General features: G+C 44.7%; 1 long non-coding RNA gene and 1 pseudogene across 3 annotated transcripts; both read right to left on the reverse strand.

Moving 5' to 3' along the window:
* Window positions 1-28,190: 28,190 nt before the first annotated feature.
* On the reverse strand, window positions 28,191-33,530 carry LOC123426561 (annotated as a pseudogene). Its single transcript, XR_006622274.1, has 15 exons — window positions 33,112-33,530; window positions 32,654-33,029; window positions 31,777-31,848; window positions 31,256-31,311; window positions 30,869-31,163; window positions 30,697-30,783; window positions 30,450-30,624; window positions 30,226-30,347; window positions 29,979-30,142; window positions 29,649-29,903; window positions 29,389-29,510; window positions 29,150-29,271; window positions 28,897-29,045; window positions 28,674-28,812; window positions 28,191-28,495 (listed from the first exon to the last, which is right to left on the reverse strand). The product of XR_006622274.1 is annotated as a glyoxysomal fatty acid beta-oxidation multifunctional protein MFP-a-like (transcript).
* A 6,694-nt stretch (window positions 33,531-40,224) lies between these two features.
* LOC123430216 lies at window positions 40,225-45,039 on the reverse strand. 2 transcript variants are annotated; one of them, XR_006622891.1, is made up of 7 exons: window positions 44,676-45,039; window positions 44,290-44,401; window positions 44,116-44,214; window positions 43,903-44,030; window positions 41,487-42,271; window positions 41,272-41,360; window positions 40,225-40,448 (listed from the first exon to the last, which is right to left on the reverse strand). It is a non-coding gene; the product is annotated as an uncharacterized LOC123430216 (long non-coding RNA). The 2 variants fall into 2 exon arrangements; XR_006622890.1 differs by lacking the exon at window positions 40,225-40,448 and having other exon boundaries at window positions 41,221-41,360.
* Window positions 45,040-72,089: the final 27,050 nt, after the last annotated feature.

A 72,089-nucleotide genomic window follows, 5' to 3' on the forward strand; every position in this document is an offset into this window, starting at 1 on the left:
GGTCTATCACATAGAGCCTCCAGGTCAATTCTAGCCTTAGGATTATCTTTTGACTTCCCCTCTATGCCGAACATTGTACCAAAAATGGCCTCCGCAATATTCTTTTCAGTGTGCATCACGTCGATGTTATGTGGGCAAAGGAGGTCTTTGAAGTAAGGCAGATCCCATAAGCATGACTTGTGAGTCCAGGCGTGTTCCGTATTATAATCTTTGAAGTATCCTGGACGCAAAGGATCAGGCTCGAGAGCGTTTAACTGATCAAGGGTCTGTTGGCGTGTCAACGCAGCTGGTGCAGTGTTTTTGACAACTCTACCTTTGATGAAATTCTTCTTGTCTTTTTTGAACTTATGGTCAGGATCCAGGAATTGTCTATGCATGTCGAAGCAAGAATACTTGCGACCAGCCTGCAGCCAACGGAACTGAAGAGCTGCCTTGCATGTGGTGCACGGGAACCTTCCATGCCCACACCAGCCAGCGAATAGCGCAAACGCCAGATAATCATGCGTCGAGTATATGTACCACACATGCAATTTGAAATTTGTTTTGGTAGCCGCGTCGTAGGTCTTGAACCCATTATCCCAAGCTTCTTGCAACTCATCCTTAAGCGGCTGCATGTACACATTCATATTCTTCCCCGGATAGTTGGGTCGAGGAATTATCAACGTCAGGAAAATGTTCTTTCTTTTCATAATCTCTCCGGGTGGCAAATTTAGTGAAATGACAAATACATGCCAACAACTGTATTGTGCTGCCGTCATACCATACACATTGAACCCATCCATGCTGATGACAACTCTAGGTTGCCTTGGATCTTCCGATTTATCCTTATGTAATGCATCGAAGTGCCTCCACGCAAAACCATCTGAAGTGTGTACCAGCATCTTGTTCCCATCCGCATCTAGTTCGGTTCTTTTTCCCAATTTGTGCCGTGTCATCTATCTGGCCGTCTCTTCGACCATGAAAAGACGTTGAAGTCTTAGTACGATTGGCAGATACCGAAGAACACTAATGGGGATTTTGGTCTGATTCTTCTCACCCATACCGTTGTCTACCACAATATACCTGGAAGAATTGCAAATGGGGCAATAGTTCGAGGCCGCATACTCAAGCCTAAATAAGGCACATCCATTCTCACAGGCATGTATCTTCTCATAGGGCATCTTAAGTACACGGAGGATTTTCTCTGACTGGTACAGGTTTTCAGATAGTGCATGGCCTTTGGGTAGAAAGCGTCCAAATATCGTCATCATCGCTTCATAGCATTCTCTGCCTAGGTTGAATTGAGCCTTCAGAGCCATTACTTGCGCGATGGCATCCAGCTGACAAAGCTTAGTGTGCTCGTGGAGAGGACGTTTTGAAGACTCCAACATTTCATAGAAGCCCTTTGCAGATTCCTGCATCTCATCGTCTGAATCCTGAGCATCATCAAATTCTTGCACCATGTCTTCAATCCCGGTACCATGCTCGTCGGTGCGATGAAGAATCACCTCAGCTCTGGCACGTTGGTCAGACTCACCATGAAAAGTCCACACCGTATAATTAGGCGTAAAACCCCACTTCTGCAGGTGTTTACCCATTTCAAACTCTGTCGTCTTTTTCCAGTTGTCGCAGTTGGGACAGGGGCACCATGTTTTTTGCTGGCGATTTGCAAATGCGGCTCTCACAAACCCCCTAGTTTTTGTTAACCATTCATGGGTCATGTCTTTCTCACTAGGGTGACCAGTGTACATCCAAGCACGATCATTCATGTTGCCTAGCTACCTGTGGGCGCACAAGAAATAAATATATAATTCATCATCTATACTCATACGCTAATCAAGTTTGTCAGTTTTATTACGTCCATGCAACCTACACGCTAATAGGTAAAGATAGGTCCTAATCCCACCCGAGTATGTGTATATTGGGTTTGTTTTCTCTTGCTCTACTCCAGATGCGACGCAGAAGTTCGGCAACACCTCCCCATTGTTCTCCTGATACACGTCTCGGCAATAAGCACAGAGGATGTGTACCCGGAGAACAACAGGGAGGCACTGACGAAATTCTGCATCGGATCCAGAGCACAACATACGGGAAAACGAACCCAATCTACACATACTCGGGCTGTCCATGGATAATGTTGGACAATTCGAAAGGATGGCGGTTATAAATATGCAAAGAAATGCATATTTATAGATGTCGCCCTTTCGAACGGGAGACGCATACTGGTCACACATACTCATGATTGAAGAAACCTATAGCTAGCAAGTTTCATCGGCACGAAGACCGGGATAGAGCAAATTAAGGGGGTAGGAGGAGAAGTCATTTGTGCTCACCAACAAACGCAAGGGCGGAGCTCGTCCAACGCACGTGGAGGTCGTCGAACAACTGCACATTGAAATTCACACGATCAACACAAATATGATGTTTTTATAATTAACATAACTATGTGACCTAACTCATAACTATGTGGGTCAGTGTTGTCAGGGGTCGAGGGTCACTGGCATCGGGGGTTGGGGTCTTTTCGGTCAACAAGAGGCCGAAGAGGTGTCGGGGCTCGGGAGTTGGGGGTCAGTGGCGTCGGGGGTCAGGGTAGGGGGTCGAGGGTGAGTGGCGTCGGGGGTCGGGGGTCGAGGGTCAGTGACGTCGGGGGTCGGGGGGTCGGGTGTTCGCGTACTAAGCATCTCCTCCAACCTCATCAGCTACCTGACCGGCCCGCTCGGGGAGAGCACGGCCGCCGCCGCCGCCGTCAATGCCTGGTCTGGCGCCGCATCCATGCAGCCGCTGCTCGGCGCCGCCATCCCCGACTCGTGGCTCGGCCGCTACCGCACCATCGTCGCCTCCTCCATGCTATACATCTCGGTCAGCCAACTCCGCACAACTATCGCACCATCGTGGCTTGAACTATAACGAGTTTACTGGTCCAAGAAAATCTCGCATGAGTGGCGCATGGCACCGTATAGTAGTAGTAGTAGTAGTAGTATTTTTGTTGAGAATATTATGGTTGACAGGGATGTTTCAAAATTTCATTGTTTTGTCCGGTGGAAGCACACACACCACAACATAATGCTTCCCACGTCGTTGTTCTCATGAATCAGCTGGACCGGGTCGATCTTTTTTTTGGGAGGGTACCGGGTCGATCTTCGAAGATAGAATAATGTGCTCAACCCTAAACCTTTTTCTTTTCTAATGACACCACTTTTTTTATGATCAAGAACAGTGGGTGAAGGGATTACTCAGATAGTTAAGCTTCCTAAACAATTGGAGGGGAAATGGGAGACAAAAGTAAAACAAGGGCAAAAATATATCATCTCCTACAACTTTCCTACTTTTCCTGATGGCTAACACTACAAAGATGGAACCATCTCTATTCAGCTAATGTAAAATGCTAGAGGACTGCCTCGTGGACACCCTTATTCATTGTCTCCGTTAAAAGTCTATGTACGTGCAGATCTTAATAACAAATGACTGATACTATAATTATTCTTTTTGAACAGAAAGCAGTTTACTTAATCTAGCATCACATCTCAATGATAGTCCATCAAAGCATAAGGGTTTCTCCAAATATATATAATTGCACACACTGCAGGCTAGCAAAGTGTGCTCTAAATCGTTAAGCAAAAGATCAAGAGAGTACAATCTCCTAAACTACATGACCACGTATCCTAAACAAAGCAAAAGATCATACAAAAAAAAGCAGGGAGGGGTGGATCCGACCTGGGGGGGGTGCCGAGCGGCGCAGGGGGGTGGCCACGGGGGACGGAAGGGTGCGGGGGAGGGGCAGCATAGGGAGGTGGGGCAGATCAGGGTGGTGGTGGCGCAGGGAGGAGGGGCGGAGCAGGGAGGTGGCGGCGCAGGGAGGAGGAGTGGAGCAGGGAGGGGCGGAGCAGGGAGGTGGCGGCGCAGGGAGGAGGAGCGGTGTAGGGTGGTGGCGGCGCAGGGAGTAGGGGCGGAGTAGGGAGGGGCGGTGCAGGGAGTGGCCGGCGGTGCAGGGTGGTGGCGGCGCCGGGTGGGGGAGGCGTCACGGGAGGAGGCGGGCGTGCGGGAGGAGGGCGATGAGGTGGGGGGAGGCATCCGGTGGGGGCAACCGTTAGTTGGTGGGCCGCCGTCCCCTTTGCCGTCCGCCGTGCTCCCAGGCAGACGGCAAAGGAGTCCCAGGCAGGTGACAAAGGGGCGGGGTGGGTGGGGGTGGGGTTTCGGCCGTTTGGGGGGGGGCTTTGCCATCTGCCCACCCTTTGCCGTCCGCCAGCAATCGGCAAAGAGGTGGCCGACGGCAAATTAAACCTTTAACATCAGCCACCTCTTTGACGTCAGCACTCTGACAGCTGACCGCAAAGAGTAACTTTGCCATGCGTCAGCAGACGGCAAAGGCAAGGCAGACGGCAAAATTCTGAATTCCAGTAGTGTTCCAAATTTTTTTCCGAAACAGAAGAAGATCCGGAAGCTTGAGAATCAGGGTAGGGGGCCAGCACGGACCCCACAAGCCCCCTAGCCGCAGCCAGGGGGGCCACGCCTCCCAGGCTTGTGGGCTCCCTGGGCCACCTCTGCCCTAGGTTTTCCGCCTATATATTCCCTAAAATTTCAGAAAAAATCAAGAGATCATCGGAAGTACTTTTCCGCTGCCACAAGCTTCTGTCTCCGCAAGATCCCATCTGGGGTATGTTCTGGTGCCCTGCCGGAGGGGGGATTCGGATACGGAGGGCTTCTTAATCAACACCATGACCTCTCCGATGATGCGTGAGTAGTTCACCATAGACCTACGGGCCATAGGTAGTAGCTAGATGGCTTCTTCTATCTCTTGGATCTTCAATACAAAGTTCTCCATGATCTTCATGGAGATCTATCTGACATAATCTTCTTTTGCGGTGTGCTTGTCGAGATCCGATGGATTGTGGATTTATGATCAGATTATCCATGAATCTTATTTGAGTTTCTTATGATCTCTCTTATGCATGATTTCATATCCTTGTAATTCTCTTCGAGTTGTGGGTTTTGTTTGGCCAGCTTGATCTATGATTCTTGCAATGGCAGAAGTGCTTGGTTTTGGTTTCATACCGTGCGGTGACCTCACCCAGTGACAGAAGGGGTAGCTAGGCATGCATCTTGTTGTTGCCATCAAGGGTAAAAAGATGGGGTTTTCATCATTGGTTTGATTTTATCACTATACATCATGCCATCTTGCTTAAGGCGTTACTCTGTCCGTCATGAACTCAATACACTAGATGCATGCTGGATAACGGTCGATGCGTGGAGTAATATTAGTAGATGCAGAAAGTATCGGTCTACTTGTCTCGGACGTGATGCCTATATGTATGATCATTGCCTTACATATCGTCATGACTTTGCATGGTTCTATCAATTGCTCGACAGTAATTTGTTCACCCACTATAATATTTGCTATTTTGAGAGAAGCCTCTAGTGAACACTATGGCCCCCGGGTCTACTTCACATCATATTTTAAGCCTTACACTTTTACTTCGTTGCACTTTCCGCCTTCAGATCTCACTTTGCAATCAATCTTGAAGGGATTGACAACCCCTTTATAGCGTTGGGTGCAAGCTCTTTTGTGTTTGTGCAGGTACTCTGGACTTGACGAGATTCTGCTACTGGATTGATACCTTGGTTCTCAAACTGAGGGAAATACTTACTGCTCCTGTGCTGCATCGCCCTTTCCTCTTCAAGGGAAAAACCAACGCAAGCTCGAGAGACGAAAAAATATTTTTGTCGCCGTACCACTGTCTCTAATGCATAACCCCAAAACATTAATGGAAAATCGGTAAGAGACATGATAGATCGCACCATTTCTAACAAAGTACTATTACGATGTTCGGACACACAATTACGTTGTGGTGTTCCATGCGGTGTCAACTGTGAAACAATTCCACGTTGTCTTAAGTGAGCAGCAAACTCGAAACTCAGATATTCACCCCCACGATCAGACCGTAGGAACTTGATCTTCTTGTTACGATGATTTTCAACTTCACTCTGAAACTGCTTGAACTTCTCAAACGTTTCATACTTGTGCTTCATCAAGTAGACATAACCATATCTACTCAAATCGCGAGTGAAGGTGAGAAAATAACGATATCTGTCGCGCGCCTCCACACTCATCGAACCGCACACATCGCTATGTATGATTTCCAACAAGTCACTTGCACACTCCATTGTTCCGGAGAACGGAGTCTTAGTCATCTTGCCCATGAGGTATGGTTCACATGTGTCATGTGAATGAAAGTCAAGTGACTCCAAAATTCCATCGGAATGGAGTTTCTTGATGCGCTTTACACCAATATTACCTAAGGGGCAGTGCCACAAAAACATGGCGCTATCATTGTTAACTCTAACTCTTTTGGTCTCAATGTTATGTATATGTGTATCATCGCTATTAAGATTCAATATGAACAATCCTCTCACATTGGGTGCATGACCATAAAAGATATTACTCATAGAAATAGAACAACCATTATTCTCTGACTTAAACGAGTAACCGTCTCGCAATAAACAAGATCCAGATATAATGTTCATGATTAACACATGCACTAAATAACAATTATTTAAGTTCATAACTAATCCTCGTGCTAACTGAAGTGATACTGTGCCGACGGCGATTGCATCAACCTTGGAACCATTTCCCACGCGCATCATCACTTCATCTTTCGCCAGCCTTCGTTTATTCCGCAGTTCCTATTTCGAGTTGCAAATATGAGCAACAGAACCGGTATCGAATACCCAGGCACTACTACGTGAGTTGGTGAAGTACACATCAATAACATGTATATCGAATATACCTGATTTTTCCTTGGCCACCTTCTTATCAGCCAGATACTTGGGGCAGTTCCGCTTCGAGTGACCCAGTCCCTTGCAATAATAACACTCTGTTTCAGGCTTAGGTCCAACCTTGGGTTTCTTCGCCGGATTGGCAATAGGTTTGCCGCTCTTCTTGGAGTTACCCTTCTTGCCTTTGTCGTTTCTCTTGAAACTAGTGGTCTTATTGACCATCAACACTTGATGCTCTTTCCGGAGTTGACTCTGCGACTTTCAGCATCGCGAATAACTCGTCGGGTGACTTGTTCATCCCTTGCATGTTATAGTTCAACACAAAGCTCTTGTAGCTTGGTGGCAGTGATTGAAGAATTCTGTCAGTGATAGCCTTGTGATAGCCCATGACACTGAAAGCGACGTTGAAGTCCCGGCTCTAAGCCATACAAGACTGCACATTGAACTACTAAGTAGTCCTCCTTACGTGTCAACCAAGCGTTCTTAATATCTTGATCAGCCGTAGCGGGTGGTTCCTCTCCTAGCGCAGCATTAAGGACATAATCCTTCTTACCAGCTTGCAGGAGCAACTTAAGATTATGAGCCCAGTCTACAAAGTTCCTTCCATCATCTTTCAACTTATCTTTCTCTAGGAACGTATTAAAATTCAGGGTGACTGTCGCGTGAGCCATTGATCTACAACACAAATATTTCAAAGTGGACTTAGACTATGTTCAAGATAATTAGAGTTTAACTAATCAAATTACTTGCTAAACTCCCACTCAAAAAGTACACCTCTCTAGTCATCTGAGTGATACATAATCCAAATTCACTAACTCAAGTCCGATCATCACATGAGTTGAGAATAGTTTTAGTGGTAAGCATCTCTATGCTAATCATATCAACTAACGATTCATGCTCGACCTTTCGGTCTCATGTGTTTCGAGGCCATGTCTGCACATGCTAGGCTCGTCAAGTTTAAACCGAGTGTTCCGCGCATGCAACTGTTTTGCACCCGTTGTATGTGAACGTTGAGTCTATCACACCCTATCGTCACGTGGTGTCTCGAAACGACGAACTGTAGCAACGGTGCACAGTCGGGGAGAACACAATTTCGTCTTGAAATTTTAGTGAGAGATCACCTTATAATGCTACCGTCATTCTAAGCAAAATAAGGTGCATAAAAGAATTAACATCACATGCAATTCATAAGTGACATGATATGGCCATCATCTTGTGCTTCTTGATCTCCATCACCAAAGCACCGGCATGATCTTCTTGTCACCGGCGCCACACCATGATGTCCATCATCATGATCTCCATCAACGTGTCGCCATCGAGGTTGTCGTGTTATCTATGCTATTACTATTAAAGCTACGACCTAGCAATATAGTAAACGCATCTACAAACACAAACGTTAGTTTAAAGACAACCCTATGGCTCCTACCGGTTGCCATAGCATCGACGTGTAATTCGATATTAACTATTACAACATGATCATATCATACATCCAATATACCAAATCACGTCATTGGCCATATCATATCACAAGCATACCCTGCAAAAACAAGTTAGACGTCCTCTAATTTGTTGTTGCATGTTTTACGTGGCTGCTATGGGTATCTAGTATGATCGCATCTTACTTATGCAAAAACCACAACGGATATGTGCAAATTGCTATTTAGCCTCTCCAAGGACCACCTCGGTCAAAACCAATTCAACTAAAGTTGGAGAAACCGACACCCGTCAGTCATCTTTATGCAATGAGGTTGCATGTCAATTGATGAAACAAGTCTCCCATAAGCGTACAAGTTATGTCGGCCCGGGCCGCTTCAATCCAACAATACCGCCGAATCGCGAAAATACTAAGGAGGGCAGCAAATCGAACATCACCGTCCACAAAACCTTTTGTGTTCTACTCGAGATAACATCTACGCATGAACCTAGCTCATGATACCACTGTTGGGGAACGTTGCATGGGAAACAAAAAAATTCCTACGCACACGAAGACCTATCATGGTGATGTCCATCTACGAGTGGAGATTGGATCTAAGTACCCTTGTAGATCGCACAGCAGGAAGCGTTAAGAAACGTGGTTGATGTAGTGGAACGTCTTCACGTCCCTCGGACCGTCCGAGGTACCGTCCCGCGATCCGTCCCACGATCCGTTCCGATCTAGCGCAGAACGGACGGCACCTCCACGTTCAGGACACATACAGCTCGACGATGATCTCGGCCTTCTTGATCCAGCAAGCAAGACGAAGAAGTAGATGAGTTCTGCGGCAGCGTGACAGCGCTCTGCTGCTGGCTATGCCTATAGGGATTTCCTTGGCAAGTACGCAAAGGATTCCCCTGCGGCCTTGGAGCCTTGCATTGGTCTTCCCTTGAAGAGGAAAGGGTGATGTAGCATAGAGGCGGTAAGTATTTCCCTCAGTTTGAGAACCAATGTATCAATCTAGTAGGAGGATCGCGTCAAGTCAGAAGTACCTGCACAAACACAAAGAGCTTGCACCCAACGCTATGAAGGGGTTGTCAATCCCTTATAGATTGTTTGCAAAGTGAGAACTGAAAGCAAAAAGTAAACAAAGCAAAGTAAAAGTAAAAGCTGAGAAGTTGCGAATAGACCCGGGGGTCGTACTGTTCACCAGTGGTTTCTCTCATGAAAGCACGTAGACGGTGGGTGAACGAATTACTGTCGAGCAATTGATAGAACCGCGCAGAGTCATGATGTTATCTATGGCAATGATCATACATATAAGCATCACGTCCAAAACAAGTAGACCGATACTTTCTGCATCTACTACTATTACTCCACACGTCGACCGGTATCCAGCATGCATCTAGTGTATTGAGTTCATAAGAACAGAGTAACGCCTTAAGCAAGATGACATGATGTAGATGGACAATCTCAAATCTATGATGAAAGCCCATCTTGTTACCCTTGATGGAAACAACACGATGCGTGCCTTGCTGCCCCTTTTGTCACTGGGAAAGGTCACCGCACGGTATGAACCCAAAATCAAGCACTTCTCCCATTGCAAGAATCATAGATCTAGTTGGCCAAACAAAACCCAAGACTCGGAGAGACTTACAAGGATATCAAATCATGCATATAAGAAATCAGCAAAGACTCAAATATAATTCATAGATAATCTGATCACAAATCCACAATTCATCGGATCTCGACAAACACACTGCCAAAGAGGATTACATCGGATAGATCTCCATGAAGATCATGGAGAACTTTGTTTTAGAGAGAGAAGAAGCCATCTAGCTACTAACTACGGACCCGTAGGTATAAAGTAGACTACTCACGAGTCATTGGAGAGGCAATGATGTTGATGTAGAAGCCCTCCAGCTCCAAAGTCCCCTCCGGCATGGCACCGGGAAGGGTCTCCAGATGAGATCTCGCGGAAACGAAAGCTTGCGGCAGCGGAAAAGTGGTTTCATGGACACCCTTATTTTTTCTGGTATTTTAGGGAATAAATAGGCCAAAGAGCTAGGGCAGGGGAGCTCCAAGGGGGCCACAAGCTTGGTAGCTGCGGCTACAGGGCTTGTGGGCCCCCTGTGGGCCTCCTGCCTTGGCCCTCAAGTCCCTCGATCTTCTTCTATTCCGGAAAAATTCATTTCGGGGATTTTATTCCGTTTGGACTCCGTTCCAAAATCATATCTGAAAAGAGTCAAAAACACAGAAAAAAGAGGAACTGGAACTTGGCACTGAATTAATAAGTTAGTCCCAAAAAAGATATAGAAGGTATATAAAACATCCAAAGTTGACAAGATAACAACATGAAACCGTCAAAAATTATAGATACGTTTGAGACATATCATGCTCCGGTGGTGGGGATAATCTACTCTTGCAGGGCTCCGCCCGAGCTCCCCAGAAATCCGATCTAGAGGTGAAACTGTGTGGTTTAGGCTAGAGTTGCACGTGTCAAAGTTGTCTCAAAAATCCCTAAACCACCACTATGTATAGGAGGGAGGGGAAGGGGCTAACCTTGAGGCACAAGGCCTCAAGGGTGCGCCGGCCGCCAGGGAGGAGGAGGACTCCTCCTCCAATTCGATTTGGGAAGGAGGAGTCCTCCTCTTCCTTCCCACCTCCCTCTTTCCTTTTTCTTTTTCTTTTCTTTTGGTATTTTCTTTATGTGGCGCCATGGGCTCCCTGGGATGACTCCACCAGCCCACTAAGGACTTGTGGCGCCACCCTAGGGCCTTGGGCTCACTCCCGGGTGGGTGGGCCCCTCCCAGTGAACTCACGGAACCCATTCGTCTCTCCCGCTACACTGCCGGAATTGCCCGAAACTTTCCGTGACCGAATAAAACCATCCTATATATCAATATTCATTTCCAAACCATTCCGTAAACCCTCGTGACATCCGTGATCTCATTCGGGACTCCGAACAACATTCGGTAACCACAAATATAACTCAACTATACTAAAACATCATCGAACCTTAAGTGTGCAGACCCTGCGGGTTCGAGAACTATGTAGACATTACCCGAGGGACTCCTCGGTCAATATCCAATAGTAGGACCTGGATCCCCGTATTGAATCCTACATATTCTCTGAAGATCTTATCGGTTGAACCTCAGTGTCAAGGATTCATATAATCCCGTATGTCATTCCCTCTTTTGTTCGGTATGTTACTTGCCTGAGATTTGATCGTCGGTATCCGCATACCTATTTCAATCTCATTACCGGCAAGTCTCTTTACTTGTTCGATAATACAAGATCACATGAATTACACTTAGTCACATTGCTTGCAAGGCTTGTGTGTGATGTTGTATTACCGAGTGAGCCCCGAGATACCTCTCCGTCACACGGAGTGACAAATCCCAGTCTTGATCCATACTAACTCAACGGATACCTTCGGAGATACCTGTAGAGCACCTTTATAGTCACCCAGTTACGTTGCGACGTTTGATGCACACAAGGTATTCATCCGGTGCCAGTGAGTTATATGATCTCATGGTCATAGGAACAAATACTTGACATGCAGAAAACAATGGAAATAGAACGACACGATCAATATGCTACGTTCATAGTTTGGGTCTAGTCCATCACATGATTCTCCTAATGATGTGATCCAGTTATCAAGTGACAACACTTGCATATAGTCAGAAAACCTTGACTATCATTGATCAACTGGCTAGCCAACTAGAGGCTTGCTAGGGACATTGTTTTGTTTATGTATCCACACATGTATCTATGTTTTCATTCAATACAATTATAGCATGGATAATAAATGATAATCTTTAAACAGGAAATATAATAATAACTATTTATCATTGCCTCTAGGGCATATTTCCAACATCTTTTACCTTTGTTTTTTAGTCCTGTTAGTTTGCTTTCTAGTTTTTTCTTTAGAGTCTTACACCAAAACCACAAAAAATTAGTTGCTTTGTTCTTGCTTGTTGCCGCTGCTATGGGTTCCACTAAGAACACCAAGTTGTGTGACTTCACTAGTCACAACAACAATGACTTTATCTGCACTCCTATTGCTGCTCCCTCCACTGAGGCTACCTCCTATGAGATTAAACCTGCTTTACTGAACCTAGTTATGAAAAATCAATTGTTTGGTGCTGGAGATGATACTGCTTTGCACTTGAACAATTTTGTTGAGCTTTGTGATATGCAAAAGTACAAAGAAGTAGATGGTGATATTGTTAAACTTAAGCTTTTTTACTTTATCCTTGAGAGGAGGAGCTAAAGTGTGGCTTCAATATTTGCCTAGGAATAGCATAGATTCTTGGGATAAGTGCAAAGATGCTTTTATTGGGAAGTACTTGCTAAGATTATCGAGTTAAGAAGTAACATTATGAATTTTAGGCAACTGGATAATGAACATGTTGCTCAAGCTTGGGAACGTATGAAATCTCTTGTTAAGAATTACCCTACGCATGGTTTGACTACTTGGATGGTTATCCAAACTTTCTATGCAGGATTGAACTTTACCTCGCGGAATCTGTTAGACTCGGCCGCGGGAGGAACCTTTATGTCAACTACACTTGGTGCTGCCACAAAGCTATTGGATGAGATGATGACAAATTATTCTCAATGGCACACCGAGAGAGCTCCAACGGGTAGGAAGGTAAACTCTGTTGAGGAGATCTCCTCCCTTAATGATAAGGCTGACATGATCAGGACTTTACTCACTAAGCAAACTCCTATTGATCCTCATGATGTTCCTTTAAATTCCATGGTTGCTCAAGAAAGAGAGCAAGTTGATGTTAATTTTATCTCTAGGAACAACTTTAATAATAATGCTTATAGGAGTAATTTTGGTAGCAATCCTAGACCGTTCCCATCAAACAACTATGGGAACAACAACAATTATCCTAGTACCAAAACCTCCACTTCTGAATTAGAGAGCATGCTTAAAGACTTTATCACTTCTCAAAAAGCCTTCAACAACAATTTAGAAGACAAACTAGAAAATTAGATAGGCTGTCTTTGAAGGTGGACAACATAGCTCATGATCTAGAGATGCTTAAAATTAGAACTTCCCCACTTGAGGAAAGGAACACTACACCCATGAATGTTATCCAAGTCTTAATTAATCAGAACATAAGAATGCTAGCGAAACATAAAGATAGATGGGCTAGAGAAAAGGAAGAGGAAGAGAGAATTAAGAGCCTTCCTACACACACTACCCTTGCTACTATACAAGTTGTTGAGGATCTCAAAAATTTGAGCACCCATCGCACTCCTAGTCCTAATGGACCCATTAATGGTGATGCTAATACCTCAACTATAGGACAAGAAGGTCCTTTGAATTTAGAGACTACCGAAAGAATGTGCTTAGATGACATTACTACCACTTTAATTAATGGTAATAATCTTGATTTTGACAATGTAGTCTTTCAGAAGTTATCACTTTTTTGCAAAGAATGGCTAAAGACCCCCACACTAGTACACTCAATATTGCCTTCACCGAGCATATTATTAATGCTCTTATCGAAGCTAGGGAGAAGAAGCTAAATCTAGAGACTTCTATTCCTAGAAAACTAGAAGATGGTTGGGATCCTATGGTCAAAATTAAATTGAATAGTATCTCTTGCTTTGCTTTATGTGATGTTGGAGCTAGTGCCTCCGTTATGCCCAAAAGAATGTATGATATGCTTGATTGGAAACCTTATGATCCATGTTCTTTTGGTGTTCGTCTTGTTGATTCTTCCATAAATAAACCTTTAGGGAAAATTGATGATGTTCTTATTGTTGTCAATGATAATTATGTGCCCGTTGATTTTCTTATTATGGACATTGAGTGTGATCCCTCATGTCCAATTATTTTGGGACGTCTTTTTCTCCGCACCATTGGTGCTATCGTTGACATGAAAGAAGGGACCATTAGATTCCAATTCACTCTTAAAAAAGGAATGGAACACTTCCTGTGAAATAAGATTAAGTTACCTTATGAGTCCATTACTCGGGCAAGCTTTCTTATGGAGTTGATAACACTTGATCTTTTTGTATCATGCCTAGCTCAAAGGCATAAAAGAAAGCGCTTGTTGGGAGGCAACCCAATTTGTTTTTACTTTCTGTTTTATTGGTATTGATGCTTGTTACTACTGTAGCAACATCATTGTATCTTTATTTTTAAGCTTTGTGCCAAGTTATAACCTCCGATTGCAAGAAAGTTCAAAAATTGTGACATGCTGCCCAGAAACAGATTATGTCTGCTTGACGGAAAAATTCGCTAAATATCACCAAATCATATTTTTGATCTGAATTTGTTTGACAGCATGCTATATATAATTTCCTTTCTAGCATATTTTCTGAGTTTTTTGATTTGAGTTGCAGAAGTACCCCGAAAAAATTATTTACTACCTGTTGTTCTGTTTTCACAGATTCTGCCATGTTTTGTGTTTTCATCATTTTGCAAATATTAAGCTTGCTTTTCCTTTGCAAATTTTTTTGGCAATCATGAGAAACAGTAGCTTTTTATGAAAATCTTTATTTCCAGTAGGTAATGAATTATTTTATCATGGGTACTAACCGCTCTAATCAGCTTATGATGAGTTTCGTATGAAGGGAGTTTTCATGTATTTGATGGGAGATGATGAAAGAAGATACATGAGTGTCAAGCCCTCAAGCTTGGGGATGCCCCCATGCACCCCCAAGAAATATTTAAGGAGACTCAAGCGTCTAAGCTTGGGGATGCCCCCGTGCATCCCTTTCTCTATCAACAATCATTAGTTCGTCCATCTCCATGCTATATTTTTATCACTTCATATGTTATGTGCTATGCTTGGAGCGTCCCGCTCTTTACTTTTTAGTTTGTTTTAGTTTTTCTTGCTGTTCATAACAAGTCGGAACCTAGCCTACCTTGTTTGGGAGAGACACACGCTCCATTCCACTCTATAACACAACATAGGTATCCATGCTTATCCTTTTTGTGTGTTCTTTATCTTTCCATAGCTACTGTCATGCTTAGCTCTTAGTTTTCATGCTTATCTTGTTTAGAGAGTTGGCTTGTTGCATCGGGTTGTGTTTCTTGCATGAGTAGGTAATTACCATTGCTATTTAAGTATAGTAGTAACTTGCAATAGTTTTTAGGTATTGATTTGAGTAATGTTTGGACTATTAGTGCCAAGAGCTTGAGCCTATTAGTGATAGGTGTCATATTTTGGGAAATCCGTGTGTTTTTTAAAAACTCAAAATTAGTTGAGAACTCTAGCTACTAAATTGATCGCTAACCTCTGGAGGAGTTGGAATATATAGAGTACCCCCACGTTACCATGAGTCAAGGATGCGCAAGGATAACCAAACCCCCAAACACTCCTCCTCGGGGTACTTGTCTCTTTGTGAATTTCCTAATTAGATAGAGAGTTACCGATAATAAGTGTATGAGTTCTTCGGACTAATGTGAGTATTCGATTGTTGGCACTTCCACCATCCATATTTTGCTAGCCTCTTCGGTACCGTGCATTGCCCTTTCTCACCTTGAGAGTTGGTGCAAACTCCGCCGGTGCATCCAAAGCCATGACATGATACACTCTATCATACATAAGCCTCATTATATCTTTCCTCAAAACAGCCACCGTACCTACCTATTAAGGCATTTCCATAGCCTTTCCGAGATACACATGCAACATCCACCATCTCATGACTTGATCTTCATGTCATACATGATTTTGCTTGATCGTAGAGCCGCATGATAGTTGGGCCTTGCCCATATTATTGCTACATGACGCACTAGTATCATTGCAGTCCTGCTACACTGGCAGAGGCATACATTTGCATATAACATGATAGTTTTCACTTGTCTTTATGTTGAGTACTTCTTATAAAGTGTGATGATTTTATTTTTATTGATGTAAAACATAGAGTGTTGCCCTTAAGTGAGGAAAAGATCCCAAAGAGGACAAATGAGAGATAAATAGAAAGAGCCAAAGAGGACAAAAAAATAAAAATAAAGAAGAAAAAGAAAAGAAAAAAAAGAAAAAAAGAGAGAGAAGGGGGCAACACTACTATTCCATTTGAGGATCCACACTCGTACTCCATTGCTATATTTGTACTACATAGAGATTATCATTCATGCATAACTATGTGGGGACCCTTACACCATAGAACTTGGTTTGCATATTCCAATGATGAGCCTCCTCAAATGAGCTCTAGGTATTCATGAGCAAACAAGTTGGATTCACCCCACTAGTTCCATTTGAGAGCTTACCTTAGCTCATATATGCATCCGTTACATGGCAATCCCTACTCCTCAAGTCATATCTATCATTTGGCTTTCTCTCGCCTATGGTTGTCCTCCTTGATGTGATCCTTTCACACCTTTTTTGTCTTCCTTCCCCATCATTATTCTATTTGCCATCCTAAGTGCCAATATATCTTGCTTACGCTCATCCATTGCATGAGTGCTCAAAGTTGAAAGGGAGAGGATCATTTTGACTTGTGCCTGACTAGTGGTCTCGGGATGAGTCAAAATAAGATCCCGAAGGAGACCAAGTGTGAAATTTTAGTAGATTGAGTTCTCAATTAAAAAAATGATCTCAACCCATCTCCCACTTCTTGCACGCAAACACCATTTGGAGACATTCGAGTCACGGACAGCAAGAGCTCTTGCACCTTTATGTTCTTACTTTGCTAATTTCAATACTAAATATAGACTCTTGCTTGTTATTGTCTTGACTTGAATTTCATATCTTACTTGCTTTACTTTGAAGTTCTTATATGTGTGTTAGCATGTTAGCACAGAAATTATTGTGTTATAATTTATCTACTCGAGGACGAGCAGAAATTAAGCTTGGGGATGTTGATACGTCCCAAACATATCTATAATTTCTACTTGTTCCATGATCTTTTGGGTGACATTATTATATGTTTTGCTACACTTTTATATCTTTATACACATATTCGGACTAACCTACTAACTCAGTGCACCTAGTGCCAGTTTCTGTCTGGTGATGTCTATTTTGCAGGGGATTTTACCCAATTTTCCGAAGCCCGAAAAATCCCGAGAAAAATATATAAAAAATCAGCATAATGAAAGCTTCCGGATCACCGAAGATGGGCTAGAGGGGGCCAGGGGCTGCCCAGGCAACCTGTGGCCGCGGCCCACCCTTAGGCTGCGCCAGGAGGCCGAGTGGGTGGGTCCCACCTCCTCTGGTGCCCTTCTTCGGCCTATATTTACCTCTCCGAGAGGAAACCTTTCCGGGGAGATCCAGAATCGCGAATTTCTCCATCGTTCTGCCACCGCAACGCTTCCGAGATCGGGAGCACCATGATACCTCTTCCCGGCACCCTACCGGAGGGAGGCTTGACCTCCGGGAGCTTCTCCACCGCCATGGGCGCTTCCCGGACGTGCCGTGAGTAGTCCTCCTTGGACCATGGGTCCATGACCAGTAGCTATGTGATGTCTACTCTCCAATCTTGTGCTTTAATGGTTAGTCCTTGTGAGTTGCCCTACATGATCAAGGCATCTATGTAATTCTATTTCTATTGCTATGCTCGGTTTGTTGGGATCCAATGGATTATGAGATTATATTCAGATTGTTATGAGTTATATATTTGATTATCCTTTTATATTATGTTCCTTAGTGATTCATGCATGTTCTCCGTTGCTATTTATTGCTTTGGACGAGTAGTAGATTGTAACTCCAAGAGGGAGCGTTATGCATGATTGTGGGTTCATGCCCATCGATGTTTAGCTTGAGTGACAGAAACATGAGACTAGGGGATGTGTTGTTGCCCCTCGGCATTGGATCAAATTGGATCGCGATTGGATCGTGAAGAGTATCACTACATCAACTGCGTTATAGACACTTCTGCTTAGCGATCTACAACGGTATGTAGATACATTCCCCCTCTCGTAGATGTTGATATCTATAGATTGATCTTGGTGAGCATAGGAATTTATTTATTTCCAATTCAACTTTACCCAACAGTGGTATCACAACTAGGTTTATGCGTAGGTAACATACACGAGTAGAACACAAAAGAGTTTGTGGCCGTTGATGTTCAGATTGCTCACTTCCTTAATCTTATTTTGATTCAGCAGTATTGTGGGATGAAGCGCCCCGGACCAACCTTACTCGTCCATGTACAAGAGACCCGTTCCATCGAATGACATGCAACTTGTTGCATAAGATGGCTGGCGGGTGTTTGTCTCTCCTAGTTTAGTTGAATCAGATTGTGGTCCTTGTAGAAGGTTAAATAACAACTTTAATATCACCATTGTGGCTTTGCGTAGGTAAGAACAGTTCTTGCTAGGTACCCATAACAGCCATGTAAAACATGCAACAACAAAGTAGAGGGCACCTACCTTGTTTTTGCAGGGTATGTTGTGATATGATATGGCCAATGACATCATGAGATATATGTGATGTACGAGATGATCATGTTTTGTATAGAATTATCACGGCTTGCATGTTGATGACTACGTCCACCGGCAGGAGCCATAGGGATGTCTTTAATAATTTGTACTTTTTTGCTTTACTTGATCGCTCTGAGTTAGCAATAGTGGTAGACAATGTTTAACAAACCGGTAACTAGTAGCTACTCGGTCAGCTTGGAAGTAGCGATAAATCGGAGAATCGACCTATTAACTGGATTAACATGTCGACCATTAATGGATAAATTAAATAGAAACTTTCTAACTTTTATCTAGATTTTTTATGTATCAAACCATACTTCCATGCACCTAGCTATCTAATATACCAAAATATTCTATTTTAGGCATATAAAAAATACACAAGATGTAAAATTAATAATACAAAATGTCCAAAATCAAAATTATCAATTAAACATTAAACTTGTCCATATACTTTCCAATATACATCACACAATATACTACGAATAACAACCAAAACCAACAGTTACATCCACTAATCTACAAAATTGTAATTTGCAATCTACTAATATATGAATGTTGGTTTCACCACTAAGATAGTGGAAAAAGATGGTAATAGCTTGACTGCTAGTGACTCCATGGAGGAAGAGATTGGGGAGAATCCCACGAAAGAGGATGGGGAGTAGCCAAGGGGTGGGGGTCTAGGCAGACGACTAGAGTGGCGGGGCAGTTGGATCTTGGAGGTGTAATGTTGCGAATCGCACCAGTGAGGACCTGGATAGCCACTAACCAGGTTAGGAGGGCATGAAAGGAGCATGTAGGAGCAGGAGGAGGGCCAAACCCTAGGTATTGAGTAGCAAGAGGGGGTGGCAGAGGTTAAGTGTAAGAAATTTGGGATTTGTTTGTCCACCAATTAATTAACGGGACAATAGCTATTAATTGGTCTGGCAACTGATTATCGGTATGCCAACTGATTAATCGGTCTAACTAGAAAGTTAATCGGCTTGACAAGTTATCAAAATGAATAGGTGCTATTCGCTTCGGTCACCCTACGAGTAGCGATTAACTGGCAAGTTGATTGGTTAATCGGACGAATTCTTGAACAATGGTGGTAGAAGCATAGTTGGTGAAACAACCCCAATGGCGACACAATGATGGAGATCATGATGATGGAGATCATGGTTTCATGGCGATGACTATGGATATCATCTTGGTGCTTTGTAGATGGTGATCAAAAGCACAAGATGATGATGGCCATATCATGTCAGTATGTCACTATTAAGATTTTCATGTGATGTTAATCCTTTTATGCATCTTATTTTGCTTAGGGAGACCGTGGCATTATAAGATGAACCCTCACTAAAATTTTAACATGAAAGTGTGTTCTCCCCAAGTGTGCACCATTGCGAAGGTTTTCGTTTTGAAGCACCACATGATGATCGAGTGTAATAAACTCTACATTCGCATACAATGGGTGCCAGCCATTTTTGCACATGCAGAACACTTGGGTTATACTTGATGAGACTTGCATGTACAAACATGGCCTCGGAACATAGAAGACTGAAAGGTCGAACATGAGTCATATAGTAGATATGATCAACATGAATATGTTCACCATTGAAACCACCTCATCTCACGTGATGATCGGACTTGGGTTGGTGGATTTGGATCATGTTGCACTCAAACAAACTTGAGGGATGTTAATTTTGAGTGCGAGTTCTTAAGTGATATGATTAATTGAACCCATTTTCATGAACATAGGTCAAGTTGTATTTGCAAATTATGTTGTAGATCAATGGCTTGCGTAGTAGCTCCCATGAATTTTAATGCGTTCCTAGAGAAAGCTAAGCTGAAAGATGATGGAAGTAACTATGCAGATTGGGTCCGTAATCTGAGGCTTATCCTCACGGCTTCGCAAAAGGCTTAAGTCCTTGATGCATCGCTTGAGGCATCACCCCCTCTAGCGGCGTGTGTAGATGTTGTAAACGTCTCGCAGGTGCTTGCGGATGACTACTCAATAGTTCACTGCACCATGTTGTATAGCTTGAAATCGGGACTACAAAGGCGTTTTGAACGACACGGAGCATATGAGATGTTCCAGGAGTTGAATTTAGTTTTTGAAGCTAATGCTTGAATCGAGAGGTATGAGACCTACGATAAATACTTTGCATGCATGATGGAGGAGAACCGTTCTGTCAGTGAACACATACTCAGCATGTGTGGGTACTACAACCGTTTGACTCAACTGGGAGTTGAACTTTCGCCCGAGACCGTCACTGACAGAGTTCTTTAGCCACTGCCACGTGGATACAAGAGCTTCGTGATGAACTACAATATGCAATGGATGAACAAGTCACTCTCCAAGCTATTCGCGATATTGAAAGTCTTGGAAGTAGAAATCAAAAAGGAGCATCAAGTGTTGATGGTGAATAAAATCACTAGTTTCAAGAAGGGAAAGGGCAAAAAGAACAAAAACTTCAAGAAGAACGACAAGTCAGTTGCAGCTCCCGTGAAGAAACCCAAGGTTGGCCCAAGCCTGAGACTGGGTGCTTCTATTGCAAGGGAGATGGCCACTGGAACAGAAATTGCCCCAAGTATCTGGCCGATAAGAAGGCTAATAACGTCAAAAAAGGTATATTTGATAAAGATGTTATTCATGTGTACCTTACTAGCTCTCCTAGTAGTTCCTGGGTATTTGATACCGGTTTAGTTGCTCAAATTTGTAACTCGAAACAGGAACTACGAAATAAACAGAGAGTGGCAAAGGATGAAGTGACGATGCACGTGGGAAATGGTTCCAAGTTTGATGTTCTTTCCTCGGCATGATCTCTCTTTGATTACCACCGAGATTAGTTATGAACCTAAATAATTGTTATTTGGTGCCTGCTTTGAGCATGAACAGTATATGTGGATATTGTTTAATGTGAGACGGTTACTCATTTAAATCGGAGAATAATGGTTGTTCTATTTATTTGAGTAATATCTTTTATGGTCATGCACCCAATGTGAATGTATTATTCTTGTTGAATCTCGATAGTAATGATACACATATTTATAACATTAATTTCGAAAGATGTAGAGTGAATAATGATAGTACCACTCTCTTGTGGCACTGCCGCTTAGGTCATATTGGCGTAAAATACATGAAGAAACTCCATGATAATGGACTTTTGTAGTCACTTGATTTTGAATCACATGACACATGCGAACCATGCCTCATGGGTAAGATGACCAAAATCCTGTTATCCGGTACAATGGAACGGGCAAGTGACTTGTTGGAAATCATACATACTGATGTGTGCGGTCCAATAAGTGTTGAGGCACGTGGTGGATATCGTTATTTTCTCACCTTCACCGATGATTTGAGTAGATATGGTTATATTTACTTGATGAAACACAACTCTGAAACATTTGAAAAGTTTAAGCAGGTTCAGAGTGAAGTTGAGAATCATCGTAATAAGAAGATTAAATTCCTATCATCTGATCGAGGAGGAGAATATCTGAGTCATGAGTTTGGCATGAACTTAATACAGTATGGAATTGTTTCATAGCTCACGCCATGTGGAACACTATAGCGTAATGGTGTGTCCGAACATCGTAATCTTACCTTATTAGATATGGTGCTTTCTATGATGTCTCTTACCGATTTGCCACTATTGTTTTGGGGTTATGCATTAGAGACAACCGCATTCACTTTAAATAGGGCACCATCTAAATCCTTTGAGACGACGTCGTATGCATTATGGTTTAGCAAGAAACCTAAGCTGTCATTTCTTAAAGTTTGGGGTTGTGATGCATAGGTCAAAATGCTTCAGCCTGATAAGCTCGAACCCAAAGTGGATAAGTGCATCTTCATAGGATACCCAAAGGAAAAGTTGGGTATTACTTCTATCTCAGATCCGATGGCAAAGTGTTTGTTGCTAAGAACGGGTCCTTTCTCAAGAAAGAGTTTCTCCCAAAAGAATTGAGTGGGAGGGTGGTGGAACTTGATGAGGTTATTGAACCGTCACTTCAACCAAAGAGTATCAGGGCACATGAAATGTTTATGTGGCGCCTACACAAGTTGAAGAGGAAGCTAATAATGGTGATCATGAAGCTTCAGATCAAGTTACTACCAAACCTCGTAGGTCGACAAGGATGCGTATTGCTCCTGAGTTGTACAGTAATCCTGTCTTAGAGGTCATGTTGTTGGACAACGATGAACCTACGAGCTATGGAGAAGCGATGGTGGGCCTGGATTCCAACGAATGGCTAGAGGCTAGGAAATCCGAGATAGGACCCATGTATGAAAACTAAGTGTGGAATTTGGAAGTACTAGCTCAAGTTCGAAAGGCTATTCAGAACAAATGGATCTTTAAGTGGAAGACGAACACGGAAGGTAACGTCGCTGTTGATACGTCTCCAACGTATATATAATTTTTGATGGTTTCATGCTATTATCTTGTAAAACTTTGGATGTTTTTTATGCCTTTTATATCTTTTTTGGGACTAACTTATTAACTCAGTGCCAAGTGCCAGTTCCTGTTTTTTCCATGTTTTGACCCCTTTCACACGAGGATTTTAAACGGTGTCCAAACGGAACGAAACTTCCAAAAAGATTTTTTTCGAAACAGAAGAAGATTGGGAAACCTGAGAATCAGGGCAGGGGGCCAGCAGGGACCCCACAAGCCCCCTAGCCGCGGCTTGGTAGGCCCGCGCCTCCCAGGCTTGTGCGCTCCCTGGGCCACCTATGCCGTAGGTTTTCCACCTATATATTCCCTAAAGTCCTAGAAAAAATCAAGAGATCATCGAAAGTACTTTTCCGCCGCCGCAAGCTTGTGTCTCCGCAAGATCCCATCTGGGGCACGTTCTGGTGCCCTGCCGGAGGGGGGATTCAGATACGGAGGGCTTATTCATCAACACCATGACCTCTTCGACGATGCGTGAGTAGTTCACCACAGATCTACGGGTCCATAGCTAGTAGCTAGATGGCTTCTTCTCTCTCTTGGATCTTCAATACAAAGTTCTCCATGATCTTCATGGAGATCTATCCGATGTAATCTTCTTTTGCGGTGTGTTTGTCGAGATCTGATGAATTGTGGATTTATGATCAGATTATCTATAAATCTTATTTGAGTTTCTTCTGATATCTCTTATGCATGATTTCATATCCTTGTAATTCTCTTCGAGTTGTGGGTTTTGTTTGGCCAGCTTGATCTATGATTCTTGCAATGGGAGAAGTGCTTGATTTTGGGTTCATACCATGCGGTGACCTCACCCAGTGACAGAAGGGGTAGCGAGGCACGCATCATGTTGTTGCCATCAAGGGTAAAAAGATGGGGTTTTCATCATTGGTTTGAGTTTATCCCTCTACATCATGTCATCTTGCTTAAGGCGTTACTCTGTTCGTCATGAAATCAATACACTAGATGCATGCTGGATAGCGGTCGATGTGTGGAGTAATAGTAGTAGATGCAGAAAGTATCGGTCTACTTGTCTCGGACGTGATGCCTATATGTATGATCATTGCCTTAGATATCGTCATGACTTTGCGCGGTTCTATCAATTGCTCGACAGTAATTTGTTCACCCACCATGATATTTGCTATTTTGAGAGAAGCTTCTAGTGAACACTATGGCCCCCGGGGCTACTTCACATCATATTTTCAGCCTTACACTTTTACTTCGTTGCACTTTCCGCCTTCAGATCTCACTTTGCAATCAATCTTGAAGGGATTGACAACCCCTTTATAGCGTTGGGTGCAAGCTCTTTTGTGTTTGTGCAGGTACTCTGGACTTGACGAGATTCTCCTACTAGATTGATACCTTGGTTGTCAAACTGAGGGAAATACTTACTGCTCCTGTGTTGCATCGCCCTTTCCTCTTCAAGGGAAAAACCAATGCAAGCTCAAGAGACGACAGAAGATCTCTGTCGCCGTAGCAGCTGTCTATAAATCTTGACTTGTTGCAAATGGGTTTACACAAGTTCAAGGAGTTGACTATGATGACACTTCCTCACCCGTAGGGATGCTTAAGTCCGTCAGAATCATGTTAGCAATAACTGCATTTCTCGATTATGGAATCTCGCAGATGGATGTCAAAACAACGTTCCTTAATGGTTTCCTAAGGAAGAGTTGTATATGATGCGACCAGAAGGTTTTGACGATCTAGAGAATGCTGACAAAGTATGCAAGGTCGAGCCATCGATTCATGGACTGGTGCAAGCATCTCGGAGTTGGAATCTTTGCTTTGATGAGGTGATCAAAGTGTTTGGGTTTATACAAGTTTATGGAGAAGCTTGTATTTACAAGAAAGTGAGTGGGAGCTCTATAGTGTTTCTAATATTATATGTGGATGACATATTGTTGATTGGAAACAAAATAGAACTTTTGGAAAGCATAAAGATATATTTGAACAACAGTTTTTCAATGAAAGACCTCGAAAAAGTTTCTTACATATTAGGCATAAAGATCTATAGAGATAGATCGAGATGCTTAATTGAACTTTCACAAAGCACATACCTTGATAAGGTTTTGAAGAAGTTCAAAATGGATCCGTCCAAGAAGGGTTTTTTGCCTATCCTACAAGGTGTGAATTTGACTAAGACTCAATGCCCAGCATCTATAGAGGATAGAGAGAAGATGAGTGCCATTCCCTATGCTTCAGCCATAGGCTCTATTATGTATGCGATATTGCGCACAAGACCATATGTCAACCTTGCCATAAGTATGGCCGAAAGGTTTCAAAGGGATCCAAGAGTGGAACACTGGACAACGGTCATGATGACGGGAAAATGGCAAAGCGTGAGAACACGCGTCCACGTCATTGATACAAAGTGAACATATTTAAAACGCATAATATAAATGCATACAATAAAAAGAAGATCAAACATTGCAGGTTCTTTATTTCCACAACTCTTACATTTACATAAAAGATCTGTTAATTACATCTCCTTGGAGAAAACCCCTTATTAAGAATTCCAACATATATCTATTACATAGCATTACAACCTATGGGTACTACAAAATTTAGAAATAAAAGAAAACTAGAAAATGTAGAAACAAAATCCTCCTCGCTGTCATCGATGTTGGCGTACTCAGAAAGCCTTGAAGTTCGTCCATGCTAATATATGTGTTGCATAACATTTATAATTTGACAATGCTCGTTCATATAGCACGTGCATGCCTAGCTCTTTAACCATCGCATATTTTAATACAAAGATCTATTTAATGGTTAGCTAGCCTGGCTAATGGGCATATATGCAATATAGGGGATAACTCTTTTTACGAGTTAATTTTATCGTGCATTCGATTCCTGTATGAATGCGTGGAATTTAGGGAATATGTGTTCACTTTATGATAACAGATATATTTTGTGAAACCACATATGAGGAGGCTATATGGAAATTGATGATGCACTAAGTGATGTTTAGTGCAAGTAACATAGGCTATGATCCTAGTTATCATTTAATTTTATGGGCATATGCACCTATATGAGGGGAGTGCATGGTTTAATATTGATCTATATGAGGTTATCTTATAACATATAAGCTGGTTTTATACATGCATTTGTATATAGAGCTCATGATTTGATTTCAATTTATATGGGATTATCTTTTTGACATGAAAGTTGATTGCCTCCATGCACCTTAACCATACTAGTTCTTAACTATATCATATAGAACTAGTTAAATATTTATGTGATCTTAGATTTCAGATTTATGAGAATATTTTATAAAGTTTGGTTTCACTTGTATTAGTACTATCATCATGTATCAACATTGTGCCCATGTGTAGCCTCACCAAGAGGAGTTTAGTAATTTATTATTGCTTGTATTATCACCAGTAAAGTACTGAGTATATATTTGTGGTGTAACCAAACTCGAAGCATATGTCAATTTATAAGTGTGTCACATTTCCATTGCATATATGCATATGCACTTTAACGGTATAATATGATTCTAACACTTATGTTGGTACACTAGTTTTATATGAGGGACTAGTGACATGGGTATTTTGATTAAGTTTCACTTCACTCGTATTATTACTATCAGCGTGTAGTGATATGACCACGCGTAGCATAACCGAGTGAAGCACGATGATTTTCTTTATTTGTATTATTACTATCAAGGCATAGAATATATGCTCGTAGTGAAACCAAATTAGGAATATGTGCCAATTTATATTTGCATGAGCATGATGAAAATTATCAATTTTAGTTTAGTTATATGATACTAAACAATGCATGGAGTAATTATCATGTATGAGTATTTTGATTGTCATGTTTATTTTAATATTGACAACACTAGCAAAAGGGCCCGTGCGTTGCAGCGTAAGAAAAAAAAATACCACATGCTTGGCACACGGCTGGAGGCATGGGAAGGGGATCTCATCAGATGATGAGTTCCTGCCGGAGGAGGGGATACGATGAGGGGAGAAAGGGTTAGGCGCCTCTATCTGGCCATAAGGAGTCGCCGTTGCCGCGCCATAACCTCGGAGTTCCCCGTGTGAGCCATGAAGGCCCGCCTCCACCTGCAAGTACTTCGCTCCGCCATGCCTTATCCGCGCGCCACCGCCGTTCTGCATCGAGCAGACGCATCATCCCCAGTCACTGTAGTTGTCGCGTTGATTTGATCGGAAGTTGTGCTCGAGCGCCGAAACGGGGGCAGCAAGCGGGCAGAGGTACGGCCGGGGAGGCGGGTGGGTTGAGATCGACAGCAGTGGTGGTTGAGGTCGGCCGCGGCGACGATTGGTGTGGCAGCGGCCTGGGCACAGGCCAGGGTGGACCAGGGTCGACGTGATGCGCTCGAGCGCCGCAATGGGGGCAGTGAGCGGGGAGAGGTACGGCCGTGGAGGCGGGTGGGTTGAGATCGGCAGCGGTGGCGGTTGAGGTCGGCCGCGGCGGCGAGTGGTGTGGCGACGGGCACAGGCCAGGGTGCCCCAGGGTCGACGGGAGGAGGCGATGCGTACGGGTATAATTTTTGCAGCGAATCATTTTTTCCTTTTGCGTTGCAGATGAATGATGGAGCGCGGGTTGAATAACAAAAAATACAGGGGCTTTTTTATAAAAATGCCGCGGTGGGTTTTTCGACGGAAGCAATAGCCGCTTTATTATTAGGTATAGATCTATTTAGCTTTGCCTTCAATTAAATTTTATGAACTTTGATCGACTTTATAGAAAAAGTTATTAACATGGTACAATGTTAAATCAGTACCATTAGATTTGTTATTGTAAATGTTCATGTTGTTTCTATAAACTTGATCAAACTCTTGTGGAAAAACTAATATGTAAAGTAAATAAAGACGGTGGGGGTATGTTCTGCGGCTTCACATTCATAATCACGCTCCACCTTCTGACTGGAGCTGCATTGATCGGCCAAAAAGGTCAGGTCAAGAGAAAACTGGCTAGGTCTCAATGCAAAGGGATATGTTCTTCATGTAGCTTTACTCATGAGCTTAGAAACTTTAATTCTGAAGCTCACAACCTCGTCGCAAATCTCTCTCTCTTGGTATTGGCCGCCATGTCTGTTTAGGCCATACTTCTGATCCTACGTTAGTTCCTGTATAAACATCATGGCTGGATGGATAAAGCTTTGCGAGAATGACTAAGAAAAAGGGAGTTCAGGTTCAGGTTGTGTAGTTCAGATTCAGCATACCAGCACATTGAGCACACTCTGTTCCAGAAATTCAGGTTTAGACATTCACACTGTTTCAGGACGGATTCGGGGTGTAACAAAAAAATAGTAAAAATCAATTGCACATATTACATAAACCTCATTCAAGGGTCCAACCACAATTGATTACGTTTTCCTGTGCGTCCTAATATACAGCTCACGTGTTGTTATTATTATTCAGCTCCTTCCACTAATCACCACCTTCATCGTGCATTATTACTCGGTGACATAATTCCTTCAGCTGACAGAAACACCGGACCTACCACCATCTATAGTCGTGCCTTGACCTGACTTGCTGCCGGTGCACTCTGCACATGAAAAGCAACATTATACAAATGTATCACATTTCACTATATCAGAACAAGAATTAATTGGCGATCTAAAATTGGCTCTCATTCTGGCTGAAACAAATAGAAACTACGACACTTTAGTGGGGAAAATGGGCATTAAAGTTTTCAGCTGAAACGAAATGGCACTCGTGCTCACCAGAGGAATCCCTTTCGCCGCTCTTTCGGCGAGGTAGGAGCAAGGCTCGAAGAAGCTGTCGTACCGCTTCGCCCACAGCTGCAACTTTTCGTGGATGTATTTTGCACCGATGGAATCTCCCCACAACATGACCCCTCCCCTGCAATATTTTACACCACAGGCAAGTAAGTAGTTGCTAGTAAATCTCTACAATAGGACCTGTAGGGTTCATAGTGAGAGGCACCTGTAAGGTGGGAATCCCATGCCAAAGATTGAGGCGATGTCAAGATCCGACGCCTTTACTGCAATGCCCTCATCAAGGACACGACACGCTTCGTTTATGACCGGGAAGAACACCATCTCAACTATGTCCTTGTCACTTAGCTTCATCAACTGACATGTTTATGCAGGAAGTTTTAGCACTAGAGCAACTTGTTTATTTTGCAAGAAAATACAACAGATATTAGCCAAAAATCAAAAGATGAACCAAACCAAACCTCAGCGTCTGGAGTGACTCCTGCCATGCTCCTAGATTTCTGAATATACGTCATAATTTCAGGATCAGGAGTTGCCTTCCTCTTATCCTCGTACTTGTAAAATACCTTCCGACTGCCTTCGCCTACATGAATGGTTGGTCAATCATGGTAACACATTTCAGAAACCAGTACAATGTACAAACATTAACTGCAAAAGAACAAATATGCATGATATACTGGTGTTGTTTGATAAATTTTACCTGCTCTTTTGTCCTCCATCATAATAGGGATTAGCATGGACTTGTAGACTCTGTCCAGAAAATTTTCAAGGTACTGCATACCAGTAGCCACAGCAACACCAAAACCAACAAGATCAGCAAGCCTGCATATATATACATAAAATAGTTAGCAGCTAGACTGAGTCCATCTGGCATCACTCAGAAACTATCATACAAAATGTTAAGAATGTCGTAGGAGCGTATATATATTCAGGAAAACGATACAGAATTGTTTATCTGACCTGAATGGACCCATGGGCATTCCAAATTTGGTACATGCACGATCAATCTTGTAAACATTCATAACATAATCAACAAGCAGGAGTGCTGACTGGGTGTAAGGAAAGAACATCCTGTTGACTGCGAAACCAGTGCAATTCCCAACCACTATTGGTGTCTTCTTGATCCTCTTCCCGACATCCAGCAAGTCAACAACAACCTGTGCTGAAGTGTGCTGGGTACGAACTATTTCCAGGAGTGGCATCACATGCGCAGGACTGCATACGTAGTGCAATCAATTAATGGATGTACATCCAGAATTACTGTACATCAATCAATATACGCTGCATTACCAAAAGAAGTGTGCACCAACAATACGGTCTTGGGACTTTGTTTTCTCTCCAATTAGATTAAGATCAATTGTAGATGTGTTGGTAGCAAGGATGCAATGGGAAGGGCAGTACTTCTCCAAGTCCGCAAATGTTTGCTGCTTCAACTTCACATTCTCAATAACCGCCTGCAATTGTGAGAAATAACAGAGTTAAGCATAAATAGCTAACTATAATTAATTCCAGGTCATTAATAAGGTTTAATACTTGCCTCGATAACTAAGTCCACTTCTTTGAACTTTTCATAACCAAGGGCACCACTGAGAAGAGACAATGCCTTCTCGTATCTCTCCTCTGTCATTTTTTCTTTCCTCACACGACTCTGCAAATTGGTTGGTGGAGCGAACCAGTGAAATAAAAAAATTTACAAAGATGCAGCGTAAGAGATTCCCAGAAAAAGTAAGATATGGAGAGGCTGAATCCTATTTGTAGTACCTTTGATCCTGTCAATTCCAGCATTCAGAAATTGCTCATTTACTTCTTTCAGCAGCACAGGATAGTTACTCAGTATCATTGCGGTAGCAATTCCAGAACCCATAAGCACACCACCTAGAATGGCGACTTTCATTATTTTCCTAGGCATCAAACCCAAGTCTGTAGCACCAGGAACCTGTCGCATATTTTAGAGGATTAAGACATGGTGTAATTTGATAGTAACAATTAGAAAAAATGTCCTTCATACCTTTGATGTTGCAAGCTGAGAGAAGAATACCTGAAGTAAGCTTTTACATGTATCTGAGAAAAGAAGGCCTTGGAATGCGTTTGCTTCCTGCATGTACATTACAGAAGTGAATCCAAAATTCTGTATTCATAACAGGAAAATTAAATAAAGTAGCAGTAATAGCATCAAGTACCTTCCAGAGCCCAGCTCGAGGTCCTGAAACTATACCTTCTTCAATGACATCGCTACAAATAAGTGGGTGTTCAAGATTTGCAGCCTGCTTTCGAGCTTGAGCCCTTGCAAACTTGAGAATCTCCACCAAGGGGTTCTAGTTTGTGGGTCTTGTAAAGGCTTTTGATCCATGGCTTTCTGAGCTCACAGATATCTAAAGCCAAACGACGAGCAGTATTCACCAAATCATTAGGAGAAACCAAGGCATCAACAAGACCCAGTTGGTGTGCCTCTTCGCCCTTAATTGGCTTGGATAGCTGATGCAAATGGGTTGTTTAGTTAGGTGAAGTGGTTGAATTTAAACCAGTTAAGTCACAGAAAAGAAAACAGGCTCCAAAGCAGTATTTACCAACACCATTTCAAGTGACTTTGTCAGTCCAACAAGACGTGGGAGTCGCTGCGTTCCTATAAATTATGCATATGGGTCATCACATTGAAAATCTAGTTCATATTGGGGGTAAGCATATGACAGAAAAGATACAAAGCAACAGTGGAGTCCATATCATTCATATTTAAATAAATTAGGGATCACAAACAAAACATCCATGATGCGGATGCAGTACCCATCTCGTATTATGAGAAGTATGGTTGTTTTAGTGTGCATAGAGCCTGCAAGCTAGTTTGACACAACAAGTTGACAAGTGATGAGCCCTAATATATTTCTGGGTGTTTAAAAAACCACAAATATTACATTAAGCAGTTTCTGTGCTGAAGTACAAAACTAACAGGAAAGTGCATGGTTTAAGAGCCACTTCACTTTATGTTTGGTTCTTCAAATGCACAGACATGGGGACAGCTAGCGCGCCCGGGCATGGAGAAGGTGGGTCAGGCTGCGCCCTCAGTTGCCTAGAAAAAAGAACTGACAAATACCTGTAACAACAATAGCTTTGACATCCTTCCTCTGAAGAGCTTCTTCATAGCTTTCCTTTAAGCTTAGCAGTACTGAAAGAAAGAAGAAGTCATGGTGAAGACTAACATCACCAAAAGATTTGTCAATAATATTTTATATAATCTTCAGAGGCAATAGCTTCTAATTACATTCCAGCTAACTATCCTACGAATGCTTATGTTAGGAGGAGAACAACTTGCGCTAATGTCGGCCAATTGTTCGGTGCATAAACCTGTGGTCATCAGCCACAGATGGTTTGTAGAATGCCATGTGATTTTGCTTCAAAGAATTGGCGAAACAGTCAATTTGAATTGTTACCTGTTGCATAGTTGTTGTAACAGCATCCTAGCAGGTGACAAGAACAGTTTTGACTATAAGCGGCAGTTAGATCACGCAAAAAGCAACGCACACAAGCGCACAACTAAATTTCTGATTCTGTAAAGCGCTGAGCTGCTACTAAGTTCCTCTACCCAGCAAAGCAGAGTGAGCTGGGAGAAAAAAAATCCCCAATGTTGAAGGAGCAAATCCTTGTTTTAGCTGTGTATGTATGTGTGTGTGTCTCTCTCTCTCCGACCTGGAATCTCGCCGGCCGGCGTTGATTACCTGTGTCTGTGGCTGTGCGTGTGCGCCTCCACCGGAAAGTTGCACCAACAACACACAAGCCCCCCAATCTTGAATCACGGAGGCAAAATTAAGCCTAGCGACACAGTTCTTGGCAGCGAATCACGCTCCCCCCCCCCCCCCCCCCCCCCATCAAGCACAAAGGAGAATTCAACAGAAAAGAGAAGAGAAAACAGGCAGAGCAATCTGGGATGGGATCGAAGACGAGGATGGGTGCTGCCGGTACGGTACTATTACCATCGATGGAGAGGGAGTTGACTGGCGGGTTGCAGATGGTGATGACGGCGACGCCGTCACCGCCCACCTCCATCTCGGTCGTCCCCTTGGCCGCCATCGCGCTTCCCAAGATCGCCTGCCTGCCGCCCGCCCGGTGTTTGTTTCTTGCAGGTTTCGCTGAGCCGAGGTTGCTTGCGGGATTTAATCTGCTAGAGTATCCTCCAAATGAAATTCATTTATAGCGGATGTTGTAGATGTAGAGGCTGTTGCGCTGCTGCCTCCTTCCGACGCCTCACGACGGCCTCGTCCTCGCCCTCCCTAACCACCACCTCCACAGGCTCCTCAACCGCCTCCTTCGCCTCCGCCCCCTTGAACATGCTGAACCCCTCCACAACATCTGCAGACCAACAAATCCAGTGGAAATCAAACCACCAGCACAGCAGCTCAAAGAACCAAGCAAGCAGGAACCGAAGCCTCACCGGGCGCGGAGGCGGCCCCGTCGGCGCGCTTTTTCTTCCTCTTGATCTTCTTCGCGTTGGCCTTGCTCTTGCTCTTGCGCTTCCGCTTCTTCTCCGGTCCCGGCGCCGCCGCGTCGGGGGCCGCGGGGGCGGGGGCAGCGGGCCGCGCGCCCGTCCGGAACCGCGCGAAGTCCCCCGTGAAGCGCTTGCGGTCGAAGCGGGTGCCGGCGAACAACGCTGACGAGAGGCTCGGCTTCTCCTCCATGGTTTGGGCTTGAGACGACGGCGGGGGCGGAGGAGGTGGAGGCGTGGGGGCCTTGGGATTGGGCTGATCCGTCGGGGTGGGGGCCAACGCCATCGCCGGAGACGAGGGAGGCGGCGTTGGAGGGGGAACCAGGGGGGTGGGGGGGGGGGGCTTGGGAGTTGGGAAGGAGGAGACGTGTGTGGGGGATGGAATTGTGGGGCTGTTTTCTAGGCCATGTCGTACGTGGGGGTGGGGGTGGAATGATGTGGCCCATGTCGTACGAGGGATGGGGATCGTGCTGGGAGGTCGAACCATAAGCGAGGTTGAACCATCACGACGGCACATCCTACTTTAATAGTAGAGATACTCTAGCGAAAAAATCGCACGAATCCAGAGTACCTGAAAATTCGAAATTTGCACATTCTAATCTAAAGATTTTCTTTCACTCTAATCTAAAACTGGTACACAGGCACACAATCAGTTATTCTGATTCAGAACTGTGTTGCACATGAAAATATGTGATTTCTAATTTAAAGATTTGCTTTTACTCTAGCATTTTATTCTCCTTGTTGGACTGAATAGCACTTCCAAAAGTAAAAAGGAGGTACAAATTCTGCTAATACAGTGATAACAACCTAATGCTAGTGCAAAATACTTACACCTTCTCGAAGAATTGGGCGCCGCCACGAGTGAAGTTCTTCCAATGATTGGCCAACCAGGACAGGTGTTGGGTGACCGCGTGGGTAGCGAAATCTCCAACAATAGCTACGATGCTCACTCTGCGACTAAGTCCCCAGGACGATGCGCTACCTCCTGATGGAATGCCCCTTTGCGAGGAAAACTTGATACGAAATCCTCTCATGGCTGCGGATGACCACCGCAGGACCAAGTCACGAAGACTCCCTCATGGGTTGGTGGCTACAGGCCAGGCAAAACACGCCGACATTGATGCGTAAAGGCCTTGCTTCCATTGCCCTATTGTTGACATGGATGATATGGAAACAGCGTAATGAATGCATCTCTGATGGCGCCCAGCCCTGGTTCATGTCTTGGTATCCAAGATCAAGGAAGAGGCCGAACAGTGGTTAAGAGCCGGTGCACGCGGCCTCTGCGTCATCCTGTCATCCACATGGGATGTGCATAGCATCTCCAACAGGCGCGCTTCGCCCGGCGCCCAAAAAACCGATTTATAGCGCGCCCATAGCCAGGTTTGGCGCGGCACGCAGCGCTGGCTCCAGCTGCAACGCTGAAATGTAGCGCGGGCATGTAGCTCGAGCAGCGCGCTAAAATGCAACGCGCGCGAGTAGTCGGCGCCTCACATTTCTTGCAATTTGGACAGAAATTTCACACATTTTATTCAACACAAAACACATGGCATATAATTTGAATCACAAACATCATTCAACGAAGTGCAAAATGCAAACCAAGTTCATGACCCAAACGAAAGGCACAACAATCAACCCTCGTCTCCATCCTCGTCTTCATCCTCATCTTCCTCCGATTCATCCGACTCCGCCGAAGACGATTCTTCCTCCTCCTCTCCATTGTTGCGCGTCGCATCCTCATCACGTGAAGCTCGGAAGGTGTTACCAAGATCGTGGGAAGGTGGCACACCGGCGCCTGGAGGTGCACCCATGCCGCCAAGAGTGGAAGGGAACCAGCCCCTTGATGTGCCAACGCTCCCAACGCTAGGGTTTGCGGCGGCGGCGGAGGGTTCGCGGCTGTAGGATGGGGTGAGGGGGGAGCCGACGCGCGTCCATCGGGTCAGTTCGCCAGCGCCGACGCGTGCACGGCGAAGGTGGCGGGGTGGGAGAGAGTGCGGCGCGAGCGCTCGTGTGTGCCGTGCGCAGAAGCGGACGCCCCGAATATGCAGCACGCGATGGCGATTCAGACCGCGCGCCCAACTTTATATGTCGCGCGCGCCGTTATTGCACGCCCGCAGGAGACACTCTGCCGATTGCCGCGTGCTAAAATGGGTAAATTTGCAGCACTGCGCTTGTTTAGCGCGGCTGATGGAGATGCTCTTAGTTTCAATGTTTTTCCACTTGTACTTGACCTCCTAGGAGGATTGTACCAAAACTCCACCTTTTCAATGCAATAAATGCAAGTCCTTTGCGTTTTGTCCAAAAAATACTTACACTCTAAGCAGCTAATGCAAAGAACAAAAAATAAAATATATTCATTTTTCAGAGTAATGGAAATAGATCTCGATAAGATCAACTATGTGTTCCTCTTCTCATATCTGGGCATGCACCTTGCTTACATTTCTAACTGAAGTTGTATTAAGTAAACTTTGTAATAATGAACCATGTTCGTTCAATAGCTTTACTACGGTATTGCGACCAAAATTGGGAGCCTGGATTTCCAGAACACCATCTGCTTCATCAACCATTAAGCATCCTAAATAACATATATAAACTGGGAGCCAGATGCTGGTGAACTCCAATTTCATGACATTGCACTGAAATTGAAATTGAATGACCAATGTAAATGATACATCTGGCAACATTTTCCGAGACTGGAACAATACATAGTTCTTTCATACATAAGAATGTGACTTGTGCAAAAGAAGTTGAGAACCAAATTTCCATATGAAGCATCAAGATGCTAAATCTGAGATGAACAAAGAAAGAACTTGGCAACCATACGCTAACCAATGTTAAGAGGTTCTATGTCACACACATGTAAATTGTTCTTAAATTATATACTCTTTCCCTAAAAAAATTAGTATACTCTATTAGATATCTCCTCCCACGCATTAAGAAGCTAGCATTATTTGGCCCTGTCTTGGGTCAAACATTTAAATTATGCACAACGGCATCATCTCATAGTAAATATCTACAGTTCTTAAACATGGAAAAGACATAAAAGGAAATATAATCACTTAATAACATCATGCAAACAGGGGTAAATAATCATTAGCTACAAAATCTTGCATATTGACATAAATATCAAGCTTTCCTCAAAGCTTCCTATCTAGCATTTGAGAGAAAAGGTTGTGTAAGGAAAAACCAGTGGTAGTAGGAGCCTTGAAATCACACAGCAATTTTTAACTAAGTTACTAAAAGCTAGCCCTATCCTCTCGTACAGGTAATTCATTATTTATCATGAACTAACATCAGATTGTGAAGATTATTCTAAGGTAATTCCTATAGTTCTGCATAATAGAAATTTATGTCACAAACATGGAACTCCTCGCCGCTGCTCCATGAGTGGACTCTGCTCGTCAGCCGCTGCTGTCTTGACCTGGAGCTCCTCGCCGGCGAGTGCGTCACCTCCACAATGTCTCGGTGAATCCTCCTTTAATTGGTGACGTCCATCGACATCCAAACAACAGTCAATGCACATGGTTAATTATACCTTTCTTCTTCCCATACAAGAATCTGCAAGCAAGTCAAGTTTATTCAGGAATTAGCAGTTCACTTTTGTTTATACAACAACAGCAGGTCACTTCAGACAAGGATGTATAAAAGAAACAAGAAAGATGTAGAGGGGTGTAAGAACCTTGCTGCTTGAGGCATGGTTCCAGTTAATGGAGCTTGCTAGCGTCCTTGTTTGATCTGTAAGTTTTGTCCAACTGAATGGCACATACTAAAAAGTAATTCGTTGATTGGCCAGCTAGATGAGAGCAAGAATTCAGACAATGCTCAAGATTCCCCTCAAGATAAAATGAACTCAGACCTTTCGGTTACCTCTATCCAGGAAAAATATATCTTGACACTTTGGTGATCCTACATTTGATCAAGGGAGCACCGACTATACCAACAAAATCATACAGTATACAAAAAAAGATTTGCTATTAATTAACCGTCACTCAAATCTAGCAGTACAATGCTGCTAGAAAATGGAGCTTACCCTTAGTTAAATAGGATTAGTGTTTCATGGTGGCTGCATCTGTTTGTCTTGCGCTTCGTCCATGGAGTTGACAACCAATAACTATAGAATAAAAAAAAAGGAAAACATAAGCTAAAAAATGTTTCATGGTGGCTGCATCTGTCTGTCTTGCGCTTCGTCCTTATATGCATTTGTAATCAAATGAAAACGGTCAAACAGGTAAACTTCATTTAACCAAATAGCGGCCCGAAAGGTGTGAAGAAAAAAGGGGTCACTATTTCGCATTAGTTGGGACTCAAACTGGTTTAAATTCGAATGATGCAGCACCCATTCTCATTTCTAGGGTGGGTAGATGATAGATTTGGTGGGGAAGAGGGTACCTTTGGTGGATTTATTGATGGCCCTTGGTTCTTCTCCTCCTCCATCAGGACCTGCAACCCAACCCATCACATCAGAGATGCATAGCTGCTAAGGAGAGGAAATCCCATACATGCATCAGGGATTGGGAGAGGAAATCAAGAGAGAGAGAGAGGGGCGGACCTTGATGTTGCTGCTTGTCCTGGAACTGGGTCTGGATCACTGGAGGAAGAAAGGAGCTTGGCGAGCACAAGAATGGCTCCCCCGAGCACCGCACGGCACCCGATGCCATTCCCGTGCAAGCCTAGAAGAACTCTAAAGTCACCTCTTGGCATTGCAGATAGCCGGAAACCAGAGACGTCCTACGTGGGGTGGATGGAAGCCAATCAGGACTTTATACAAAAATAATGATCAAGTATGAAAAACTGGTATAAAATATCTAGTTGGCAGCAGGACAGAAAGAAGATACCCATATTAGTTTCAGCGATAGCCATACTGTAAGAGGCTCTTGGATACACAAAATGTTATTTCACTAGTTAGTGCGTAATAATTTGATCTTAGTCAGAATGTACACTGTACACGAGTGGCCTGTGAAAAACTCCACTCCTTCTTAATGTTTTCAAACAATGGTTACAATGTACTAACGCCTTTTTTTAGAATGATTCAAAACTAGATAGTTTAGCGCAAATGAACTTCAGGAAAATGTAACTGAGAAAACTTGGTCCTTCTAAAGTAAGATAGAGGCACTCATATAACACTTCCAACACACAGGAAAGTCTTCAAATCATTCTAAAAGGAATCAACTAACCTGTGAGGTGAACCTTGTCCCCAAGCTTTGATTTGCATAATAAATTACTGCAGACACAACTCTTTGAGGGGTCGTCCTTGCTAGTTTCAGGATCAGAATAAACAGCATGCCAAACACATAAACTGGCGGTATTTCTATCAAATGAACCCTTATACCTAGTAGATGCAATCGAATACACACATGCATTGTGTGGGTTTCCACGCGTCTTTCGGTTCTCTCCCTGATATATACCCAATGGGTTTAGTGAGTGATGAATATAGATGGTGAAATCAAGGACGATAGCAGATGTAATGAATATATATTCGGTACTTGAGCTAATCTAAAGTAATTCTCCTATGAATAAAGTCAAGTAGCATACTGAAATCAATGTCTATAACTTCAGACATAATTTCATTCAGTACAACATAATTTGGTATGTTTATCCTTTCATTTAGTAACACAAAGAGTCCCTTGTTTCAGTAAACTCAAATAAATTTGTATAGTTTGGAACATAATTTCTTTCAGTACGTGAGAACTTGATATGTTTATCCTCCTATTTAATAACACCAAGAGTTCCTTGTTCAGCATTCTAAGAGAGGAAAACTGGGAATGGTGGAAATGTCTAGACGCTTACCGAAGGAATAATCCCATAGCTCTGCCCCGCCCAGTATGGCACATTGCCGCCATGGTAGATGATGACATGGCACGTCTCTCCCGGAGTTTTAGGGCCTACTACCCGCTTGACCAAGATGATGGTGGCCATATAAGGCCATCGGGCTTGTCGGTGGAGACGGCTCCTTGGCGCTCCCGAAGTCGAATGGCGTGACGGCAACCTTGCACTTTCTCGACTGCTAAACGACCCTGCAGACATGCCTCCGCTACGCCGCGGCCCTGCAATTCCACGGCAATGCAGTGTTGCTCCTTGATATGTTGCTGAAGCTGAGGTTGTTGCTACCCAGAAAAGTAACAAAGGGCAAAAATTAGGGTATTGTTAATATTGGATTGCATATTGTAGAACAATTTTGTAACAAATAATATGCATATAATCCTATATGATTTGTTTTCTTAAGTTTGTTTCAAGTGCATAGTGTATACCCTCAAGCAGACTTCTGCAATGAAGATGAACTGATATAAGCTCTCATAAGCTTGTAGGTTATCATATCTAAAGGAATCTTCACTTGTTGTGCATCTCGGATCAATGGGTGACCTGTAGGTACCATTGCACAAGTAAACAGTTAAGCATCATTATGCAGAAGGATAGTCTTCCTAAGGAGGACATTACTGTACAGCAGCGCCAAACAAATATATTTCTTACTGAGAGCTTGTGAGGTAGTCATCCTCTTGTGGTAATCCTTATTAAGCAACCTTTTTACGAAGTCATTGGCTTCAGCAGAGAGAGTAGGCCATGGGGCCTCATCAAACCTTGGTTCTGCCTTAAGGACAACTCGGAATATTCCAGATTCTGTGCGTACCTTTGTTGTTGTTTATTGACCTTTTTTTGACCAAATTTACAAGGTCAACAGTTGGCCGTCAAGAATGAACAAACTTGATCTTTCTAAAATTTTGGTCATAGATTTCTATTGACCAAAATTTTGGTTTGGTCATTACCCATTTGTGTGAGCCACGTAGGATCTGACGTGGCTGTGCTGACATGGCATTGCTAGTGACCAAATGGAATCATCATAAATTTCACAGCCCAATTCAATAATATAGCCTACATGGGCCTCCACCAATACTATTTTATTATAAAAATGTCTAAATTGTTTAGGCTGATGCATTATTTTGCCAAAAGCATGTATATCTCAGGATAGGCCCATTAGAAAACAAGAACAAGATTGGAAATTAGTTCTATACATTTCATTTCAGTAGCACAACACATGAATTATAATACATCATCCATCGACTCCTCACACATAAATGTTCAAGGCCCAACAAGTGCGCAACAAAATAGTTCTACAAGTGCACGTGTACAGCAAAAGGGCCCAACAAGTGCGTATCACACATCAACATAGTTCGAGAAAGATTGGATGAGAAGCACAAGTTTTTGTTGATCACACATAACATCAATGATAAACGAAGCATTTTATTCCCTCCTCCTGTCCTATCATCTACTTCTTCTGGGTGCTTTAGATCATCCTGGTAAATCAAATAATCAAACATAAAAAAGCATACAAAATAATCAAATATTATAATGTACAAGTAATAAATAAATAAGAATTATTTCATCCTCCAACAGTGGTAGTGTATTGAGCTCTGACTACGCATATGTTTGCATGTATGTGCAGTTTACTATATGGTGCAAGCTTACACATCATATCTATTTATCAAGAGAATATGTGGTCGACTTGGCGAATGTCGTAAGTTCTGATGGAATATGTACGTGTTGGACTAGCTCCTTATATATGCTCTTACTATTAAGCTAATAATTAATCCATACAATATCTCTCATCGTCTGTTACATAAAGTCATGAATTGGCGTAAAAGTTATATAATTTCTCTCATCTTATGTTACATAGATGCAAGATTAAGGTGTCAACGCTATGTAAATATGTTCTGTGTCTACCAATTTGTCGTTTGCATGGCTGGCTATACTCGCTCAGTGCAGCAAAGACTGATGTTCTTTCCTCAACTCCCAAAGAACATCATTCTTCTAGTACTACTGATGTTGTTCAGCCAGACCATGAATTTTTTACACAATAAAAGTTGTCAATAAAATATGAATCTGGCCTCAGTGACAGTACTGTCCAACTCATGTCAATCTATAGGCGAGCACCGTTCTTGTTTCCTCTAAACTATTGTAAAAATGAAACATGTTTTACTTCTGATGACAGCAATACGGATAGTGCAAACTTGGGAGTAGTTGGTAGGTGCCAATGGTTGCATTGTGTAATGAAGTGAACAACAACCAATAAAGCTAGCAAATTAGTCTAATCACAGTAAGAGATGGCCTAAAGAATACCTGGATAGAGGTCAATATTGCTGCAACATCATATATAGGGCTCCACTGGTTCTGTAGGATATCCAAGCAGATGCTTCCATCTGCATAAACTTGACAGATAATAGAAAATATTAAACCAATTTCCAACAGACCTTCAAGGCTTCAATCTCTGAGAACAGTTTAGTCATTTCAAGAAGCAATCGAGTGATTGATTGAAAGTCATAAAGAGGGCATACTGTTTGGGTGGAACATCCTTGAGACAAACCGAACAGTTGGTGGCTTGTTGGGGTAATCTTCTGTGAATTACAGGGTTAGCTTAAATGTACCTATAATGTGTAACATAATCAATGTTAGCAAAATTATGATTACTTGAAAGTACTAGTTTGTTCGCCAGACTACAACAATGGAAAGACCCAGTGTGCACCATATTTCACTGGTACCATGTATGTAGTCTCCTTGGATCATGAGCATAAGCTTGTCAAACTAAACTAGGTTGCAATCTTAACAAACCAAACCAAACCATAGGGATACGATCCAATGAACATCGAACTGGATCCAAAAGAAAATATTATCAGATATCACAATTCCAGGGTGTGTTTAAGTCTTGCATGCAACCGACATTGGGTAGAAAGTAGACATTCCTGAATGAGATGATCATGCATTCTAGGCTTCTAGAATATTTTGTTCCAAACAAACAAAACCCCACAAAATAAAGCTAATATTTATTTACTGCAGCCCTGTCTCAGTACCTGTATAAGAAATCAGGGATAGACATGGCAAACTTTAACCAGTAAAATTTGGCATGCATCGGTCAAGCTTCAGCTCAAGCATGTATAAATATAGAAACAAAAAGCTTAGTACATTCTGGTCTATTAGCTACTATTACTATGTACCGTAGACTTCCTTTGTATGTAACTAGATGTGTCCTTTTTTCTATGAATAACTATGTGGCTTCTTAATTCATACGATGAGAAACGATGCTTCTTCCGCCCTCCACTTCTTCTGAGTGCTTGAGACCATCCTGGAAGAAAAATCAAGGTTTTACACTCAGCAATTAGACTTAAATGGTCACATCAATGAACAGAAACACAAGACATGAAATATTTGAGAGTAATGGAGAGAAACATGCTGGTTGTCCAAAATCATTTTTAAAGTCGTACCATTACATGGTGCATACACAAAAATCTAGAGTGAAAATACATGACCAGCTAAGGTGCTAGGAAAGATTTAGAAATAAGATGTTAAGGATGTATAGTACAAGAATATCTGTAGCCCAAAAGTAACACAACAGAAATATGAAGTGGGTGTCTCTGAACCGATTCAGAGATTCCATCCAAATGGTGCCACTTTTTGAAAGCCACAATCTGATTATTCTCTAGACTAGTGGCTGGGGCGTGCCATTGTCACACCTCCTAAGTAGGTGAGTGATATAACATCACGCAGAGATAACACAACAGAAATATGAAGTGGGTGTGCCTGAAGCATAGTGAAAAAATATGGGGACCAAACCTGAAAAGTTCAGTCTACTGTAGGTGTATGTAGTGCTTTCATGGGGTTGACGAAAGTGCTACAAATGTACCATGAATTGGAAAAAGGAAATGTGATCCTGCATCCTGAATTTCTGGGTAGTTTCTATCATGTCTCACAAGTGTTCTGGACTGCACTTAGAGAATGTTCTCAAGCCTTCCCCATAGACGCCCTCAACAACTGCACTCAAGTGAAAATTCATAATTTGATGAGGATGATTCCAGTTTAAGAAAAGTCACATTTGTGTCCTTTAGCAATATCAGGTGATTGAAAGGTTCAAATTTTGATCAGTTCAAGGTATGATCATCCCCGATGGCAGTGTTTCGACTAACTCAACTAACAAAACATTACACTCCCTATCAACAAGTCAATGATATTCTGCATTCAGATCACCGTTACTTGAGCTTAGATGATTTGTGCTTCTGATTAGGGTGTCACCCTTCCCAGTATCATAGTATGCCTTCTTCTGCAACAGAGCAGATTCACAATGATAGGATGGTCAACCTAATACCGTAGCAGCAACTTGGTTCAATTATAAGTTTAAATGGGTGAACATGGTACTTTTCAGTAGCAGGGGACAGTCAAACTCATTCAAAACAGCGGTGCTCCAAGGAAACATGGCTATTTCTTAGAACACATGCACCATATGGGCACTCTAAACCGAGGATTCATCAGATACCAAACCAATTATGCACCTACGAGACGAAATCCAGGAACACAATGGCAAGGCATCCACTGCCCGATTATCAACAAATCGACCAAGATGATGCGCTTGCCTGCCTTAGAAAGAAAAGAAAATGATGGAGTAGTCAGCACGGATGTAGCTACCTTCTCGAGCAGAATCTCAAAAGTGTGTCATTTATCTACTTGCTTATTTCAAACCACAAGCTGATTCCACTGTTCAAATGCTTTCTATAAATAGGTTTGGGCTTGCTATAAATTCCAAACTCAGGATAAGATGGTCTGAAAACTGTACGGTTTTCCCTAGTTTAAAAAATAAAATACTTTACCACTTTAGCCCTTAGGTGGGTGACACGCTACTAGTATTTCAGACACTGCTACTAGCCAAGATGCAAACAAACCACACACAAAATTATATTATTTTTCCCATACACCAAGAAGTACCTATTAAATCTCCTCATCTTGTCAATCTCTTTCTCATGTATCCTGATCTCCCTTGACTTACGTGCCTGGAACCCTCTTGCATGTTTTTCTTGTAGGACTCTGCTTCTTTCCTGTTCATGAGGCCATGGCTATGAAGGTAGAAAATCTATCAGTACCAGTTTAATTGTAAGGTCCTCTTTTCCCACTGAAAATGAACCTTACTAGAGAACAAACCTGTCTCACGGTCTTATCCTTGTAAAGGTTTCCGCCCTTTATGAGGAGAGGATGAAGGGGAGGCTATCGATTGTAGCCTTTACTCCAGAAAATCTCAACCTACATTGCTGATGGTTAAAAACAGTATATGAAGATGATTTCCTTACAATATTATAACTCAACGAAGGAACTCACAGTGAATGTATGTTGTTGCTTTACAGTGCCATAGCTTTCTTTGATTATTCGACCAGCATTTGTCCTCTGACCGCAAAGACAACCCTTGATTCCACGATGATCTCCCTTTTTCCTACAGTGATACTCAAACATCAAACCCATCACTAGAGCAAATCTAGAACATCTGAAACTTGTAAAAATATGTTCCTGCAAATGACTTGCCTAGGACAAATCACCAAGATATGTTCCTGTAAAAATATGTTCCTACAAATGACTTGCCTAGGACAAATCACAAATCCAACCATAGGAAATTTGGGCCAGCCAGCCATCCCCAAGCTAGCTACTTGCCTAGGACAAATCACCAAGATATCACGAACCGCAAGAAAGAAAATCCATAGCGTGGTTACCTCAGGAGTCGAGTGGTAGGCGATTTCGTCGGTGAGGAGGAGATGGGTCGTCGTCGTCGTCCCCCGAGCGAGCAGACTCCTCCTCTCCCGTTGCCGTCGACGTTGACGTTGATGTTGACGCATCAAGCATCTAGCCGGGCATCCCCCGAGTGGGAGCGCGTGCCGTCGAGGTTGACGCCGTTGAGGGTCAGCCTCTTGGATCCGCGGGAGCCTCTCCTTCGATGGATCGATAGAAAGTGAGGAGGGGATGGGTGGAGGCGGCGTCGGAAGCAGGGTGGGTGGAGGCGGCGGCGGAAGCAGGGGTGGGTGGAGGCGGCGGCGGAAGGAGCGCCGGCGGCTAGGTTTCTTGCCTGGACGGATCGAGAGAAAGTGAGGAGGGGATAGGCTCGTCTCTTTGGGCCATTTCCTTGATTCATTATTAGGTGGGTCAGAAGTGAAAATATTTCGTTTGAACTCCTCTGCGGGTCCGCCAAAATCAAAATACTCGTGCCCCCTCAGCCTCAACGGCGGGAAGGAAAGGACTTTTTAGTCTGGTTGTTTGATTTTTCGCAAGGGCCATCGTCACACGCATATCAAAGAAATAAGTTTTTTCATTGGTCGATGTATTGTTTCGACGGATTGGCCCCATCCGGTCGATCATAGTCATCCATCTCTTCTAGATCCGACCGTAGAGACACCGTGTCACGCCGATCACGCATTGGTCCAGATAAGTAAAACCGTTAAAGTAATGTCGTTCCCGATCCAACTTAGGCCTATGTTTTTTAAGGTTATTAAAACCGTAAAAAAATATATCTAGAAACCGAATTCAATATAAATACAGTATGAAACTAAATAAAATGTTGAAATTATTTAGTATGGAGCTTTAGATGACTAGTGTGTTGTAATGTTTCTCGCCTCCTTGAAGATTTGTCGTATAGTGAGTCGTTCCTGGCATGATGGAGATCGCCAAGAGAGAGATTGTCTTTCACTTTTTTTCTCGTTTCTTTTCACTTTGGGCAGCCAACCTATCACATGTGAGGCCACGGATCACTCCCCTGAAACAGATACTTGCCATCCACTCCTCCTACATCCAACGCTTCAAAACCCTCCCCTCATCCAACACACCTCTATCACTCTTTCTCTTTTTTTTCAATCAGTTGCACTTAATGACCAATTTGTGCAATAGTATTATGACCTAATGGACACAAAAGGTCATAACATTATGGGCTTTGGACCCTCTTAGACTTCCCATGACTAATTTCAAAATTTTGGTCATGGATCAATGACCAATTAAACCGTCGTCATTAATTTTGGTCATAATTGAGCATTTTTCTTGTAGTGATCAAAAGGAAAATTAGTAAATAATTTGGGAAGGAAGTAACTCGTAATGCTGGAACAACCAGACAACATTTAACCACACTCCTAAAATTTCGAGACAACCTCCTCTGCTCCGTTATGATCGAGGCAAGAACCATGGAAGCATCTGATCAAGTTAGGCAACCGAACTTCCTGAATCGTACTGCCACAGATCATAGACAAATCTTCTTCTAGATTCGCAAGCCTCAGCAAATCATAGACAGTATTCTAATTTGGGGAGAAGGCCTTTACCAGCGACAACGTAGGAGCAGAGGAAGACAGCGGTTGTGTCGGGACAACACTTATCCACGGGGACGACGAGATCCGGTGAGGGTCAGGACCTCCTCGTCGGCGCACGGGCTGGGGATGGAGAGGACCGTCGGCTTTGTGGTAAAACCGTGGATCTCTGGGGCCATCATGATGCAACCGGGCGGGCGGGCGGCCTCCAGGGGGTTGCCATCGAGATCGAGGAGGACGGTCAGGTCGCCGTCGGACGCGTCCTCCTGTCATCCTTTTGCCCTGCTCGCTCCATCCCCTGGTGAGATGAGATCCAGGAGGATGGTCAGGTCGCCGTGGGACGTCGCACTCCTGCCGTAAGGGATAACTGCGGAGGCGAGATGAGATGGACGGTGGAGTCGCCGACGTGGTCCTCGACGTTGGGCGACCTGCGATGACCGGATCCGGTGGTGGATGGGCCAGGAGAAGGGGAGGTGAAGGAAGGAATTGGTGACACCCGTCGGCGTGGGAGGCATAGGAGAACCGGGCGGGCGGGCGGCCTCCAGGGGGTTGCCGTCGAGATCAAGGAGGACGGTCAGGTCGCCGTCGGACGCGTCCTGTTCTCATCCTTTTGCCCTGCTCGCTCCATCCCCTGGTGAGATGAGATCCAGGAGGATGGTCAGGTCGCCGTGGGACGTCGCACTCCTGCCGTAAGGGATAACTGCGGAGGCGAGGTGAGATGGACGGTGGAGTCACCGACGTGGTCCTCGACGTTGGGCGACCTGCGATGACCGGATCCGGTGGTGGACGGGCCACGAGAAGGGGAGGTGAAGGAAGGAATTGGTGGCAGCCGTCGGCGTGGGAGGCATAGGAGATGATGGAGTGCATCTGGGAGGGAGGAGCGGGAAGGAGAGTGGGTTGCAGGGGAACGCGGCGGCCGTGGATGTGAAGGGGAGTCCGGTGGTGGACATGTAGATCTCTGGATCGGGAGTGGGAAAAGAGAGAGGGAGAGAGCGGTTGGTCGGTTGGTGGGAGTGGGAGCGACGGGACGGTGGGTTTTTCTGTCCTTTTTTTATTTACGTGGGGATTGCTGATTTTCTTTACGTGGGGAGGTAGGATCGCCGATTTTCTTTACGTGGGGAGGTGGGATAGCTGGGAGGTCGAACCATGAGCGAGGTTGAACCATCACGACGGCACATCCTGCTTTAATAGTAGAGATGATGCACTATACTATTTCTAGTGCGAAATTAGTATGGGAAAAACGTATGTCGAGCAATTCATTTAGATGATACATGCATGCATCCATATAAGGGAATACATAACGTATTTTATTTGCTAATTGCAACACCGATTCATGTATTTAGGGGATCAGCATATACTAGCATGTGGGGCAAATATGTCCTAGTTTCTATTGGGTAGGACTTCATGAGACCAAACTGATATGAAGATTTACTTCTATTCTTGATTTGTATCAACATGGGACCAGAATCGTCATGTGACCGAACCAAGGAGGATTATATTATGTGTACCTAATCTGTATCACCATAGGACCAAGGATTACTATGAGAACAATTTAGGAATTTGGTTTATTTCCCTGGTTTGTATCAGCATGGGGGTCGGAATCACCATAAGATCAAACCAAGATCAAGTTTAAATTTATTCAGACCATGACATGTACGCGATATGGAACACATATATATATCCTAATTTCTACCAGTTGGGATTTTACGAGACCTAACAATATAAGGTTTGATCTCTATTTCTACCCTTAATTCGTATCTACATGGGTCCGGAGTCACTATGCTGATCAAATAAGAAGCATGTTAATTTATTCCTATTTCTATCCTTAATATCTACATGGACCGGAGCCACCATGCTGACCAAATAAGGAAGAATTTGTTTGCACATGTGCACGTAGTTCGCATAAGTATATGATTAAAGCTTAGTATATGACCAGACTAGGCATTTTCATTTATCATCTTGATTTGTATCAACATGGATCAAGATCACCATGAGACTGAATCAAGGGCAAATTAATTAGGTAACACCGAACATATATGAGACGCACGGTGAAAATAACACATCATCCATCAAGAGGTGAGGGAGATTGTATCCATGGATTCTCACCGTGCCTTGAATCTTCTCCCGTACGTGTGAAGAAGCGAGATGGAGATGAGCAGCCGGTCGATGAGGAACAACTTGCAAGCGATGCAGATGATGGACAACCAGCGACGACGACGACGACGAGCGGCCGGCGGGCGGCGACGACGACGGCAAGCGAACGGCCGACGGCGACGACAGCAAGCGGACGGCCGGTGGCGACGAAGCTAGCAGTTTTGCGACGTGTGTATGTGTGCGAGATTATGAATGGATGACAGATCGATGAGCGATCGACTGGTGTTTATGGGAGCAATGGATGAAAAGCTTGCAGATGGATGGATGAATGAATGAAAAGGCCAGCCCAATATACGCGGAGCGAGCAGATATTTATAGCAAGGGAGAGCAACACAACGTTGCGGATGGACGGCCGCGCACCGGAGCGCAGGGAAGCGCGCCCATGTCCTTGATCGTGGGAGCGTGGGAGATCGTGGCAGCGTGCTGCCTTTCTGTATTTATTATATTTCTTTAATCATCAGCTAATCTCAGGATATTTTGACTGATCAACTCCATTACGCAGTGTGGGTTGAACTACCAGTACTAGCTAACGTATGGGCCTTGGCACCATCGCCACCCATGTGCATGCATGCAGCCTTGTACGTGACCCATAATGCATGTATATGTAGGGCATTTGTTTAACATGGGCTAACGCTTCATTAGCTCTAGTGATCGACTAAACCAATTTCCTTAACGTGGCATGAGACACAGATATGAGAAATGTTTTCTTCATGATAATTCTATGATGGCGTCTGACATTTTCTTATATTTTTAATATATCATCATAGAAAAGATTTATTTCTTGTACATGCGTCGTGTGACATCCTATTAAAAGTGCTGGAATAATGTTTAAATTTACTCCGCGATATAATATTTAGTAGTATCAACGACGTCTAAGACAATTTGAATTTATGTCGACACTAGAATTTGCCGTTGGTGTATGCGAATCATGTGTCCTCTATATTTTAGAATAAATTTTGATGACTGTTTATTTTGTCACATTTTATAATTTCTTGGCTCTTTCAAGTATCCACATTTTCGACATTTGGCAATATATCATATGCCAATTTCATTGTCAACTTAATTTGAGCGGTTTACTAGATTACTTCTAATTAATTCTTTTCATTATAAAACGGATTCTAGCGTTTTGCATTTCTTTTTTATGTGGTTTATGCATATTATTTTATCTTGGCCAAAATCCATGTCAACAGTTGCCCCTAGAGGTCTGGGAGCGAATATTTTTTATGATTCGGTTTCAGAACTCGAAAATATATGTATACATATTTCACCTCAGACGTATGTCCCAAATACCCGCATTAGTGTGGGCAAATCAGATATTTTGCTTAAAGGTCCAACCAAATATTATCTAGCCATGCTCGCATTGATTTGAAAGTTCATTTCTCCCTTCGTTGGATAAGGTCTCAACCTAGAAAATCTGTTACAAGTCACTGGCTTTCCGCTATATAGTTACGATCTAATAGAGGCGCATATCCTTCTCCCTCTCTTCTTCCTGTCGTTTTACAGGGGTACTTTATTTGCCAATTCGCAAACTCCAGATGTCAAGCTTCAACAGATTTGGCACTAAAACATCTTATTTATTTACACTATCATTGTGTATGTTCTGCAGCCTTCTTTACCTTATTCCATTTTGCATTTTACATATCTATGTCACTACAAGAAATACAGTCGATAATGACCCACCATTTTGGTCATTGAATTATCATTATTTTTGATTTATGACCTTCTTTTGACCAAAATGAGAGGGTCAACAGTTGGCCGTCAAGAACAAACAAAGATGACCTTTCCTGTTTTTTGGTCAAGGATCCTATGACCGAAAACAATAGGTCATAGAATCTGTTGACCAAAAAATTGGTCATTACCCATGAGCCTCATCCACATATGATATGATGTGGCTGAGCTGACATGGCATCATCCACGTGGCATGAGGTGACATGGCAAGAAAAAATGCCATGGACATCACACGTGGCTGAGCTGACATGGCATCATCCACGTGGCATGAGGTGACATGGCAAGAAAAAATGACATGGACATCACACGTAATCTGACATGGCATTTTTAGTGGCCTAACGGACCAAGCCCATAAATACGGCCCATTTATTACTTTGGAAGACATATTTTTTATTGGGTTGTTGTTTAAAAAAACATTATTGGGCCATGAGAATTATGCTTGCTTTTAGAAATTTTCTTAACTAGTTTCTCATTATTCTACGTTTTGTTGCATAATCAGTATGAGTCGTGGCCTGTTTCTAACTCATCTTCTATCCAGCGGTATTCACATCACAGTAACTTAGCAAATTAACAGGGCATATAATATCTAGCAATAGTCAATATACCATCAACTTACAATCTATAACATAACAAACACCATCACATCACAAGAAACTTCCATTTTGTTCCAACATGAAGTAAAGCTTCTTCTAAATTTATAGTCGGAGCTGATCTACAAGGACGTCCACACCACCATTGGATTTGTCCTTAGAAGCTGATGGTCATCCACACACCTTGTACTCTTAATGTACATGCAACTACATTACAAGATGAAATACATTAGAAGGCACATCAAACATGATCATTTAGAATAAAAACTGTTTAAAATTTTGAAGTGCACAATACACAATTTCACTCTACCAAAATGATACGTTATGATAGGAAGAAAATAGAGGCTATATAAAAATGTATAGTAAGTTGACAAATACAAAAAACAACACTTATATTAAGCAACGGAACAACAAAGGACCATCTTTTCTTACTACTCACATAAAACTACTTAATAATTTCTGCAAACAATTGAGAAGTAAACATGTGAACACACTTAATAGAGAAGTAAACATGCGAAAACAAATAGTATGTTTCCGTAATACCACAGAATAGGATTTATTTATTAATTACATTTATGAAATAAATTTATAACTTATTCAACATTTTTTATATGAAGAAAATACTATGTGCAATGTCACGTACAAATTCAGAGTATATTTTTAAGTAAGTCTGATTTATGAACGGGATTGGTATAGTATATCCATATATGCATTGTGATTCCAAGCATGGTGATTTTTGCTGAAATAATTTAATCCACGTACCTATACCCAGATGTACGCAACACACACAAGCCAGGTATGCAAATGTATATTGCCAGTTAAGTCATGCGTGCATCCGTGATTCTTTGAAGCTGTAATCACACATTTATTGTTAGCTGGGTCCTGCGTAATTAGATCTTGGGCTAATTAGATCTCCCATGTAATTACATGTACGTAATTGTACGCAACACACTCTTGGGCTAATTAGATCTCCCATGTAAATACATGTACGTACTCATAAATATGAGGGAACAATAGCTTTTAATCCTAGACAGAAATTAAGATCTAACGGTGATTTGTAAACAATTATTAAGGATTAACGTCGAGGATCATGACATAAAACATTAATCTGAAGTATAGCCTAGATACATAAACTAACTAGAGTAATGGCGGTGCAGGTTTCAGCCGGATGAGCAATCCGTGCATAGGTGGCAACGAGTTATCATACAATGAATCAAACTGAACAAGCGCGCACACACACACACGCTGACGACCAGGATGGACGATGGTTAATATTATTATTATCTAAAGATGTAGAAAAGTGACTGTCAACAAATGGATTTTTTTAGGAACTGTGTTTGCAGTGTCAACCAAAAAAATAAAGGAATTAAAAACAATTCTTAAATGGAAAACATCAAACATGTCCTTCTAATTCCTAACCATAACAAGCGAGCTGAAATATAAAATTAGGTACTTCTAGTTCAACAAATTGAGCTGTTATGCCAGGTATACAGTGGAGAATGATTCCCATGTGTAATTAACAAGAAGGAAATATCAATATCGTGCTTGACCTAGCTATTTATTTGAGAGAACATGCCTCTATCATAACTAATTCTACACATCAGCATAAACCTAAAAGCTTTCGAGGAGGCATGTTATAAACTAAAAAGAGAGAGAAAACGAGGTAATAAACAAAGTACTGGCTGTACCTGTAGTCAAATGTAGGGAAAATGTAATTAAAAGCATTCACTACTAAATCCACGGTGGCGATATCTATTACAGAAGTATCCAGCAAGTGGTCGTGTCGAACCTGTAAGCCAAGACAGGGGTCAGAAGGGTGAAAGACAGACGACAAGCTGGTTAAATTTGAACTAGGAAGTTAATACATCAGCTAAGTTCCTCCAGCAATATGTACTAGGAAAATGTAGTGATGCGGTGAAGGAACTAACGGTTTGTGGCAATTCTCCAATCTCCTTCTTCAAGACCCCTTGGACGTCCTCGTATGAGGAGACCGGGCACCTCTTCAGCATCGACTCCCTCATTGTCTGCACGTACTCCTGAGGCAGGACATACTCCTGGAAAGAAAACAAGAAAAAAAAGCAGCTGATCCTCAGTGACAAAATCACGCAACCTTCTTACAGACAAACAGATAAACAAACCCAAAGCAAATTCGGGCGCCGTACCGAGGCAGAGGGTTAGGGATTGTAGAAAGGTGTCTGTCAACAAATGGATTGTAGAGACACACACAATTCCTAAAAAAAATCCATTTGTTGACAATCACCTTTCCCCTGTAGAGTATGTTGCAAAATACTAAGAGAGTAGTGTACTCTCTAAAGATGTACAATATTATTATTGGTAGAAGTAGGCAGTTAATATGAAACTGAAACTTTAGAAGAAAAGTAGTTAATTACTGTCAGGCTAACATTGTGTAGCAAGCAAGCATGAGTTGATGGCCCAGGAACTAGTAGTAGCACAGTGGACCGAGGTAATTATGGTAGAACTAGCTAGCTAGTCGCCCATGCACGGTCAAAATCATATCTGTCGCCTAGGCTAGGCAGCAGCATCTTATCTCTATGTCTGATGATTCCCGTCCCCTAAGCAAGATCTAGCAAGCAATCGATTTACCAGCTACTGTTTGCAGCGAATCACTAGATCTGGAGCACAAGATGGGTACAGGCGGATCTGAGGGTGGGTGGGTCGGCGGTGAACCCGACCGATCTAGCGGCGACCAGGGAAAGCAAAGCAAGCAAGGCAGTGAAATTGATCAATAAATGGAAAAGGATTAGGAAGGGTGAGGGTCATCCGTCTTACTTGGAGTGTGCAGGTGACGAACTCGACGACGATGGTGGACATGGACTCGAGGCAGAACCCGTTGCATGTGAAACGGGTGAGCAGGCACAGACGGATCCGGAGGCGCGAGCTTGGACTGGACGTGGTCATGGCGGCACGCCAGCCGGTCGGGGAAGAGCAGGAAGCCGGGAAGCCGGGGCGAGGGAGGCTCACCGGCCATCGGGAGGAGGGCCAGCAGGGAGCGCAGCACGGGTCGAATGCCGTGCAAGCCCGGGTGGCAGAGGGGTTCGCGCGAGTGGGAGAGAGGATCGTGCGGGTGGAGCTGATGGAGATGGAGAGATCCAGGAGGTGGGAGGGAGGTGGCGGCGGATATCTGGAAGGGGACGGAGGAGACCTCTCGCTCTCTCTCTGTGTGCATCGAGCACCAGACAAATTAGGGTTTCGCGGTTGGTGGATGTGGATCGATAGATGGATGGATGGATGGATGGATGTGGGACGGATGGATGGATGGATCTGTGCCATGTCATTGATCCATGCCACAAATATTTTCACCAATGACAATTAAACTTATGTAATTGTGTTTGGTTTGTTTTTTTTATGTATTTTTTCATCACGTGCAGCACATATCAAATATTTTTTACAGCAAACTATGTTCCTTTCAAAGTGGTTTGAAGCAAATTTAAATCCTCAAACAATTGAAAGAAAATATCTACAAAATGCTTCAAAAATATTAGACCGCATTTCATCTACAGTTAACAAAATATAATTGGGTTTGAAGCAAAAAATAATAATTGTAGATGTTCATGTACGAAAAAGTTTGAAGCAAAATATGTTAATTGTAGATGTAATTGGGTTTGAAGCAAATTTGAATCCTCAAACAACTGAAAGAAAACTATATGTTCCTTTACAAAACGTATGGTGTTCAAATCCCTCTATGTTCTTTTGTTTTCTCGATATTCTAGGCGGCACCATGTGTAAAGTGGGCCATGCATGTTAGTAAATCCCAGACATCAGATATGGGTCGCACTTATCAATGTAGATATTCTTTCTTGCTCGCCACACGTAAGATAGATCGACATGCATGCACGACATGCAGGTACACATAGGTAAAAGAGATGACGTGGCTGACTAGTCACACCCATTCAAGCATATGACCTTATTAATTTGGTCAATAAGAACCCGAAATAAGACTATGGATAATGATACACTCGTTTATGACCATTTGATTAATCAGACCTTGACCTTTTGACATAAATGGTAAAAACGGTGTAGAGTTTGGACCCTCCTTGGACACCCCACGACCATTTTGTAAATTTTGGTCATAAATCTATGACAAATTTACCATGGTCATTATATTTTTGTCATAAACGGGCATATTTCTTGTAGTGTGTACACACTTCTTTCTGTACCACAATTTAAGCTCATGAGAATTTGTGTCACAGTTTAAACTCGTAAGCTGTTGGAGTATCACAGTTTAGTTTATACTCGTAAGTAATTGGAGTGACAATTTATATGCCCTAGTTCATACTTTTGCGGACATGGAGTATTTATTATTTGGTTCCTCAATTTAGACTCGTGAAGGTGTGGAGTGCATAATTTTTTTGGTGCCTCAGTTTAGACTCGTGAGGGTATGGAGTTTTTTTTTGCATCATGGTTTTACTCATTCGTTTGTTGGAGTGATATTTCATGCGATCCCAGTTTATACTCATGAGGGTACGGAATATGCTTGATGATTATTTTGCATCATAGTTTAGACTCGTAAGTTTTCAAGTAATATTTCTCTATATGACGCAGTTTATACTCGTTAGATTTTGGAGTATGTTTTTTTAAATCACACAGTTTAGACTCGTAAAATTTGGAGTATATATTTGTGCATGTGCACCAATTTATACTCATGAGGGTGCTGAGATATTATTATTTTTAGTCACAGTTTAGACTTCGTAAGTTTATTGGAGTAATTATTTTTTTGTGCCTCGGTTTATCCTCATGAGGCTGTGAATTATATTTGTATTTTGGGTGCCTCAGTTTAGACTCATGAGGATACGGAGTAATATATTTTTTTGCATCACAGTTTATACTCGTAAATCGTTCGAGTAAAAAAAATCATGCCGCAGTTTGGACTCGTAAGTTTACTGGAGTGGCAGTTTAGGTGCCCCAATTTATTGTTGGAGTGATTTTCTTTTATGTGTGTACCCTAGTTTATACTCATGGGGAATGGAGTAATATTTTTTTTTGCATCACAGTTTATACTCATAAGTCGTTGGAGTAATTGTTTTTTTGCATCATAGTTTATGTCGTTGTAGTAATTCTTTCTTTGCATCATAGTTTATACTCGTAAGTCATTGGAGTATTTGTTTGCATCACAGTTTATACTCGTAAGTAGTTGGAGTAATTCTTTTTTTGCATCACAGTTTATACTCGTAAGTCGTTGGAGTAATTCTTTCTTTGCATCACAGTTTATACTCATAAGTGATTGGAGTAAAAAAAAATTGCATCACAGTTTATACTCATAAGTTGTTGAAGTATATTTTCTTTAAGTGCCTCATTTTAGACTCGTGAGGGTATGGAGTACATTTGCCTTTCCTTTTCGCATCACAGTTGACTCGTAAGTTATTGGAGTATATTTTCTTTGAGTGTGCCAGTTTTAGACTCGTAAGGGTATGGAGTACATTAGCTTTTCTTTTCGCATGACAGTTTAGACTCGTAAGTTATTGAAGTATATGTGTTTACATCACAGTATATACTCGTAAGTGTATTGGAGTGATATATGTTTTACATCACAGTTTATACTCGTAAGTAATTGGAGTAATATATGTTTTATATCATAATTTATACTCGTAAGTTTATTGGAGTTCTTTATTTTTTATGTCACAATTTAGACTCGTAAGTTTATTGGAGTGACAGTTTGGGTGCCCTAGTTTATATTCATGAGGGTATGGAGTAAATATGTTTTTATCTTTTCTGTATCACAGTTTATACTCATAAGTTGTTGGAGTGATTTTTCATATGCCGCAGTTTAGACTCGTATGTTTATTAGAGTGATTTTTCTTATGTCACAGTTTAGACTCGTAAGTTTATTGGAGTGAATATTTTTTTACGCGTAGCAACGCTTAAGGAATTTCCCATTTACCAGCACCGGCGAGTATTCGCCATTTGGTGATATTATTCTATATGCGCCGCTAGAATAAACCTCTTTTACAACGAAGGGAGCTTCCCATTTGGGTTCAAATTTTACTTTATCCCGCGCGTGATATTCATAGGACGGATGACCACAAGCACTAGGTCTCCTTGCTTGAACGACCTTCGTTTGACTCGTTTGTCGAACGCTGCGACATCCTAGCTTGGTATGCCTCAATATGCAAAGCTTGAAGTCGTCTTTCATATAGTCTTTCCAATTTGTCAAGACGTAATTGTACTGATTTTTCTTCAGACAAATTTTCATGTGTAGAGACTCTCAATGACGTGATCTGTACCTCCAAAGGTAGCACTGCTTCACCTCCAAATACTATGGAATAAGGTGTCATTACTGTCGTCGTGCGTGTTGTGGTTCTATAAGCCCACAAGGCTTCGAGAAGTTTCTCATGCCATTCACGCTTATTTTTTGACACAACCTTTTTTAGTAGCTTGCAGAGAGTTTTGTTGAAAGCTTCTGCTTGTCCATTGGCGGCTGGATTATATGTCGTGGAATAATCATGGTCTATCTTAAACTTTGAGCATAATTTCTCTACTTGTTTTTTTTAAAAGAGTTCCGTCATCAGACATAATCCGAGAAGGAACGCCAAAGCGATATATGAGTTGTGTTCTTATAAAATGTTCCACATTCTCCGCCTTGTCTTCCTTTAGTGGTGTAAGTTCAGCCCGCTTGGAGAAATAGTTTGTCACTGCTAAGATCAGTTTGTGACCTTTGGACGATGGTGGATGAATCGGCCCAACTATATCCATCTCCCACATTTCAAAAGGACAAGACATATTTGTCGCATGGAGTGGTTCGTGCCGGCTGATGTATAAAGTCAACATGCACTTGGCATTCATGACATCTCTTTGCAAATTTTGTGGCGTCTTCAAACATTGTGGGCCAATAGTAACCTAGACGCCTTAACTAATAGTGCAATTTAGGACATGATTGGTGTGAGCCACATATTTCGGCATGCACCTCGTTTAAAGCCTCCATAATTTCATTTCCCGCCAGACAAGGCAATAATATGACATCATGGCAACGCCTATAAAGTATCTCGTTGATGCATGTTAATCGATTGATCTTTTGCGCATTCTAGATATTTTGCTAGCATCGAAGGGTAGGTATCCGTGAAGTAGATATTCCTGAAATGGAGCTCACCAATTCCCTATCTCAATTTCGCAAATGTCGGCTGTCATTGCAGAAGATATTATTGATTCTTCTTCTTCCATAAATATTGGCAGTACTCTTCGCTCCTCCACATGTACGTTCATCATTTCATGTGAGTTTAGTGACATACTAGCAGCTAAACCAGCTAAGGCGTCAACCTTTTCATTTTGATTTCTAACTATTGTTGAATATTTAGATCTGCGAACATAGCTGTGAGCTCTTTTTCCCTTTCGAAATATGGCAACAATTCGTGTTTCTTTACCATATAGGTCCCCTTCAATTGATTAACCACTAGTTGTGAGTCCCCATAAATGGTGAGCATATCGAGTCCCATGTTTAAGGCTATCTCAAGCCCGATGATGAGACCTTCATATTCAGCTGAATTATTTGATACTGTTGACGTCAGGGTAAATGAATATGGGATCACCCCTTCGTTAGGCGTAACGAAAACAACTCCGGCGCCTGCCCTAGATTGCCGGCAAGCGCCATCGAAGTACATTATTCATGTTGATTTGGTAACCGTCCTGGCGAAGACGTCCTCATCTGGCAAGTCATCGTCCATGAGAAAATCATCTGGGATTTGATGCGCTGCTAGAAAGTTAGCTAAAAGCTTGGACTTTTATGTACGTGATGTCGAACTGTGACAAAAACTTTGCCAATTTAGCTAATCTCCCTGATAGTACCATTTTACTCAATATATATCTGAGTGGGTCTGCTCTGGAGACTAAGTGTATAGTATATTCTAACATGTAGTGTCGCAATTTTTCTGCGGTGAACACCAATGCGAGACATATCTTCTCCATGTCTGGATAGTTGCACTCAGCCCCTACAAAGATGCGACTAAGATAATACAGGGACGTTTCCTTTCCCGTTGTTGGGACCCCGATCCTAAGCCATAGGAATCCATCCTGTAACACATTGCATCCCTTTGCGGTCTCACGCACGGTTGTCCCACGGCTGCCACCTTACCTTAGCCGGGACCGTTTGCGTCTTTTGACTCACGTCTGAATTAGTGTCCCTAGTATTCCAATGACAAAGAACCCGGGTCGGCATATCTAGTCATAAACTCAAGTGGCTCTACTGTACAGAGACAGTCATACATAACCCAGCAAAGCATGTGTCGGTCAACAACGAGAGTAGACGGGTCGTAGCAAGCTACAAGGAATCCATTACACCGCGTGACATTTCCCTGAAGGGACAGACACATCAGCTAAGAAGGATACATGCCGGTCAACCAATGTGTCCGGAGAAGTAGCGAACTACCAAGGCTCGATGGAATCACAAAGGGGCATTTCTCTGTATAGAGAGCTACTAAGGCATACGATTAGGTGTCGAATCCCATACATATCACAGTGCATCACACGTACGCATGACATACTAGATATGCATAGATACAACAATGGCATTGTCGTGGGTATAAGCCTGACAGTAGATGTGTAGGGTACGAATGAGATGGGCAGAGTCTTAGCTACGGCGAGGTTGTATGAGTTCAGGCCCCTCTGCGGTGGAGGTAACAGCCCTACATCTCAGTGCTCTCGGAGCTTGTTGTCGAGTGTAATATGGAATACAATGATTTTCTAACCCCTCTACCAGTGGGGGAGGGTGGCTTATATAGAGTGCGCTCCCCTCCACAACGGTTCCGGTACGGGGGTGGAGTAGTGGGGATTGAATGCGTACGTTACAGGTAACGTATGCTCTAAATGCTAATAAATGCACCCGGAAACGTACGGCCGTTTCCCTCCGGAGAGGTTACGATGTACCGAGTGTAGCCAGTCGGTTAGCTTGGTGCCCTCCGAATGCTAGTCTCCGACTGGATGATTGAGGACCTGTTACCGACTGGATGATGGGGACTCCTTAATTCAGTCGGGGCAGACTTAGGGACCTATCTTTGTGTGGGGTAGTCCTTGGGTAGGACCTGTATGGCAGGCCTATGACCCTGCCCTAGGACTATGACCCCATCATTAGTCCCCGAATGGATTGGGGTTGAAACGACGAAGCGGTGCTTGAAGTTCGGATCCGACTGGATTAGATTCGGCTTGGGAGTTGCTTGCCTCTATTCATTTTATCTTTTCTGACCAACGATCCGAGTGGAAGTACTCGCGAAACAGACTGTCGGAAGCCGAGTGCTTCTACGACATCTCTTGACGCGACCGGTCAACTGACAGCGGCGGATTTTCCAGGATCTTGAAATTTCGGTTTCCGCGCGTCCAGCGGGGATGACGCCGGCGCGCTCGAGTAGCGCCTGATGCCTCGATTCTTGCGCCTTCAACTCCTCCAGTTATATCGCCGCGGCCGGTCGGGCGGATAAGGTTTCGGGGCCACCCACCAGTGACCCAGTCGGAACCCTATTTAAATCTCGGCGGCGAGGCTTCTTCGTTACGCTCGCCGAATCTTTTTCTCTCGCCTGCTCCGTCTTCCTCGCCACCTCCAGCGCTCCTACACTCCTTCCTTCTCCTTCCTCTCGAGGGTTTGCCGACGCCTCCATGACCAAGGGTCAGAACAGCAAGATGGAGGCGAGGAAGAAGAAGGGCAAGGCGGCGGCGCCTGCTCAGGGCGACAGCGGCCGCTGCCGGCGGGGTGGATTCAAGGCGATTTACTTCCCTCCACGGTGACGGAGGGGGATCTGCTGCAGCTGGTGGAGCACGGACTGCTCGTGCATAAGTCCTGGAGACTGCCGGCGGAGGACGAGGTCGAGCCAGCGCCTCGGGAGGGGGAGCGCGTCCTGCTCCTCAGCCATGTCCACCGAGGTTTTTCTTTGCCCCCGCATCCTTTCTTCAAGGGCATCATGAATCACTTCGGGGCCCAACTTCACCATTTTCCTCCGAATGCCATCGCCCATCTTTCTGCCTTTATAGTTTTGTGTGAGTGTTTCATCGGCTGCCCTCCCCATTGGGGTTTGTTCAAACACATCTTTTCCGCCAGATCCCAAACCATCAAACGACTTAGCCAATCGGATGATAAGACGCATCTCCTCCAGCTCTGCGGGGGTTTAGGTTTTCAGAAGAAGAGTCGGAGTAGTTATCCTGCTCTTCAGTTAAGTGAGTCGGTCAGGAACTGGCAGTCGATGTGGTTCTACTGTCAGGACATCGCCTGTCCGAATGCGTCGACTGGGCTGCCTCCTTTTAGTTTAGACCGGCCCGCCCCACCTAAGCAACTCGCGCTCACGAGGGCGGAGAAGAACGACATCCAGCCTCTGGTCGGGGCGCTCGTAGACGTCGTCAGGAGGGGGGTCACTGGCATAGACTTGCTCGACCACGCCATGTGGCATTACACGGGGCCCAAGGATTCCACTCGGACTAATGTTGTGGGCGTGACTGAGGAGAGGGTGACCTCGTGGGTGCTCCAGATCACGGGCCCCTGCGAGAATCCCAAAGGATCACGGCGAGTGAAGCCCTTCTGCACGGATAATCCTCCGCCGAATCAGGCGAGAGACTCTTGTCGAGTGCTCCTAACTGTCCTAATCTTGTCGTTTGCTTGAATCTCTGTGTGATGTTTGATGTCGCCGACTGAATTTTATGCAGGAGTGGACCAACTGGTTTTCTCCCGTCTCGAACGGGAACTCGGTCGAGGAGGAGGAAGGCAGCTAGGAGGGCAGCGTGGAGAGCGTTGAATATGTGTCCGACAGCGGGGAGTCGGAGGAAGAGTCCGGCGAGGAGGAGGAGGAAGATGAAGAGCAGGACTCGCCGCCTCCACAAACAGAGCATCGGACCGAGCGCCGACACGAGCCTGCCGTTCCCTCGGCTCCTCCAGCATCGTCGAGTGCTCCGCCCACTGCCCCGGTGGTCCCGAGTGCTCGGAGCACTAAAAGGCCCAGGGATACTGCCGCTGAGCCTGCGGGTCAGTCTTCTAAGGCGGCCAAACCGAGTGGGTCCAAACCTCGGAAGGCTCTGCCGCGGATGAGGGTTGCTGTCCCCGTCACCTCCACGTAAGTGTGTCGGTCTTCTAATTTCTCCTGATATCCGAGTGAATTCTTGTTCATTGGTCGAATGGATTTCACTCGACAGAGTCGCCACTTCTGCTACCTCTCCGGCATGCCAAGAAGATGACCCCATGGACATGGGCAACATCGTCTCGTCCCAGCCAGGTGCGTTGTAGTGACTCCGAGTGTTTTATTCTATCATAGGTTCTGTCTCTTTCTTTTTCCGAGACCTCGTGTCGTTCGGCCTATCAGGGGCGATTTTCCTGGATGAGGGCGACCAGGGGAGAGCCGACCCAGCTGTGGAGCCTGTTCTTGAGGCTGCTCCTCTTGCTGCCGCTCTCGCCGTTGACGTGCTGCCGACTGAGGCGCTGCCCCAGACTGAACCAGTGTTGGTGGCTGAGGAGCCGACTGGGGCGGGCCTTGGGATGCCTCAGGAACCTCCGACGATTCCAGGCTCGTCGAATGCTGAATTCAGCATTCAGCGTCTTCCGGAGGAGCAGGTGGGAGCGGCCAAGGGGGCTATGGTGCGGGCGGAGCTGATGGCTGGAGAAGCCAAGAGGGCCTACGACTCCGTTGCGGCCTTGTACCAGCGGAGCTTGGAGCTGCGCGATGATATCCGAGTAAGTGGTCTAGTAAGTATTTACTTTTCTCCTGTAACCCACTGGGTGTTCTTGAATAGGAGTTGTTGTTTGCAATGGGTTCACTCTGAGTGAACCCAGTGGGTGTAGTCCCCGAGACTTCTGTCGAGTGCTTGCACCGACAGTTGTCTTTATACATATTGTCTTTGCTTTGGTCGTGTCTGTAAATAATATGACCGACTGCTAGCAGTTGTGGCACTCGGAGTGCATTTACTGTAAGAGTCTCCGAGAGTAAGTTGTACTCAGGTCGGGTAGCATTTGCCTCGTAGGCGTAGGTGATAACATGCATCTCAATAGGGCAGGCCTACTTGAGCTGCATGCCAGTGGGGTCACTCTTAGTGAACCCGTTGGGTGTAGTCCCCGAGACCGCTGTCGACTGCTTACGTCGGCAGGGGTCTGAAGAACTTAGACTTTTAACTGTTGAACTTTCTGATTGTCTCTTGGTGTTTGGTGGCAGAAAACCTGTGAAATGGGATCAGCCTATGAGACTCTCAAGGCGGAGAGGAATCAGTTCGCTGGTGAACTTGATGCGGCCATGCTTGCAATGGCCGGCATGAAGGATGCTCTGGCGGAACGGGAGAAGTCATTGGAGCAGGCGCGTGAAGTGAACAAGGTGTTGACTGAGGAAGTGGAAAAGATGGGGAAACAGAGGACTACGCTGATGAGTCAGATGGATGTGCTGAACAAACGATGCAGAGCACAAGAGAAATATGTCAGCGACTGAGCTCGGCAGATGATGACGCGTCTGGCTGGTAAGTCCTTCTTTTTCCGAGTGGTTGTGCTATGCGCGTAACACTCGGCGCTTATTGTCTGTTTGTCCTATTGTCGCAGATTTTTGCTTTGATGCCGAAGCTGAAGCGGCTGACGTGGAGCGTTCGATTCTTGAGAACGTTCCACTCGGCGACGACGCCAATCGGGATCTGCTCCGTGCGCACATCCGCGTGGGCAAAGCTGGTCCTTTCATGGTCGACTGAGAGAAGTTGTTGGCCGAATCGACAAGGAGCTTTGGCCAGAAGATGAGTCGCGACAGGAGATGGAGAACCTGATGACCCGACTGGAGGAGATTCCCAACAGAGTGCAGTCGTGGAAGAAATCTGCAGCTCGTTGCGGTGCAGATGTTGCTTTGTCCTTGGTCCGAGTCCATTGCAAGGAGGTGCGTGAGGAAAAACTGAAGACGCTGAAGGTCGCCAACACGAAGAAGCTTCGATTCGAAGACTTCATGGAGACGTTCCTTGAGAGTGCTACCCGCATCGCCGACGGAATCGACTTGGACACTTTCGTGGAGCCCTCCAGTCCTGGCGCCGGCCCAGCTGACGCGTAAGAAACTTTATCCTCGGTATGCCGAGTGTTTATCTGTAAGGTACTTTGGCCACTTCTGTTGGCCGTCACACTTTTAAATCGGTGTGGGTAAGCTTGATCCGCACCGAGTTAGCTATCTTTGCGAGAATTTTGGAATCCGATTTTTGCTCTTCTGTTGCAATTTTGATTCGAGTATTTGTTTGGCGTTTCTTGGTGAAGCCAAAGGTAAATAGTCGATGCTGGATCGCGGCTAAGCCCCTCCGAGTGTGACGTGAAGTGCACACTCGGATAAGGTTAATACTTAGGCGATGCTGGGTCGCAGCTAAGCCTCCGAGTGTGACGTGTAGTGCACACTCGGAGAAGGTTAGTACTTAGGCGATGCTGGATCGCAGCTAAACCCCCGAGTGTGACATGTAGTGCACACTCGGAGAAGGTTAGTACTTAGGCGATGCTGGATCGCAGCTAAGCCCCCGAGTGTGACGTTAAGTGCACACTCGGAGAAAGGTAATACTTAGGCGATGCTGGATCGCAGCTAAGCCCCCGAGTGTGACGTTAAGTGCACACTCGGAGAAAGGTAATACTTAGGCCATGCTGGATCGCAGCTAAGCCCCCGAGTGTGACGTTAAGTGCACACTCGGAGAAAGTTAATACTTAGGCGATGCTGGATCGCAACTAAGCCCCCGAGTGTGACCTTAAGTGCACACTCGGAGAAAGTTAATACTTAGGCGATGCTGGATCGCAGCTAAGCCCCCGAGTGTGACGTTAAGTGCACACTCGAAGAAAGTTAACACTAAAGGCGATGCTGAATCGCAGCTAAGCCCCCTGAGTGTGACGTTAATGCACACTCGGAGAAAGTTAATACTTAGGCGATGCTGGATCGCAGCTAAGCCTCCGAGTGTGACGTTAAGTGCACACTCGGAGAAAGGTAATACTTAGGCGATGCTGGATCGCAGCTAAGCCCCCCCGAGTGTGACGTTAAGTGCACACTCGGAGAAAGTTAATACTTAGGGGATGCTGGATTGCAGCTAAGCCTCCGAGTGTGACGTTAAGTGCACACTCACAGAAAGTTAACACTTAGGCGATGCTGGATCGCAGCTAAGCCCCCAAGTGTGACGTTAAGTGCACACTCGGAGAAAGTTAATACTTAGGCGATGCTGGATCGCAGCTAAGCTCCCGAGTGTGACGTTAAGTGCACACTCGGAGAAAGTTAACACTTAGGCGATGCTGGATCGCAGCTAAGCCTCCGAGTGTGACGTTAAGTGCACACTCAGAGAAAGTTAACACTTAGGCGATGCTGGATCGCAGCTAAGCCCCCGAGTGTGACGTTAAGTGCACACTCGGAGAAAGTTAATACTTAGGCGATGCTGGATCGCAGCTAAGCCCCCGAGTGTGACGTTAAGTGCACACTCGGAGAAAGTTAACACTTAGGCGATGCTGGATCGCAACTAAGTTTTTTTTTGAGACCGGAGTCTGCGACCGCGGAAGAACTTTGAACCTGCAAAAAACTCAATCACCTTTATATTATTTCGCCAATACTTGTTCTTTACATCGCTTCAGTCGACGATCACGTGTAGAAGCGCTTCAGGAGATCTCCGTTCCATGCGCGCGGCTCGTCTGCCTCCCTCTCGATGTTGTAGAGTCTCTATGCTCCGTTGTTCAGCACCTTGGAGATGATGAAGGGTCCTTCCTAGGCTGGAGCCAACTTGTGAGGTCTTTGTTGATCCACTCGGAGCACCAGGTCGCCTGCTTGGAACGTCCGACTTCTGACGTGGCGTGCATGAAAATGCCGCAGATTTTGTTGATAAATGGTCGAGCGAGTTAATGCCATCTCGCGCTCCTCCTCCATAAGATCCACTCCGTCTTGTCTTGCTTGTTCTGCTTCACTTCAGAGAAGAGTTCAACTCGTGGCGCATTGTGAAGCAAGTCACTCGGAAGGACCGCTTTTGCTCCATAAACAAGGAAGAACGGTGATCGCCCTGTAGATCTGTTCGGGGTTGTGCGAAGTCCCCAAAGCACTGAAGGTAGCTCGGTAACCCAAGCGCCAGCGGCATGTCCTATCTCTCGCAGGAGTCGGGGCTTCAAACCTTGCAAAATAAGTCCGTTTGCCCGCTCTGCTTGTCCATTGGATTGAGGATGTGCTACGGAAGCAAAATCCACTCGGATGCCTTGGCTTGTACAGAAACCTTTGAATCTGTCCGAGTCAAAGTTTGTCCTGTTGTCCGTGATTATACTGTGAGGTACACCGAATCTGAAGATGATGTCCCTGACAAACTTGACGGCTGTTGAGACGTCGAGCTTCTTGATGGGCTTCGCTTCGATCCATTTCGTGAACTTGTCGACTGCCACCAACAGATGTGTGTATCCGCCTTGGCCTGTCTTGAATGGGCCGACTGTATCTAATCCCGACACTGCAAACGGCCACACCAGAGGAATCGTCTTCAATGCAGACGTTGGCTTGTGAGACTTGTTGGAGTAGAACTGGCAGCCCTCACATCGATCAATCATATCCTTAGCCGTCTCGTTAGCCTGCAGCCAAAAGAAGCCAGCCCTGAATGCCTTGGCGACGATTGCTCTCGAAGAAGCATGATGACCGCAGGTTCCGGAGTGAATATCCTCCAGAATCAGCTGCCCCTCCTCTGGGGAGATGCATCATTGAAGAACGCCTGAGATACTTTCCTTGTACAATTGGCCTTCAATGATAGTGAATGACTTCGACCTGCGGACTATCTGCCTGGCTTGGACTTCGTCTTCTAGAAGTTCTTTCCTCAAGATATATGCCATGATCGGCATAGTCCAATCGGGAATGACAGCCAGAATCTCCATGACCAGATCAACCACAGCAGGTACATCGACTTCAGTCGGATCTGTTGTGCTCTTGGGTTGTACCGGTTCCTCTGTAAAAGGATCTTCTTTGACTAAGGGGAGGTGGAGGTGCTCGAGGCAGACGTCACTCGGGACTGGTCTCCGAGTGGATCTGAGTTTCGCTAACTCGTCAGCTGCTTGGTTCTTCAGTCTTGGAACATGGTGAAGTTCTAGACCTTCAAACTTCTTCTCAAGCTTCCTCACTGCATTGCAGTATGTAGTCATGGTGGGGTTTCTGACGTCCCACTCTTTCATCACTTGATTGACCACCAGATCTGAATCGCCGTAGACCATCAGGTGACGGACGCCGAGTGAGATGGCCATACGCAACCCGTAGAGGAGAGCTTCATACTCTGCCTCGTTGTTGGAGGAATCGAAGTGTATCTGTAGCACGTACTTGAGCTTGTCGCCCTTTGGTGATATGATCACAACGCCAGCGTCGGAACCATTCAACATCTTGGACCCATCGAAGAACATTGTCCAATGGGCCGAGCAGATGTGGGTCGGTTGCTGTTGTTCTACCCATTCTACTATGAAGTCAGCCAGAGCTTGAGACTTAATAGCTTTCTTGGCCTCGAACTTGATGTCACAGTACAGCATCTCCATCGCCCACTTCGCCACTCGGCCCGACGCATCTCGATTGTGGAGAATTTCCGACAATGGAGCATCAGAAATGACAGACACCGAGTGGTCTTGGAAATAATGGGCCACCTTCTTCGCAGTCATGTAAATCCCGTAGATAAGTTTTTGATAGTGGGGATACCTCTGCTTGGAAGGAGTCAAGACTTCAGAGATGTAGTACACTGGCCGCTGAACTTTGTGTGCTTTGCCTTCTTCTTCTCGTTCGACTGTAAGAACAGTACTGACGACTTGATTTGTAGCCGCGATATACAGAAGAAGGGGCTCTTTACTGAGCGGAGCAGTAAGAACCGGCTGGGTGGAAAGTAGGACTTTGAGGTCGTCGAATGCGACTTGGGCTTCATCTGTCCACTCGAAAGTATCTGATTTCTTCATGAGTCGGTACAGAGGGAGTGCTTTTTTGCCGAGTCGACTGATGAACCTGCTCAAAGCCGCTAGGCAACCTGTGAGCCGTTGAACATCGTGTATTCTGACCGGCCTCTGCATTCGGACGATGGTCCCGATCTTTTTGGGGTTGACATCGATCCCTCGTTCGGAAACGAAGAAACCGAGTAACTTTCCGCTGGGAACACCGAATGAACATTTGGCTGGGTTGAGCTTGATATCGTACCTACGAAGGTTGGCGAATGTTTCTGCCAAGTCAGTCAGCAGGTCGGAACCTTTGCGTGACTTGACTATGATATCATCCATATATGCCTCCACATTCCGACCGATCTGGTCGAGGAGACATTTTTGGATCATGTGCATAAAGTAGCTCCTGCATTCTTCAGACCGAACGGCATAGTGATGTAGCAGAAGCACCCGAATGGGGTGATGAAGGCTGTCTTTAACTCATCGGGACCATACATACGGATCTGATGATAACCCGAGTAGGCATCGAGAAATGACAGACGCTCGCAACCCGCAGTCGAATCGACAATTTGATCTATGCGGGGGAGCGGAAAATGGTCTTTCGGGCAGACCTTATTGAGATGCTTGAAGTCGATGCACATTCGGAGTGACTTGTCCTTCTTGGGCACCATGACAACATTGGCGAGCCACTCGGAGTGGTGAACCTCGCGAATGAAGTTGGCTGCCAGCAGCTTGGCCACCTCTTCCCCGATTGCCTTCCTCCTGTGCGCGGCGGACCGGCGCAGGCGCTCTCGGACAGGCCGAGCCGTGGAATCCACGTGCAGTTGGTGCTCAACCAACTCCCTGGGTACACCTGGCATGTCAGAGGGTTTCCATGCGAAGATGTCCCAGTTCTCACGGAGGAATTGGGTGAGATCGGCTTCCTATTTAGGATCGAGGGTGGTGGAGATGTTCGTCGAGGCAGCAGTGGCGTCCGTAGGGTGGATGCTGACTTTCTTCGTCTCTCCTGCCGACTGTAATGCAGACTCTGAAGCCGGCTTTTTCGAGCGCATCAGGTCGGCGGGGTCGACTGTTTTCTTGTACTCGTCCAGCTCGAGGACGACCATGTGCTGGTCGGCGATTCTTGATCCCTGCTGCAGACACTCTTCAGCCCGCTGCCGATTGCCTGTGATGGTGATCACACCTTTCGGGCCTAGCATCTTCAGCTTCAGGTACACGTAACATGGACGGGCCATGAAGTGCGCATACGCTGGGCGACCCAGAATTGCGTGATAAGCGCTCTGGAAGTCAACCACTTCGAACGTCAGCCTTTCCTTGCGGAAGTTCTTGTCGGAGCCGAAAACGACGTCCAACGCGATCTGGTCGAGTGACCTGGCCTTCCGTCCTGGGACGACTCCGTGGAATTGCATGCTGCTCTCGCTGAGTTTGGACATCGGGATGCCCATCCCCTTGAGTGTATCGGCGTACATGATGTTCAAGCCGTTGCCGCCATCCATGAGGACTTTGCGCAGTCGGACTCCTTCTACCACCGGGTCGACGACCAGGGCCTTTCTCCCCGGGGTGGGTACATGTGCCGGATGATCCGACTGGTCGAAGGTGATCGCAGTCTGGGACCATTTGAGGAACTTGGGGTTGGAAGGGGTGGCCATGTTCACCTTTCTGTTCACCAGCTTCAGTCGGCTCTTGCTCTCGACGTCAGCAAAGATCATCAGGGTTGCATGGACTTGGGGGAACGGATCCTCCTTATCCTCCTCATCCTGTTCATGGTCCTTCTCACTCGGTTGCCCTTCGCTGAACCTCTGGATCAGGAGGCGACACTGTCGAGTGGTATGCTTCGCATATATGGGGTTGCCTTCTTCGTCCATCTTCGTATGAACCGGACATGGCTGGTCCAGGATGGGGTTATTAAACTGCTTCTTCTTGGGGGTGAATTGAGCCTTCCCTTTGCCCTTGAACTTGGCATTGGTTACGGCTGCAGCTTCTGCTTGTGAAGCAGCCGGAGCTTTCTGCTTCTGCTTCCGAGTGTTGCCCCCATCGCCATCAGCAACTGTTTTGTGCTTGCCGCTTCGGATGCGGTCCTCTTCTTCACCATTTGCGTAGCACGTTGCTATCTCCATCATCTTGCTCATGGAGATGTCGCCTGTTCGGCCGAACTTCAGGTACAGATCCCTGTACCGCACGCCTGCCTTGAAGGCGCAGACTGCTTGATGCTCGGTGACGTTCTCCACCGTGTGATAGGGAGTTGCCCAGCGCTGGATGAAGTCACGCAGGGGCTCATTCTGCTTCTGGACGCAGTGCTGGAGCTCCACAAGGCCAGCAGGGCGCTTGCACGTCCCTTCGAAGGTCTTGATGAACACTCGGGCCAGATCTGCCCAACTGTAGATGCTTGAGGGGGCCAATTGGTTCAGCCACACTCGTGCCGAGCTGTCGAGCATCAGAGGGAGGTGCTTCATGGCAACATGGTCGTCCCCTCCTCCGATCTGGACTGCCACTCGGTAGTCATCCAGCCACGTTTCTGGCTTGGACTCTCCTGTGAACTTGCTAATTCCCGTCGCCAATCGGAAGTTGGGAGGGATGTCAGCCGAACGGATGGCTCGACTGAAACACTCGGGACCAGACATGGTGGCCCTGCTTCCACTCGGACGGTTGATATCGCGACCATCGCGGTGGGCTCGACCTCTGTCGACTCTTCACTGGGCGATACGTCCTCTTGCGTCGGGTCTTGGGTCGTAAGTGTCGCCGACTGAACGCCGATCATCATGATGTCGGGACCCATAGGGCCCACCCCGCGGAGGGGTGCGTGAGCGGCGATGATCTTCGTGAATCACGCAACGGCTGCCTCCCCTGTGGCGCTGATGGGAACCAGGGCTGTGAACTGATCGATGCGTATTTGTGTGGACGGAACTGTTATAGATCCGGTTGTGCGACTGGGAGACTGCCGAATTCTGCTGCTGCGCCATGTGCAACACGGCTCGGATCTGCTCGATCCCTCTACCAGCCTCTGAATCAGTCGGCTGGAGGGAATCGGCTATCTTGGCAGCTGCAGCCAAGTTGAGGAGGGGTGTGCGGAACAGCTCCACGTTGCTCCGCCGAGTGTGCCGACTAGCGGAACGGCGAGGTGGACGACGTGCGCCGGACGCTTCGCCGATCTCGTGCTCGTTCCGGCCAGCCTGACGGGGATCTTCATGGGAGTTGGCCATGTGTACTTCTGCTGCGGGCCCGTGACCCGCATACTCGGAAGGAAACTCAGTCGGAACCGAGTTCGAGTGCTGGGCCGACGGGGCAACCACAACGGACTCAAGAACCGCCACTTGCGAAGATGCGTTCTGGCGCGCCTGGGCGTGTTGCACCTAACGCTGGAGCCGCGGACGGCGGGACCACTTTACGCGGCGCGTGACGGCGGTGTAGGTCGACACGGGAGCCGACCGCTGGAGAAGAAGAATGCCGCGGGCGCCGGCACGGAAGTGCGTAGCCCCGCGACGGGGAAGCTCCTCGATGTCGAGGGGCGCATCCCGAAGCCACGCCGAGTCATCGACGATGAAGGAGAGAGCGCCAAAGAAGATCTGGTGACCCATGCTCGAACCTCCACCGAACGACATGACGAAAAGAAGTAGTCGGAAACTCGCCGGAAGTCGCTTAGACGCCTGCCCCACAGTGAGCGCCAACTGTCGTGGGTATAAGCCTGACAGTAGATGTGTAGGGTACAAATGAGATGGGAAGAGTCTTAGCTACGGCGAGATTGTATGAGTTCAGGCCCCTCTGCGGTGGAGGTAACAGCCCTACGTCTCAGTGCTCTCGGAGCTTGTTGTCGAGTGTAATATGGAATACAATGATTTGCTAACCCCTCTACCAGTGGGGGAGGGCGGCTTATATAGAGTGCGCTGCCCTCCACAACGGTTCCGGTATAGGGGTGGAGTAGCGGGGATTGAATGCGTACGTTACAGGTAAAGTATGCTCTAAATGCTAATAAATGCACCCGAAAACGTACGGCCGTTTCCCTCCGGAGAGGTTACGATGTACCAAGTGTAGCCAGTCGGTTAGCTTGGTGCCCTCCGAATGCTAGTCTCCGACTGGATGATTGAGGACTTGTTACCAACTGGATGATGGGGACTCCTTAATTCAATCGGGGTAGACTTAGGGCCCTGTCCTTTGTGTGGGGTAGTCCTTGGGTAGGACCTGTATGGCAGGCCTATGACCCTGCCCTAGGACTATGACCCCATCAGGCATCACAACATAACCATACAACATCACGACATTTATTTAGAAGACTCGGAAGAGTCTTGCATAATATGTTCATACAAACAGGGGTGACATGACCTGACACTCAAAGTCATACAAACAAAGTCATACAAACCAACGGAAGCATAAAAGTTGTCTGAGTATAGACAGTTGAAAGGATAAGGCATAAAGCCTGACTATATACAGAACCCTTGTGAAAGGGGCCAGGTCGTAGCTGGGACACCAGCTACTCGTCATCATCGATGTCTAGAAAGAACCCACCTGTTGGCTCGTGGGTATCCCCAGCAACAATTATTAAGCAAACATGAG

Source organism: Hordeum vulgare, chromosome 2H (genome assembly GCF_904849725.1).
Source record: "Hordeum vulgare subsp. vulgare chromosome 2H, MorexV3_pseudomolecules_assembly, whole genome shotgun sequence".
NCBI lineage: Eukaryota > Viridiplantae > Streptophyta > Magnoliopsida > Poales > Poaceae > Hordeum > Hordeum vulgare.